The 72089-nt window shown below is 39.4% G+C and overlaps 1 protein-coding gene and 1 non-coding gene across 4 annotated transcripts; one reads left to right on the top strand and one right to left on the bottom strand.

The window, feature by feature from the left end:
* The first annotated feature begins 40947 nt into the window (after positions 1–40947).
* Positions 40948–41055, top strand: LOC130019466 (U6 spliceosomal RNA). The gene has a single exon (XR_008791794.1). It is a non-coding gene; the product is annotated as a U6 spliceosomal RNA (small nuclear RNA).
* Positions 41056–44984: 3929 nt separating this feature from the next.
* LACC1 (laccase domain containing 1) lies at positions 44985–58194 on the bottom strand. 3 transcript variants are annotated; one of them, XM_056110029.1, is made up of 7 exons: positions 58074–58194; positions 56108–56727; positions 55301–55479; positions 53874–54039; positions 50032–50257; positions 47977–48137; positions 44985–46579 (listed from the first exon to the last, which is right to left on the bottom strand). In XM_056110029.1, the coding sequence occupies exons 2-6, from the start codon at positions 56670–56672 to the stop codon at positions 47978–47980; spliced, it is 1296 nt and encodes a 431-aa protein (XP_055966004.1). In that variant the 5' UTR covers positions 56673–56727; positions 58074–58194; the 3' UTR covers positions 44985–46579; position 47977. The 3 variants fall into 3 exon arrangements, with proteins under 3 accessions (XP_055966004.1, XP_055966005.1, XP_055966006.1); XM_056110030.1 differs by lacking the exon at positions 58074–58194 and adding an exon at positions 57822–57897; XM_056110031.1 differs by lacking the exons at positions 56108–56727; positions 58074–58194 and adding an exon at positions 57462–57758.
* Positions 58195–72089: the final 13895 nt, after the last annotated feature.

Here is a 72089-nt window from a genome sequence, read left to right as displayed (position 1 = left end):
CCTTCTGGCCCAATGTACCAGCCCTCCCACCTCTGTCCCAGTTATTTTCTCATTGACAGTTATGATTTCTTCATATTATTACCTTCCTTAGCCCCATCCATCCTGGTAGAAATGATATTTTATATATATATATATGTATATATATACATATATATATGGCTGATTCGATTTATTAGGGTTCTCTCTCTCTCTCTCTTACTTTGTGAGTCTTGCTAGTGGTTTGTCTATCTTTTTTATTTTCTCGAAGAACCAGCTCTTGGTTTTATTGATCTTTTTGATTGTTTTTTTGGTTTCCATGTCATTGATTTCTGCTCTAAGTTTCAAGATCTCTTTCCTTCTGCCTGGTTTGGGCTCCTTTTGTTGGTCCTTTTCTAAGATCCTGAACTGTGAAATCAAGTTCTTTATGTGGGCCCCTTCTTCCTTCCTGAGAAATGCTTGCAGAGCTATAAATTTTCCCCTTAACACAGCTTTAGCTGCGTCCCATAGGTTCTGGTAGCTCGTGTCTTCATTCTCATTTGTTTCCAGGTATCTTTTGATTTTGTCCTTGACTTCTTTCCTGACCCACTTGTTGTTCAACATTGAATTATTTAATTTCCAGGTGTTTGTTTTGGTTCTCCGTGTCTGTGTGTGATTCACTTCTATCTTCAGTACATTGTGGTCTGAAAAGAGTGCTAATACTATTTCTATCTTCCTGATTGCATTGAGGTATATTTTGTGACCTAGAACCTGGTCTATTTTAGAAAATGTTCCATGTGCATTGGAGAAGAATGTGTATTCTTTTTTTGGGGGGGTGTAAATCCCTGTACATGTCTATAAACCCTCTCTCTTCTCTTTCTCCCTTCAAAGCCAATGTTTCCTTGCTGAGTCTTGTTCTTGTTGATCTATCCAGAGGTGATAAGGCGATGTTGAAGTCTCCAGCTACTATTGTGTTGCTAGCAATGTTCTCCTTAAAATCTGTTAGCAGTTGTTTTAAATATTTAGCTGTTCCCTCGTGGTGGGGATTTGCATTTTTTCTTCACGTTAGTGCGAAGGTATGGAGACTGAATGTTACACAAGATTGCTGGGTGTGAGTAAACTATCTGTGGCCCCAAATAGGCCACGCCCACTTCTGCAGAGGCCATGCCCCCTATGGGTACCTGGTGTGGGGAGGAGTACAACCTGGGGGGAGGAAGAAAACCGGGCACAGTGTTGGGGACGAACAGGAAGAGGCTCAGGGATGGTGAGTGTCCCTGGGTCCTAGAGGACGCCTGGGGTGTATACGCAGAGAAAGTCAAGTCCCGGGTTCAAGTACTGACTGAACTGGGGTAGGAAGAAGACCCATAATTTCAATTTTTGATTAGAAATTCTTTTGTGTTTTATGTTTTTTTCTGTAATTTTCCTTCCTTTTTTTCTGCTCTTTATGTTTCTCACACTCTCTCTCTATATACACACACATATATATGTCTGTATATGTAATACATATTTTTTATCTCATAATTCATATCCAGAATATAAGAGTCAAAGGAGCTACAATTAGATTTCTCCAGGCCACTCTTTTACAAGTCATCTAGCAATGTTAATGGGGAGGAAAAGGAAAAAATAACCTTGAGTAAGTGTGATATCCCCTGGAGAAATTCCTATTCAGCTGAAGTGTCATTAAACAGGAATCAAAGAAATTAAACAGGAATATTTGTGTTTGTGTTTATTTATGTTGCATACAACTGGAGAAGTTTCAGTGAAGTCTAAGCAACCTCCTTTATGGAACCACAATAATTTTAACACCTGGAGGACTCACCTTTGTGCTTCACAAAAGGATGGAGTGAAAAATAAGTCAGATTTTGATTATAGACATTTCTGGAGCAATATGTATCTCATAAGCAATGGCTCTAGGCACCAAAGCCTTAATTAAAATTTATGGAATTTTCCAGGCCTCTTTGATATTTGTTCTGTTTTACACCAATCTCAAATTACATTTTAAAAAACACAAATGGGAAATTATACTTTCGCATGCATTTATTAATTATAGTCACTTGCCAATTAGAGTGAATGCCAGATGACAATTTCTTGCCAAAATCCCCCACTTTACATGATATATATGTTACCTAAAGAAAAACACTATCAATAATATTTTATATGCACAACTCTATAAATCTGTGCCCATTTATCCATTACATATATAGGGATATACCATGCCAGCTGATTTTCAGGGTAAAGCTTGTAATGGTTTATTAAAAATTATACTGTTCAAAACCAGAAGTTTTGAGTCAACTGCTAGACCCAATCTTTCCAAAACACAGTTATAATAATAGCACGTGCTATGTGGAAAAAAGAAAGAAAATGATCTATGATACAGCTAATGCCAGAATCCTAGGAACCACTAGGCCTGCCAAAGTCTAGAAGGCGCCTTCCACACACAGATACAGGAGTCAGGCAGGCTCCCCCAAATACCCACTCCCAGGACTAGTCCAGATTCATCTCCTCTATCTTCTCTTCTCATCTTTGAGCCTAAATAGATACCACCTTTATCTCAAGGGATGCGTCCCCTTTATGGCCTGAGTCTGGGTATTGACCTCGGAGGGAAGCCGAGTATTGAACTTGACTGTGACCATGGTGGCCTTTTGCCTCGAGCTGCAGTCTCTGTTCAGGAAGGAGCCAGGTACAGGGCCTCCACTTGAGTGTCCACTGAATTTCAATGAGCAGAATATATCAACAAAGTCTGGACACTGAGTCCTGACAGGTGCCAGGGTCTCTCCTGGATGAAGCTTGCCTCATCAGGATTTGAACCTGATAAAAAGACATGTTACTTTTACTATTAAAGAAACATGAAACCATGACGCTTTCCCAGGAAGTTCTTTTTTCTGGACAGGAGGACTGTACAGCTTTCTCTTTCCTACTAAGAAACAAAAGATAACTTCTTTTCAAGAGAGTTATGGGAACCTTACATAATGGTTGTAATTCAGTATTTTACTGATGATGATATACAAATGTGACAGGTTAAGCTTCGTGAGTGTATGAATTTATACTTCAATTTTGTCCTTAGGTTTGCCTTCCATAAAATATGAACGCCAATGTTCTTGGCTACCAGTATCAACCAATTCTGTGTCTTCAAGAAAGCAGGTGAGCAGACCCAAACAGGCACCATGAGTTAAATTGAAAGACTCTCAACAGATCTTGGTATGTCTCTGGTTTAATTCAGTCAGGAAAAATCATTGGTCAGGGTTATTCCTTCATCATTTCTCCTTCCAGGGTGTTTTCAAAAGTAATTGCTTTTGACCTATTTCACTGACACAAAGCTTGATTTTAATCTCTATGCATTACAGAGGCAACTCAGAAAAGGGGGAACACAAAATAGATCTCATTCCTTATGAATAATTGAAGCATATTGTCAGCAACTACAAATCCTGAGGATAAAGAACAGCCGCAAACGCAGAAAAATACAGCTGGTGAGTCTGTGAGTTGGGAGGGAGAAGTGGGGCAGGAGGGACGGTAGTAGGAAAAATTAAGAAAAAAATGAAAGAATCCCCTATTTAGGTTTGAATAGGTATTTATATCACAATTGACCCACACCAATTTTTTCTTTGTTTATCTCTTTGTTTTATTTTTCTCAATTTTTATTTAGGCACTGTGATTTAAGATACTGTTAATAATAAAGCTCCAGGCACGTTACATTCTAGCTCCACACCTACCACCAATGTCAGTCCTCTCACTGATGTCTCATGGTCCTCTTCGTCCCCTACACACAACACACTTGGTAAACATAATTCTGTGTTTACTCTCAGGGTCTTTTGCCTTTAACCATTTGCTATTCCCTTACTATGTTTTGGGGTGTTTTTTTTCTATTTTTAATATGACATGATAAGATAAATCATCTGTATTTGTCTCTCTCCCTTTACTTGACTTCACTCAGCATGGTACCTTCTAGTTCTGTCCATGTTGCAGCAAATTTCTTGAGTTTATTTTTTTTTTGTAGCTGAGTAGTATTCCATTGTGCATATGTGCCACCGTTTCTTTATCTACCTGAAGTAGATAAAGAACTTCAGTTATTTTCCTATATCAGGTATTGTGAATAGTGCTGCAATGAACATAGAAGTGCAAATATTTTTGCAAAATATCATTTTTGGATTCTTGGGGTAAACACCATGCAGTGGAATCATCAGTCAGATGATCAGTCAGCTCAACCTGCAATTTTTGAGAAGTCTCTATATTATTTTTCCATAGAGGTTGAACTAAATGACAATTCCACCAGTAGTAAGTGAAAGCTCCTTTTTCCTACAGTTCTGGCTGTTTCTACTCTTCTTGATATGTGTCAGTATCACTGGTGTGAGGTGATGTACTATTGTTTTGATTGATTGTCATTTTCCTAATGATAAGTGATGAAGACCAACTTTTCACATGCATGTTGACCATCTGTATATTTTCCTTGAAGAAGTATCTGTTCAGCTCTTGTCCCCATTTTTGGATGGCTTTGTTTCTGTTGTGAAGCCTTACAAATATATATTTATATATCTTGGATATTATTAGCCCATGGTCAGGCATATGATGATCATATATTTTCTCCCAGTCCATAAGAAATCTTTTTAATTCTTGAAAAAATTAACATTGTTAAAGTGATAATCCTATCCAAAGCACTATATAGTACTATACAGATTTAGTGCAGTTCCCATAAAAATTCCCTTGGTACTTTTCAAGGACATAGACCAACTTCTGTTAAAATTTATATGAATTAATACAACTCCCCAAATAGCCAAAGTAATTCTAGAATAAAAGAAGAATGGAGGCTTTTCGTTCCCCAGGCTTAGTCTGGCTATAAATCTATAGTAATCAGAACTGTGTAGTACTGGAGTAAAGGCAGACTAAAGCCAACGGAATAGAACTGAGATTCCAGAAAGAGACCCTCAAGTTTATGAACAACAGGTTTCTAAGAAGGGTATAAGTATATGAAGTGGAACATGGGAAGTTTCTTCAATAAATGGTGGGAAAATTGGCTAGCTACATGCAAAAAGAAAGCAAAGAAACACAGTGAGCTCAGATTATTATCTCCATTATGCACAAAAGTTTATTCAAATTGGTTCAAAGACCCCAATGTTAGACCTTAATGCTTAAGACACATTGAGGAAAACATAGGCATATCTCTACATGATATTGACTCTATAACTCTGTAACAACTTCTATAACTCAACGCATTAGCCAACTAACAGAATTAAAAATAAACAAATGAGATATCATCAAATTAAGAAGCTTTGGCTTTGCAAAAGAAATGAGGTCTGGAGTAAGTATGTTTCATTTTTAAATGGCTCATCTAAGTTTTATGGTATTTCTGTTTTTTCCTTAACATTTCTTTGGGATCAAAAGTAATTAAGGAGATTTAATGATAAATTTTAGAGGAAAATCTTACATATGTTTCATATAGATATTTCATATCTTCTGTAAAGTATGCTTATAAAGCAGCATATAATGATTTGTAAAATAAAAAGTATTACATTCCTACCTAGATAAAACTAAAAACTAGAAAACAAAATTATTAAATAAATAATATTGAATATTTTCATGAAGTTTACATAAGTTCCATTGCCTTTGTCATTAGTTCATTGTCTATTTGTGAGTATTTGGGGGGATTGCTCAGTACTTTCTAAGTTTTATATTTCTTCATTTTCTTTTAATATATTCTAGGGAAGGTATTTAGAACTTTCTGGAACATAAAGGACAAGAAAAAAATGTCTCCACTCTGGTGTACACCAAAGTTTTTTCTGTTGCATTTATTTAGTTCATTTTTTTCCATTCAACATGAAGTGCCAGAGAGTTATTAAAATTAATCAGTACTTTATTCCAAGAAACACCAGGAGCTCCAGAGGCCCTGATTACCAATGACAACAACAGGAAATGAAACAGAAACCATTAGGAGCCAATGCACTACTGCCCTGCTCTTGATAGGTGAGGCCCTTTCCCTCTTGGAACCTCAGCAGCCTGTATAGAAGTATGGGACCGTGAGAGTTAATGCCTCTTTATATGTTTGGCACCTGAGGCATCATTACCCAACTCAGTCCAGGGTCTATATCATAGGTACCACTTGGGTGAATGTTATATAGACCACAGAAACATCTAGGAATAAAAGTTGTCTTTAGCCTACCTCCTCATAGTTGAAGATTGGTAGAAATTTAAAGCAGTGCCTTAATGCTAATATTATGCTTACCCCCAAAGTCCAGTCATGGTGGATTCTTGCCAGAGGTGCTACCCGTTTGTGGGTGGGGGGGGGGGGGGCGGGGGGCGGTGAGAAAGGACTGCTGTTCCAGGGAGGTCACAAGCGTTGTTTTGGAATGCTTACACTGGGCATTCTTGCTAGGTGTTGATTGATTCTTTGGTTGCTATCTTGTGTGTTAGTGCTGAGTTTTGCTGTGACTCTTGGCTCAGGCTCCCTTTTGGGTTTCTGCCTCCTGGCTTCCACATTGTCTCAGTAACAGAACTTCCCACTCAACGTCAGCTGTTTTGCTGATTTAGTTTGTTGCATGCATGCCCTGTCAGTCTCCTGTTCTCTTTTCCCCACAGTCCTGGGCCGAGGTGCCAAGAACATTTCAAAATCCATAGTTTGGTATCTAATAGCATGTACTGGAAAGGAGAGGGGAAACCAGAAAAGCTTTGTCTTCTAATGTTCTTTCCTACCATGGAAAACAAACTAGTAAATGTGGGGGTTTTGTCCCTCTGGATTGGATGGATGTGTTATAAAGATTAATATCCATGAAGCCTGTATGAATTAATGTAAAAGGCAGCCATGTAGAAGATTGCCAAGCTATTGCCTTGGCAACATTGCCACACTAGGAAGAAATGTATCACAAAAGCCGAAATTATAAAGTAAGGAGGTCTTTTTGTTTTTATCAAGTGCACCAAACTCTATACTTTCTTGGTGTCTCTAATCTTCTACATCACTTATTTCAGCAATTAATCCCCAGTAAAAAAAAATATTTATATTGATTTTTTGGTATTTCATTTAGAGCCAGTGATACTATTTTTCCAAAACATCCTTGATAGTGAAAAGTCTTGATCCCAGTAATATGGTCTTGAATTTTTAATATGTGAAATCTGGGGTAACAACAAGCCATTGATATAGGTAATATTTGGGAAACAGAAATTAATCCCACAAATAGATATTAAAAATACCTGATTTAAGAAATAAGGTAGATGCAGGGCCGGAGCGATAGTACAGCGGGTAGGGCGTTTGCCTTGCATGTGGCCGACCCGAGTTCGATCCCCAGCATCCCATATGGTCTCCCCAGCACTGCCAGGAGTAATTCCTGAGTGCAGAGACAGGAGTAACCCCTGAGTATTGTTGAGTGTGACCCAAAAAGTAAAAAAAAATAAAAAAAGAAAGAAGGTAGATGCATGCATTCATGCACAGGATAGGAGGAGGCAGTTAAATGTATAAAAGACTGAGAAATTTGTTGGTAGATAGAGAATTTACGTTTACCAAACCATACATGCTTTAACTTTCACCTCTACAGGAAAATTTCTCAGCTTCAAACCTGACTGGAAGCATGATTTCTTTTTTATTAACCAGACAGCACTGTCAGCTGGAAGGCAGAATATGGTCTCTTGGGGCTACCAGAGAACATATTTCAGAGAAACACAGTGAATTCATATTGCCTTGTCATCATCTCTGATGTCTGTTACTGCAGAAGACCTGCCAACAAGGCTGAGTACGCAGACTTGGGAGTGCTCTTAGTTGGATTTCTGAGGGCAAGCTAAATTGTAAACCGGACATTTTGCTTAGGGAATCAGCAAGTTTGTCTCTCTACTCCGAACTCTCTCCCCTGTTCTCTAGTCTCTGTTTCCATTATTCTTTCCCTCGAGCCTCTCTCTGCATCTATAAAGATAAGCAATTATTTTTAGCTTCCAGCTGGATGCTGCCCCATAGGGGACTTCCAAATGCATTAAGTCTGGGAGAAGGTGGATGATTTACAGATCAATGGCTACCTGATGGTAGATATAGAGGGATGTTTTGCTGTTGTCACCAAGGGACTGATAAGCTGTTATGCTGCCATAGAAAAATCTGCAAGAAAAATAGAGGAATCAAAGCCTCTGCCCCCTGCTTGTGCCTACAAAAGAGACAGATAGATTCCTGCTCTGTGAATTTTGGTATTTCCTAACTCATACTATTGCATGATTCTTGGCCAACATTAACAATAGACTGAATTCCCTGGGTCTGCAATACTTCCTGGATCCCTGGAGGCAGTGGAGGGAGGAGAGAGGTGGGGGGGAAGGGCTGGAAGGAGTCTGCCTGTCAGACTGAGCTAAGTCCATCTGAGGCTAAACTGGGACAGAGATACTCTGTCTTTGCTCCTAATTCTCAATAGCACTATTCTTCTTATGCTGAATTGAAATACTGGTCTTCCCAACTTGCCAAAAGTGCCAGTTGTCATGTTCCAGGAACTGATTTTCTGTGTGTTAGAGTATATTTAGTTTCTATAATAATATTTTTCAATTTTAATCCATCTGATAGAGTACTACAATATTTTAGAGTGAATTCATTATTTATTTTTTATTTTTTGCCTTATCACCACTTATGGCATTCTTCTTAAGGGCAGATATAAAAGCTGCAAAGATTACATAAAAAGTTGAGAAATAGTTCACAATCAAACTGAGTGAATATTTTAAGCACAAAAACTGAAAAATTACAACATCGGTAGAATAAGATACCATGAATATTGTTCATATACTGTTATATTGTTAGATTTTTGCCATCAGTAATGGAATATATAGCACTGTCCTCTCATCCATCAATTTGCTCCAGTGGGCACCAGCAACATCTCTATTGTGAGACTTGTTGTTACTGTCTTTGGCATATTCACACATAGTTGCCAGGCTTTGTCATGCAGGCGCGATACTCTCCATAGCTTGCCAGGATCTCTGAGAGGGCAGAGGAATTCAACTGAGGTCGGCCCAGGTGAGCCTCATGCAAGGCAAACACCCTACCAGCTGTGCTATCGCTCCAGCCAGCAGTGGGATAATGATGAGAAAAGAGTGAAGAACATAAAAGAACAAAAGGGTTCTGTCAAGCACTCCTATGATAAATAAGTGCAAACCTGAATTCTGGAGACCTTTTGCTGCTATCTCTATATCAGAACACTTTGAATACCAATTTTTTGGTCAATCTATTTTCAAGGCATCAAATGTGAAGAAGGTATTACACTTTATTTAAAATACTTTTTTTTTAAGTTCAGGATATGGCTCAATGGTAGAGTACCTGCCTTGAGGCCCTGGACTCAATTCCTTATAACACACACACACACACACACACACACATACACACACACTTTTCAATTCCTCATACACCACACACACACACACACACACTTTATATTTTAATGGACTTTTAGGTTTATAACAAAATTGAAAGGAAGGCATAGACATTGGAGATTTTCAGCTGTCAGGCTCTGTTGGGGCAGGAGGTATATTCCCTACCCCCAAATACATGCAAAGCTTTCCATATTATCAGTATTACTCAGCAGAATTACATAAGTTTTACTCTAATACATCATGATTATATAAGTTCAATAGTTTATATTATTGGTTATTCCTTTTGTTGTTCTTGTTATTTTGTTGTTTCTCTGTTGGTTACTACTCTTGGCTCTAGTTGGCTACTCTGGTGTCTTTCTCAGCTGAAAATGGGGGACCAGATAGTAACAGAGATCTTCATGCAAATAAAGAAAAATATGGAGACCCAAAATAGTACCCACTAGTGTGAAGAATGTCACCAAAAAATTGATTAATGCAGGGTGGTCCCAAACCTCTAATTTGTTTTAAAAAAAAAAGTGAAGTTCAGTAAGTCAAAGTACAACAGAATGAGACACATTTTCAAGAAAATTAAGCCTAAAGAAATAACTCTAGAAGCTTGTGATCTGGTTCCAGAGGTCTGAAAAAAATGCATGATATTTGGTGAATGTAGGAATTCACTTGGGAAATGATTGGTATGAGGGAGAAGCAAAGATGAAAATAGAAAGATGGTCGTGATCAGATCATGAGAACCTAATGTGCTAAGAAAATTAATTTTTATTCTATCCTGAAACTTTTAGGGACGTATATTATTGATTTCTTTAAGAAAAAATTGTGATGAGATAAAATTTGGTAGCTTAAAGGTCATTCTGCTGTAAGGGTATTAGAAGAAATTAGAAGAAACAAGCTAGGGCCAAGAAGAGAAAGGAGAGAGAGCAACACATCATAGAGAAGTCTCCAGACCCTGTGCCAGGCTCTCTCATCCAGGGCAACATGAGGGGATCAGTTGAGTTCCCTACCCACCCTGGCGGCCAAAAACCTCCAGAACTCAGTCGCTGCCATGCACACAGCCAAACTCCACAGGCGCTGATGAGTCTCATCCATGTGTGAATTTGCTGAAAAACCCAGGTATGCAGAACTTGTGACTGAAATCTCCAGGCTTGTGTGAAGTTGGGAACGAGTGACCTTCCCCCATATCCCTATGCTTCCAGTAGCCTGGCAGCCATGCCCACCAACTGCTTCTAGCACCATACAAACTCATTAACAGCCATGATCCAGAGACACAAATGAATCTCTCAGAGAGAGCAACACAGAGCGACATGCCATGAGAGGCCTTCAGATCCCCAAATCACCAACAAGCTAAAAAAGAAATTTAAGTTACCTCAGCTCTATATGGTATTTAAATTTTAGAACTCCTGGAGTGCGACATCTCATACTCTACATGACTGATGTACCAAGAGAAGCACACCACATTTGATGGGTTTAAAGTTAAAGGCGACAAATCTTGGGGGTGGAGTGAATATATGTGTGTGTGTGTTTGTATACATACATGTATAAGCCTTGTGTGCTTATACACACATATACACATATATAAGCACACATACATACATATATAAACAAACATACACAGACACACATATATAAAAACACACAAAGCTCAACCCTTAACAATATGTTAGTCATCTCTTATACAAATGCTTAGTGGTTCCAGGGTGAAATACATCAATCTTCACATACTTTTCTCTGAAAAAGCTTTGTTGGAGCATTTTTAGCAGATTATCCATAACCAGTAATACAAAATAAATTATTTATGTCCTACTTGGGGGAAGGGTTTGGGGGTTGGGGTGGAAGCATTTGAAATGTGGTGGTGGGAAGGTGTAATAGTGGTGGAATTGGTGTAGGAATATTAAATGTAATAAATTACTGTGAGCAAAAATTTAATTAAATTAAATTTTTAAAAAAGAAGAGAGATAAATGATGAAAACCAGAAGTATGAGTAATTACCAGGATTCTATCTTGATCAACACAAGCAAAAAGAGTTGAAAAAGAAATAAAGTAGAAATAATAGAAAAGTTGAGTATATATGCCTGAATCTCAGGAGAAGAATTGACCTGGAGATTTAGATGAGAAAATTGTTAATATATTGGTGTCAATCCAGTTTATGAATATAAATGAGGTTCCAGGGAAAATGTGTATGAAGGGAGAAAAGTCTAGAGCAGTTTTCCTTTCTTAAAATTTTTATTGAGTTTCTATGATTTTAAATACTTTTATTGTTGTATTTCCATACACATTATTTCACCCCTACAGATGAATGGATCAAGAAGTTGTTTTATATACTCAAAGGAACACTATGCAACTCTAGGATAAGTTTTTCAACCATTTTTCCCCCCTGCAGACCAGTGAAAATAAGACAACTGTTTTTCATAAAGCTAATACAAAGATATTTTTAAGAATACATTATTTACAATAAGGATATTCATCTATGCATCTATCAATTTGTGTAATAGTACCACTATAGGATCAAGGTATGTGTTGCGGTAAGCAGAAATAACTTTTGCTGTTATCATGTTCACTGATATTACTTTCAGAATTGGGATTAGATACAAAGAATTGATTTATATATGCAAGCAGAACTCACTCTAAATACAAATACTCTCAAGTGCAGATGAGCACTAAATGCCACCTTAGTAATGGAAGGGCTAGAGCGATAGCACAGCGGTAGGGCATTTGCCTTACAAGCAGCCAACATGGCCGACCCAAGTTCGATTCCACCGCCCCTCCTGGAGAGCCCGGCAAGCTACCGAGAGTATCTCGCCCGCACGGCAGAGCCTGGCAAGCTACCCGTGATGTATTCGATATGCCAAACACAGTAACAACAAGTCTCACGATGGAGAAGTTACTGGGCCCGCTCGAGCAAATTGATGAACAATGGGAGGACAGTGGCCTTGAGTAATGGAAGGGGCGGGAGAGGGAAAGGAAGAAGAGGAAGGAGGGGGAGGAGGAAGGGAAGAATAGGGAAACTTGGAAAGGTATTGATAATCTACATAAATTATCTAAAAATATCACACGAAGTTCAAGCTGATATTATTCCTGCAAAATTTTTTTTCATTATTAGTATTTAACTTCATTATTCTCGTATCCATTCCCATGTATCCTCATGGTCTGTTTCTTAGAATAAATAAAAAATATATAAAAATACAATTCTTTATATATGACGGTTAAAATAGCAAATAATATTAAACCATAGTCAACATATCATATTATTTCTATACACTGCCCTTTAGTCCCACTAAGGAAAAAAAGGGGAAGATAAGAAAGTAGGAGGGACAGTGATAAATAAAGTAGCATATAGGAAAGAGGAATAAAGGAAAGAAAATGAGACAGATGATATGGGAGGTAGAGCTATTAGAGCACCACATATGGTTCTATGAGCACTTCCAGGAATGGCTCCTAAGCACAGAGCCAGGAGTAAGCCCTGAACATAGCTAGGTATAACCCAAAGTACAAATTAAGAAAAAATAAGTAAAAATCCTATATTATGAAATACTTCTACTTCCTATTACGTTTACTTCTCTGATTCAATTTGTCATTTTAAATTGTAAAAGGTGATAATAGAAAATATACAAATAGCTGAATTTTTTTGTTTTTTAGTTAAAAAAATTTTAAGTACCTTAGAATATAATTTGCATAAAATTTCAGATTCTGTAAAGAATTGCACTTGGCATGTTGACCAGTGCTGGGGAATCAGACTCATGTCTGCAAGAGAGGCTCCTTGTCACTGAGTTAAACCTGTGCCCTCAAAGCTGTTATGTCCTTGTACCCCTTCCTTCTGTTGATGTTATTGTAACGCTGGGGCTCACATCCATTCTTGGCTGAGATGTTCCCACGTTTTGTTGCAGTGCTCACATGGTTTGTGCTCTTTCAGTTGCAGTGCTTGTACTCATTCAGTTTCTAGGGATCATACTCTGAGCACAACCGGTCTGTTGTTGTTGACAATATATTCTACTTATTACATTATTTTGAAAGGTATGATGGCACAACAGTTTACAGAGTTGAAATATAGGAAAAAACATAGGCAGGAACTAGCATATTTTTATTTTTAAGGTCTATATTTATAATTTTTGTGTGGAGAAACAGACCCAGTTATGATGAGAGTATGACCCCCCAGCAACTAAATGAATATAAGCACTGCAACTAAAAGAGCACAAACCAAAAAAAAATAAATAAAAAAATAAAAAATAAAAATAAAAAAAATTTTTAAAAATAAAAAAAGAGCACAAACCATGTGAGCACTGCAACAAAATGTGGGAACATCTCAGCTAAGTACCTTACATTATGTGACCCCCAGCATTACAATGACATCAACAGAAGGAAGGAATATGAAGGACATAACAGCTTTGGGGGCACAGGTTTAACGAGTGGCAAGGAGCCTCTCTTGCTGACATGAGTCTGATTCCCCAGCACTGGTCGACATGCCAAGTGCAATCCTGGATCATTGCTTCTCACTGCTGTTGGGATTCCCCAGCAACACAAGAATGAAGTTACCTGTCCACTGGACTCAAGTGTGTTCAATGATCAACTCTCAGTTCAGGTTTCCTTTTTTTATATTTTGGGTGAGTAATTGTATCTCTCTCAGTCTTAATTTGCTGATCTTAAAAATGGGTATTAAAATTTCTTCTCTTGAGAGATAATTATGTGTATTAGAAAGAACACATGCAAAGTGTCTAGGAAGGAGTTTGCTCAATAATGGGAGCTGTTTATTGTATTTATTTTTGTATACCCACAGCACTGACACAAGAGGTGATTATATATAATTATGCTATACATATAATTATAATTAGAGCATTCAACTACAATACATAGAGAGATCAATAAGTAATGAATGAGTAATAAAGAATTCTAATGCATATTTCTTTAAAGTAGCAATTAGGATATCAACTATTTAGAAGTAAATAATATTCCTAGGACCAGATAAGTCCTGGAAATTCTAAACTAGTTTATGGTGTTTCATTGTCACTGTTGTCCCTCAGATTCAGGTCAGTAGAGAGAACCAGAACTCAACCAACAGAAATGATTGGGTTCTGCCCTTGAGACTGTTGAAGATACTTGGAGAATTCATTTCCTCTATCTCAATCCGATTCTTCCTCAAATGATCATGACTGCTTCCCCTATTATAATTATAGTACAAAAGAAATCTGAATTACACCTGAAAAATGCTTGAATTCTCCATAAGAGAGAAAAGCAATCGAATCTGTATTGAAAATAAATACATAAAGTGAATTCTTAGTTTAGGCATTGATTTAATGGAAAATAGTCTACCATAGTAGAAATAAATTATAGCCAGAGATATCCAAATAAATTAGGAACAAAAAAATGCAAATAAATGCAAATAAATTAGGAACTATTACCACAAGAACAATGAGACCCTGAAGAAGAAAGAAAAGCATACCATACCAATCAATTCTCCCCAATAAAAGGAATAATGAGATCTTTAAGAAGAAAATCAAGCCTAATAGTAAGTTTAGCTGTCACACATTCTAATAGAAAATGTTAGAAATTCTAAAAGAAGTTATATCAATTGCCAAAATCAAATGGAATAGGCTACCTTTAAGCAGGAGAGGAAAATACCAAGAATTTTTAAAAGAAAAGGAGGCTAATTTTCCAAATATAATCACTATCACGATTACGATCATCCTGTTGTTCGTCGATTGCCTCGAGCAGGCACCAGTAACGCCTCCTTCGCCCTAGCCCTGAGATTTTAAAAAGTGCCGTATTCAAGGCTCTTTCAGGGTTAGGAGAATGAGACCCATCATTGTTACTGGTATTTGGCATATTGGGAACACCACGGGCAGTTTGCCGGACTCTGCCGTGTGGGCAGGTTCCATTCGGTAGCCTGCCAGTTTGTCCAAAGTAAGAATGAGATAATAAGATGTCTCATTATATAATAAGATGTCTCAAAATATAATAGTGTAAATTATATGAATTTTCTGTAGAACATGATGTGATTTTTTACAATCATGGGAATAGTAAACTATAGGAATTATTAAAGATATAATTTACTTTAACAAATGATTATTGATAGAATCTAATTTTAATGTAAACAAAAATATTACAAATGATCTTATAAACTAGCCACTTTGACATTTTTAATAAAGAGCAAGGCAAATTTACCTTTTACTTTACCTAGAGGAAACTGAGATTCATATGGAGAAATGTCACATGGATGTCATGGAAATGCTTGAATTGATCAGTTCCAGGCCTTCTATGTAGGCTAAGAAAATATTCATTTGTAGTCATTATTTCTATAGAAATAGCCTGAGTTTTCACATCACAAATTATTCTAACTCTTTAATTTACTATTTTCCAAGTAATGAATCCCATGGCAAGAGAATGTTTACCCTCTCCTCTAAATGAGGACGGCCAATAAGTCATCTGTCCACTTATCTCTTTAAAAATAAAACAAAAAGATAAAAGGACCAAACATGATAGTATCTCAGTATCTGTATTGCAAACCATAATGCCCCAAAGTAGAGAGAAAGTAGCACCGTAATGTCACTGTCCTCTCGTTATTCATCAATTTGTTCAAGCGGACCCAGTAATGTCTCCATTGTGAGACTTGTTACTGTGTTTGGCATATCGATTACATCACAGGTTGCTTGCCATGCTCTGCCATGCGGGCAAGATACTCTTGGTAGCTTTCCAGGCTCTCCTAGAGGGGCAGAGAAATCAAACCTGGGTTGGCCGTGTCGTCCGTGTGCAAGGCAAATGCCCTACTGCAGTGTTATTGCTCCATCCCCAGAGAGAAAGTATGAGAGAAATTATCTGCCATGGAGACAGGGGGAAGGGTAGGATGGGGGAGGGGATACTGAGGACATTGGTGGTGGAAAATGTGCACTTGTGGAGGGATGGATGTTCAATCACTGTATGACTGAAACTCAAACATGAAAGCTTTGTAACTGTATCTCACAGTGATTCAATCGAAAAATGATACACACACACAGAAGACAAAAGTTATTAAGTCAACTAATTAATGCTCCTTTACTAGTGACCTTCTCTCATATGTTTATAGAAAAACATTCTGAACCTAGTCGTACAATCAGTCATGCAATCATCTGCCATTCCTCACTCCCTTTGGTATAAACAAGTTACCTCTCAGAAAGTAAAAATATCTGAAACACTGCTTCTATATCAAATGCACACAGGTGAGAGCAGCTCCTAAGACTCCCTAAGGATGTCTTCCCACTGTAAATAATGATATTCTCTGAGTAGCTAGACCTCAACTTAAGAGTATAAACACTTTTTTCTTGTCATTTTTGCCAGATCTTATCAGATGCCACTGAAAGTATTCGAACAAGTTCACTTATAAGGTTAGCTGAAGAGCAGGCTGTCCTCAGCTCCAAAATTTAGCCATCAAGGAAAGCCACCTGTAGAAATCTTAATACAAAGACAGACATTAAATACTGAGAATTTGTTAAGAAGAATTCCTCTAGTGAATATAGGCTTTGAAACTGGAAAAGAAGAGGAATAAAAGTATTCATCTCCAAGCACCCAGAATTACAGTAATGGTAACTAAAGTGAATTAGAATCTAGATGCTAAATAAACATTGTAACACTCACAACCAGGAATGACCACAACACACACTTCCACAAGCATAAAATTATGATGTATAATTGTTCTGAACAATCTTTCTAATCCTTTCTAATATTAATGATTATCGAAACACTTGCTCAAGTACTAAATTTGCTCATTTGTTGTTTTCTCTGACAAGTCACAGAAAGTTAAGCCTTTTTAGTAGCTTTTGTTTCTATGTCTTTAACATCCTACAAAAGTTTTTCTTCAAGAACCAAAATTTCAGGTTAATAGTCACTAGGTTCCTGTCCTTTCTTGAACTCTTCTAGTGACTTGTTATTTTATCCAAATCCTGTCACATTTTTTAGGGTGATAAGGGCATATGGTCTACACCTGGCAATGCTCAGGGGTTACTCCTGGCTCTGCACTATAGAATTATTCCTGCTGGTACACAGTGGACCATAGGGGATGCTCGGAGCCAAACCAGGTCAGCTTTGTGCCAGGCAAGTGCTCTACCTGTTGTATATGTCTCCTGCCCCTCAAGCACATACTTATTTTTCTCTATAGTTTCCCTTTCTTAATATGTGAACAATAATATGGTACATGTGTCTTGCTTTGTCAGGGTTATAGCGAATATTATAAAAACATTAGCTATGGATATTCTTTGAATAACTATCAAAAACTGTTTAAAATTGAAACTATTATGACTGGTAAAATGTATTAGCTTCTAACAGAGTTGCAAGTCCTAATTATATTCATACGTTTCAGCATTCAGGATATATGTTTCATTACCTACAATCCTCAAAAATGAAAGAAGCAAAAGTCCATTCAGTTTTTCCCTTTATCATAAAAATAGTTTATATTACAAAAATTCAATCTACCGGAAGGATATGGTCTGTGACACAAATACTTTTAAAACTGATCTGTCTCCTCAAGTGTCTCAGAGCTTTACTACTCAAGATAGAGATGTACTTACTACCGAATATTACAAAAATTAATTTAATGGACAGTATAAGTTAGAGAGAGAAAAATAGGGAGGGAGAGGAAGGAAGGAAGGAAGGAAGGAAGGAAGGAAGGAAGGAAGGAAGGAAGGAAGGAAGGAAGGAAAGAAGGAAGGAAGGAAGGGAGGGAAGGGAAGGGAGGGGAGGGAAGTGAGGGGAGGGGAGGGGAGGGAAGGGAAGGGAAGGGAGGGAAGGGAGGGAAGGGAAAGGAAGGGAAGGGAAGGGAAGGGAAGGGAAGGGAAGGGAAGGGAAGGGAAGGGAAGGGAAGGGAAGGGAAGGGAAGGGAAGGGAAGGGAAGGAAAGGGAAGGGAAGGGAAGGGAAGGGAAGGGAGAAAATGAGCACATAGCAGAGGGTAATCCATTCTTGATCCATTGTCTTATGGTTCAACTCATCAAGATGTTGGCTTTTCGGCACTGTATGGCTATAAAGCATCAAATGAGGGATTTGACTTGCATTTTATGGGGAAGGGTATGTGGAATGACTGAAAATATTTAGGGCTTGACATCTTGACTTACTAACCCTAAAATAATTTGGATTTCAAGAACTTTGTGGTTTTCAGTGAAGTAAATAAATTTTATTGTATGGTATGAGAGAAGGTAATGCATTCAAGAGAAAATGCAGATTTCTTCAGAACGAGAAAGGAGCCCCATGACATAAAGAAAGTGAGTTATGCACCCTGATTAGGATGTAGACAACTCCAAAATGAAATATATGAATTTCAGTTTGATCTATCATCTATCATTGGGTGTATCATTCAACTCTTCCAAGTCTCTGCTTCTTATGTATAAAATAGCAATAATAACAATAACCTTGTGAATGTTTTTGTTGCATTCATCACATTAATTTAAATTTGTTTACAATTTTGTTTCAGAAATTCTTTTTTGCTTTTTGGGTCATACCTGGAAATGCACAGGGGTTACTCCTGGCTCTGCACTTGGGAATTACTCCTGGCTGTGCTCAGGGGACCATTTGGGATGCTGGGAATTGAACCCGGGTTAGTCACATGCAACGGCCTACCTGCTGTGCTATGACTCCAGCCCCTGTTTCAGAACTTCTTGAGGGCAACTATTGTATCTTATTTGTATCTGTCCTTTGAATACCTAATGCATGCCTTACAAATAGAAGACATTAAATACTTACTAATTTTTATTGAATCATCTGTGTTTACCACTGTAGCTCTCTGACAGCATCCTGAATATCAGTGTGCAAAAAAAATTCTGTTGTAAGTTCAGTTATTCTAGCATTTAGGTCATTGCTTAGTATATATTCTTTCTTCCCTTCTCCTCAATGAGAAGAGTCTATTTTCTCACCCCTAAATTAAGTTATTGGTCACTGGTTTGGCTAATAGATAGTAGGTATGAAATGAACAGAGGTTTGAACTGTGCTTGCAAAATTGCACATGTTCTCCTGAGCTTTCTCCAAGAGAAGAACATGACACAGATAGCCACTAGTCCAAAGTGGAGGGGAGAGTCTTGGTGCCAAACTCCCCAAATCAGTCAATATTAGTCAAACCTCAATTAACCAGTGGATGTACAAGTCACAAATACTTGTCATTCTGCATCACTCAGTTTTGAGTGACAGACACCGTTACTGTGAAATAACATTAAATGGGTGGTGTTCACCGTTACTGTGAAATAACATTAATACGTGCCATTTCACGATGATATTAGTTCTCAGAGGAGGCTTACCTTTAATTTAGTGTGCCAGTTGTTAATTTATTCTTAGCAGATCACTTAAGATATAAGTGTGTTATTTTCATTTTACATTTTCAGTGGTATAAGGATTAAAATAGAAATCTAAGGATTGTTTACTGTAACAAGATAATTTTACCTAAGAAAAGTTCAACATGATGATGTATGTGTGAAATTTTGTCTAATGAGAAGATTTCCAGTTTTTGTTATCTTTGAAGTCACCCAAAATATCAAATTCCAGAATTTGGGGCAGAAACATCTGTTACACAGGGCCAAATTCTGCCTTAGTGGAAGATGGGCCATTGGGAATTCTCAAGGGGCCCATGAAAGTGGGTTGTAGGAGGGAAAGAAACAAGCAAGATCTCTAGCCTTGGAAGTCTGGATGGTTTGATCTTTTTCATTATATTAACGTTTTTCATTTAATACTAGGTAAAGGCCCTCCTGTTGATCATCGATTTGCTCGAGCGGGCCCAGTAACGTCTCCATTGGAGACTTTGTTGTTACTGTGTCTGGCATATCGAATACATCACAGGGAGCTTGCCAGGCTCTGCCGTTTGGGCGAGATGCTCTCGGTAGCTTGCCGGGGTCTCTGAGAGGGGCGGAGGAATCGAACTCGGGTCGGCCATGTTGGCTGCGTGCAAGGCAAATGCCCTACCCGCTGTGCTATCGCTCCAGCAACTAGGGCTGGAGCGATAGCACAGCGGTCCAGCCCTAGTTGCTGGAGCGATAGCACAGCTGTAGGGCGTTTGCCTTGCACGCAGCCAACATGGCCTACCCGAGTTCGATTCCTCCGCCCCTCTCGGAGAGCCCGGCAAGCTACCGAGAGCATCTCGCCCGAACGGCAGAGCCTGGCAAGCTCCCCGGGACGTATTCGATATGCCAGACACAGTAACAACAAAGTCTCCAATGGAGACGTTACTGGGCCCGCTCGAGCAAATCGATGATCAACGGGAGGGCCTTTATTTAATACTAATTTCCCTGGTGATACTGCACCAAGACAGATTGCGCCTGTAGACTGCTGATTAGATAAGAGAGAATTTTTAAAAAGAAACTTGCAGGGCTCAAGCATTCATCATGGTACAGGTCATCAGTCCATGTTTTACAGAGGGAAAAAAATGGGGACAAGAGGAAATATCATTAATTCAGTTAAGAAGCTGTCGATTGTTGCTGTAATTTTTCAACAGTCTGTAACTAAAAACTGATTAGCACAAGGCTTGATGTATGTATGCTTCAAGAAATAGTATAGCTTGTAGGGGGCTTACCTTGTACAACCCCTCCCCCCACCCTGGGTTAAATTCCTGGCACCATATATGGTCTCAGAGTAAGCCCTGAGTTAAGAATCAGGAGCAAAGCCTGAGCATAGCCAACTGTGCCCCCTGCCCCTCCCCAATAGAAATATTATTATTATTATTATTATTTTGATTTTCTTTTTCTTTTTCCTTCTTTTTTTATTTTTTATTTTTATTTTTTTTGCTTTTTGGGTCACACCTGGCGATGCACAGGGGTTATTCCTGGCTTATACACTCAGGAATTACTCCTGGTGGTGCTCAGGGGACTATATAGGATGCTAGAAATGGAACCCAGGTAGGCTCATGCAAGGCAAACAAACACCCTACCTGCTGTGCTATCACTCCAACTCCTTCATTTTCTTTTTAGTAATTTAATATTCACCCCAAACACCTAGTAATTATCTTCGCATAATACCTTTGCATCTTTGTATACTTTTTATTCATTTGGGAAATGAGTTTATTTGTATGTAAAATTCTAAGGATTTAGAATAGATGATTTATAGTGTATTTCTCTTGGTATGAAAACCAATAGTTAAACAATAATAGATTTTACTTCCTTTATAATAAGAGATTACTCTCATTGCTTCTCACAACTCTTATGTCAGGAAAATCTTGTCTGTTTATCTTACCTAAATTTCTGATCCTGTGGAATACATTTTCATTAAAAAGTAGTTTAGGACTGGAGAGATAGGATAGGAAATAAGTCACTTGCCATGCATGAAACTGTGCTTGAGTTCTGGTTCAAATCCCCAGCACCACAAGTGATATTCTGAACATCAATCAAGGAATAACCCCTGAGCACCTCTGGCTATAGCCTAAACCCCTCTTACCTACCCTACCGAACTCCATCCAAAAAAGTAGATAGACTTTAGTTTAGTCTCCACTCCTATTTTTTTCCCTGGAAACTAAACAGGGATATAGCAAAGAGAAATGCCCCAAAAGGCGATATTTTCTGTTCATTGTATCATGCTTTTCCCCCCTAAAGCTTTTCTTTGAGACCTTACTTAAGTGTATAGATGCCTCTTTTAGAGAAGTGCTACAGAAAGAAAGCTGATATTCTTTTTGTGATTTGACTCTAATTCTAATAATGTGATAAATCATAATATCAATAATGTGATATATTATTTACCAAAAACCAGGGTGGAAATTTCAAGTTATTCTGTAATTATATTAGGCAAATGCCTTATCAAGGTGCCACCGTCTGCACTGAAGATGAGTTCCTGTTTAAAAACCTAAATAGTGACATTTTTTCTCTGGGTGGCTTCACTCACCTCATCAACAGTGCTAAATGATGAGAAAATGAAGCAGAGCTTAAAATAAAATTATGTTTCTCCAAATGGTTAAATTGTCATTGATTCTTTTGTTTGTCTTTAAAAATGTCTAAAGTCTTGCTAACATCACACTTTTACAGGAGGGACTGGATTCAAGCTGAATCATCATACTCCCTCTCACTTCCTGATCACCCACCTCTCTCTTACAGTTCTTGTTTTCCTATTGTACTGCATCTTCATTCTTCACTCAAAAATGCTGTTGTTAAGGCTAGAGAGATGACCCAATGAGCTATCCCTGGCACTACCTGGTCCTGCAAGCACTACTGGGTGACTCCTAAGCCCTGAGCAGGATGTAGCCCCTGAGCAAATCCCCTTCACCCAATACAGTTATTATTGCCTTTTTAGGCAAGCAAAACCATCCTTGAACTCTAGTTACTGCCCATTCTCTGCTTTTTGCAGCAGTAAATCTTAAAGGCATCATGCCTTATTACTACATTTCTCCTTCTCCCATTTTATATGCTTGTTTGTTTGGGGGCCCACAATTGATGATACTCAGGACTTGGGGATTGCTTCTGATGGTGCTTAAGGTGTGACAGATCAAACCTAGGTTTTTGGGTTTTTTGATATGGAATACTGGGATCAAATGCCATTTAGCTATGTGCAAGGAAAGAGCCCTATCCACTGCATTACTTCTCCAGCCCTAGATTTATATTTAAGCTGGCTCCTATCAAGGTCTCCTGCTTCAGTGTGATATCTATTTCCTTAATCCGGGGCCTCAGGCATGCATGACATGCACTCTACCAACTGAACTATATTCCCGGCTCCTCCTCTTTTCCACAGTGGCAGATTCAACTTAAGTTTCTACCAGAGTGAACAAGGATTCTCTTTTTTCCACATCCTAACCAACACTTGTTTAATTCTTGCTTTTTGACTATCAGCCTTTGAGCAGGTCTGAGTTAATATCTCACTGGTGTTGTTCTTTTTTCATAATTTTTATTTTTATAGAGTTGTCACAATAACTTACTACGTTCAATATTCCAAACCAACCCCTCCTCCATTACACCTTCCCACCACCATTATTTTAAATTTTACCACCACCACCCAAACCTGCCCCAAATACAGATCCTAAAACTGATGTTGTATTGTTTGTTATGAATAATAGCACAGTGGTAGGGCATTTGCCTTGCACGCGACCGACCTGACCAACCCAGGTTCGATTCCTCTGCCGCTCTCGGAGAGCCCAGCAAGCTACTGAGAATATCGTGCCCGCACAGCAAAGACTGGCAAGCTCCTCGTGACATATTCGATCTGCCAAACACAGTAACAACAAGTCTCACAATAGAGACATTACTGGGTCCGCTAGAGCAAATCGATGAACATCGGGAGGACAGTGCTCCAGTGCTAATCTGCTAAAAATGATCCAAAGTAATTTTGCTAGAGGAAATTGTATGAAGATTGTTGTATCTCATCCTGGAAGCATCAAGCTCTTGTACAAGAGATTATCAATATGTTGTTACAGGTTGAACCTTGTGTGCTAATACTTTTTTTTTTATTGAGATGAGTTGCCTTCTACTTTACACCCCATCAAATGTGGTGTGCTACTCCTGGTACAACAGTAGCTTAGAGAATGAGATGTCATGTGGCCATGAATGCAGCTGTGTGCTCCAGGAATCCTAAAATTTTAAATAGGGTGATAGAAATGGAGTTAGAATTGTAACTGGATGGCAACATGTTGGGGTATGGAGGTACCTCTGCAGCTTATGGTTCTCTTCTGAGATTTATTTGTGAGTCTCTGGATAATGGCTATTAATGAGCTTATCTGCCCCCAGAGGCAGTTCATGAGAGTGACTGCCAAGTTCCCAGAAGCTCAGGGAGATGCAAGGAAGTCACCCATTCCTGAATCCATGAAAGCCTGAGATTTGGTCATAAATGCCGCAAAACTGGATTTTTCAGCAGATTCTTTCTCATGCATGATGCTCATTCCAAGCTTGTGGAGATTGGCTGTGAACATGGTGGCGATAGAGTTCTGGAGTCTTTTGGCTTGATGGCGCTCTATTGGGGGAGGTAGTGGGCTCACCTGTCCCCCTCTGGGGCACTCTGAATGAGACTCAGCCTGAAATGGGGTCTGGAGGCATTTCTGTAGCTTGTTGCTTCCAAGATTTATTTGTGAGTCTCCTCACTGGTGTTTTGATGTGTGCTTTCCCTGTGACTAGTGATGCCATTTTCTGGCTCCTTGTTTGTTTGATGTTCCTTTACAATGTTGTTTTTTAAGCAGTGACCTTATATTGTCTATAAATTCATTTATTTACTTATTGTCCTCCCAGACTAGAACATAAACTCCACAAGGAGAGGGACTTAGTCTTGTTCCCTACTGTGTCCCGGGCATCCAGCATGGGGTCTAGGCTGGCAAATATTTAGTGGCTCATTCCATATTTTTATGTGAATAACTGATGATCAAATTAATTTCTTTGGGTTTTTTGGGAGGGCCACACCTGGCAATGCACAGGGGTTACACCTGGCTCTGCACTCAGGAATTACTCCTGGCAGTGCTCAGAGGACCATGTGGGATGCTGGGATTCGAACCCGGGTCGGCCGGATACAAGGCAAGTGTTCTACCCACTGTGCCATCGCTCCAGCCCCTCAAATTAATTATTTCCAATTGCTTGATGCATTTGATAAGGAAGTGCCAGGGAAGCAATAGCTTTTGTCCTCCCTACTCAGCAGGCACAGAGGAAGGAGAGCTAGATTGAGGGGCACAAGGAAAAAAAGGTATGGGGAAGGGGTATAGTGAAAGGCAAAAATTCTAATTTGTGTCTGGACCAGGGAATGGCAAATCCAGTCAGTTTGATGTCTTGTATTGGGGTAGGAAACAATAGGCTATAGATGCCTGAGAAGAGAAGCACATCTACAGAACTCTCAGGTGAGCAATGAAGACCTGAAGGCTCCAAATAGCAAGTGAGTCATCCAGGTGGAGTACCAGATACCCTGGAGCCGAAGGAAATTTCAAATCCCACAAGATACCTTCCACCTGAAAGCCTGGCTATTTGACTTTTGTGCAGATCATGGCTGCCTGCAGATGACTTGATATCAGTTCCATCTCAGCTGCGCAGCTGGTCCTGAGAGGAACACAAAGCTACACGAAACAAAATCTCATCTTCAAAGTGCTTGTAGACTTATAAAAGGCAAGACACAGCTAATAGAAGTAAGTATTACATAACACGCAGTGTGCTCAGCAGAGCCAAGGAATCATAGCAAATTATGTCTGTAAAGGAAGCTATTTCTGGGTAGTGTTTAAATTTAGAACTAGTCTCTTGGGTACAAGAAAAGGAACAATTTACCAGTCACAAATCTCTTCATCTGCAAAATGTAGGCTTTTTAAACACAAGCCTTTTTCTGTTTCCTTTCAGTTTCAAATTGCTATAATTCTTAATTCACATATATTTAACCCTATAAAGATGCACATATATTGGTGATAAATTTGGATTTTGCTAATTTGGAAATAATGATGCACCCATCTGCATGAGACTAGTGGACTTTTAATTTTGTTCTAGCCATGTCCTTAGTAGTTTGTTCACCGAATAGTATAAACAAACTAGAAAAAGAATGCTTACCAACTTTAAAAGAGCAAACTCCTCTTAGCACTCTGCTTTGAGATCACCCATATCCCTACCGTGTAGGAAGAATCTCTCTGCTATTTTACTTTGCTCCATCCTAAGGTTGCCCATATTCTCCTGGGGACATACGTTTCCTTCACTTTGGACCTTTTCTCTCTTTCTCTTTCTTCTCCTCTGGAAAAACATCACATTCTTCTTAGAATTGATGTCGGTGGACCCCACGGGTGGCTCACACGAGTCGGGAGGAGAGAAAGACGATCACTCTCTCTCACTCCGCCTCTGCCACCCAAGAGTCCCTGGGTAGGCTAGGACCAGTAAAGTCTGCAGTGAGCACATGCTCGGCACGGGCCTAAGCCCCGCCAGCCCCACAAGGTGACCGTCAAGCCACACCTGAAGTCCGCTTGGTCTTCTCAGCACGGGAGTTAATCCCCGCCACCTGATTGCTCCGGGAGCCACGGACTCAAGTTGGGGCGAGAATTTGCTCTTTACAAGAAAGGAGAGACCAGTCCCAAGCCTTATCTGGGGGTTTCTAGGGTTCTTGTCTCACTCGCAGAAAAGAATTTCGGGAATAGACAAGCAGTGAAGTAACAGATTTTATTTGGAGGTTTTGGGAGAGGAAGAGAGAGGGGTAAGCAGATAAGTGGGGAAATAAAGAGCAAGAGAGTAACGCGCTCAGAGGGAGCGTGGGCTTCTCCAGAAATGGAGAGAGCCTTGAATGGGCTTTTGGGTGGGGTTTTATAGGCTCTTGGGGTCGGCTTGGTCCGGAAGTTCTGGAGTCTTCTCTGGGCTGATTCACCAAAAGTGGATTAAAGGATGCAGATGTGTCTGATGGCTTTCCGGTGAGGGATCAAATTTCTTCCAGGTCTGCTGAAGGGCTGATCAGGTCTTGTTTCCATCCCAAAATTTTGTTGATCTAAATTTCATTGCCAAGGGCCTTTCCCTGTCTACCTGCCTACATCAGAATTAGTAGCACCTTCTCAATAAGTCTGTTTTACCTGAAAAAGTGTTCAGAACTTGTACTTGTGAATACACTGTTAGAGTAGACTTCAATCACTTGGACTAGTGTTTTGATAAACTTCATACTATAGAGATACCTACCGGAGCCTATGTCCTTCCAAAGAAGTAGATCCACACATTAGGCCTCAGCTCTAACTTCCTCTCAGGGCCCCAGGAGTCAGCATTTCACATTATAGGGAGAAAAGCCAGAAGTAATCATTACCAGAAGAACCTGGGCCTAATTGCTTTCCCTCAGAACCTCCTATGGTGGTATTTTTTCATTTTGGCAGCAAAATAAATGCTTGTGAAAAAAGCATAACAAAAAAAATTCTTTGTTAATAGGTTATTATGTAAATTTCAGTCATTCAGAAGTATTTATCAAATGCTTAGTCTATGGGAGGCAGTATTAGTTTTTCAGTGCTACATGTTTATTTCTTCTGTAGCTTTTGAAAACACACTAAAAGATTATTTCATTATTATACAGTGAACTCTAATGGGAATCTCAACTATATTTCCTCAAAAGGCAGCATGTGGACCTCCAGGCAAGGGGTAAGGAATCAAAAATAAAAATGAACTTCTTTAGAGAACAATACATTTCAGCAAAATCTGTTAGGATTAAGGCCAGAGAAGCAAAAATTCAGAATGGAAATGAAAAGAAAAAAGTGGCAAGGAAATGGAGAAACAGATTTTGAAACCTCACAACTATGAACTTTTTTTTTTAACTGAATCACTGTGAAATAGACCATTACAAAGCTGTTCATGATTGGATTTCAGTCATACAGTATTCCAACACCCATCCCTCTATCAGGGTACATTTCCCAGTACCAGTGTCCCCAGGTTCCCTCCCATCACCCCACCCCACTCCCCATGTCTTTTCTGCCTCTATGGCAGGTGCTTTATTTCTCTCGCTCTCTCTCCTTTTGGGCACTGTGATTTGCGATATGGATACTGAAAGGTTATCCAGAATATCCCTTACCTACTTTTATTCCTCACAACTATGGACATTTATGCCTTAAAAAGTTACCCTAGGAGTAAACCCTGATTACCACTGGGTGTGGCCCAAACCCCACTACCTCCTGGGCCCACACCTCCCCCAAATGCTGGTGATACCTTCAATATCCCTTGAACTCATTCACGGTTGACGCCCTGTCTTTCATAATTCTGTCTTCACCTACCATTTGAGTTCTCAGGTGTCATTCATTCTGACTCCTTTATAGAAATAATAAATAGCACTGCTCTGAAAATCTACCTTTTTTTAAGAGAACAAACAGAACCTCCTCTCTCTACTCCACCCCACCTCACCAACTCTCACCCCCTGGATCATTCCAGTGACCACAGGGGCAGTATCAGCCACATTGGATATCACTGCCTTAGAGGATCTCTCTGTCTCCTCTCTACTTCTCTGTCCTCTCTGTGCTGCTCCAGTTCACACCAAACCATTGCCACTTTTTAGATACAACATAAACCTTAACAACATTACAAGTTTGCCACTAAATCTTGCTTAGCTTTGCTTTGTTTTTAAGATAATAGTTCACATGGCTGTTTATGTTTGGGGGATACAATTTCATACCTCATATATTTGTAACCACATCACTACCATCACCAAAATGCCCATGTTACCCAAGCACATGTCACTGGGCCTTGTGCTCCCTGCTTTAAGCTTCCCTCCAGTATCATCCTCTGGAAACCATAACTATGTCTAAGTCTATTGGTATTTTGTTTGTTTGTTTGTTTGCTTGCTTGCTTTCTGGGTCATACCTAGCAATGCACAGGGGTTACTCCTGGTTCTGCACTCAGGAATCACTCCTGGTGGTGCTCAGGAGACCATATGGGATGCTGGGAATCAAACCTGGGTCGGCCTCATGCAAGGCAAACGCCTTACCTGCTGTGCTATTGCTCCAGCCCCCTAACTCTATTGGTTTTTCCTGTTGGTTTCTGTGCACTGTTTTCTATATCCTTCTATATGAGTGAGATCATATGATAATTGTCTCATTCATTATGACTTATTTCACTTGACATGCCTCCAACTAGTTCCATCCATGTTTTGCAAAAGATCAGGTTTCGTTTTTTCCTTATGACTGAACAGTATTCCACTATTTATATATAACACAGCTGTTTTATCTGCTCATCTGTTTTTGAGTACTTGGGTCATTTCAATACCTTGGCTATTATAAATTGTGCCAAATGAACAAAGGTATGTACCTTTTACCTATGTTAATTGCAGCATTGGAGTTTTTTTTTTGTTTCATTTGAATATAGACCAAGGAGCAGAACTTCTGTGTCATATGGCAGATCAATTTTTAATAATTTGAGAAATGTCCATATTGCTTTCAAGAGAGACCAGACCAATTTGCACTTCCACTCACAGTATTTGAGGTTCTTATTTCTCTGTTACCTACCAGAGGTTATTGTTGTTGGCCTTTTTGATATGTCCTTCTCGCAGATGCAAAGTGATACTTCATTATTGCTTTGATATGCATTTCTATGATCATAAGTAACCAAGAGCAATTCTTGTTGACCTTCTGAGTGACTTCTTTGGTAAACGTCTATTCAGGTCTTCCCTTCAGGTTTTTGTTGCTTGAAAACACAACAATAAAACGAACAATTCTCCCAAACAGTTCTTTAGTGGGTATTGAGTTATTCTGGATTCGACTACAATTTCCTATCTTAAAATTCAATGATCTATGAACTTATGAGCAACTTCTTATAAGATACGATAATTACGATAGCACAGTGGTAGGGCGTTCGCCTTACAAGCGGCCAACATGGCCGACCCGAGTTCGATTCCTCCGCCCCTCTCGGAGAGCCTGGCAAGCTACCGAGAGTATTCGATATGCCAGACACAGTAACAACAAAGTCTCCAATGGAGACGTTACTGGGCCCGCTCGAGCAAATCGACGATCAACGGGAGGGCCTTTACCTTTACCTTTAATTATAATATGTTTAATGAGTTGCATTTTGGAAAAAAAAGAAACTTGCAAGAAAGTAAAACTACCTACAAAATTTGAGATGTACTGTCTGCCATACCCATTGTATTTAATAAGGTGTAAAGGAAATGCTGCATTATTTTTGACTGACAACCTGATTCATTACTGAATAATAGTTGTGTCAATAATTATAATTATTATCAAGTGATCAAGTGATCAATACATCAGGATCCTTCGTGAGCTCTATTGCGGATTCACTACCAAGATCTCACCATTCTACAAAGAAGTAATCATCCATATCAAGAGAGGGGTTCGGCAGGGTGATACCATTTCACCAAAACTCTTCAGTGCCACCCTCGAGAACATCATGCGACGACTAGAATGGGAAAACATGGGAGTGAAGATAGATGGTCGGCAACTACACCACCTCCGCTTTGCTGATGACATCGTTCTAATAACACCAAACATCAGCCAAGCGGCACAAATGCTTGCGGACTTTGACCGTGAGTGTGGAAAGGTTGGACTACAGCTGAATCTTACGAAGACAATGTTTATGAGAAACAGCCTTGTTCCTGACGCTCCATTCGCTCTCAACGGAACCACCATCTCCGAATGCAACAGTTATATATACTTAGGTCGAGAAATCAACATGATGAATGACCTGGCACCTGAGTTGCGCAGGAGGAAGAGAGCGGCTTGGAATGCCTTCAAGAGCATTGAAGAAATAACTAAAAGGACAAAGAACCTCCAACTACGAGCACATCTCTTTGATTCCACTATTCTTCCTGCATTAACATATGCCTCAGAGACCTGGACCCTACGAAAACAGGATGAGAACACTATTCGGGTCTCTCAAAGAGGAATCGAAAGAACTATGCTTGGAATATCACGATTCACTCAAATGAGAGATAGAATCCGGAGTTCTGATCTTCGTCAACGCTCAAGAATCAGAGACGCTGTCTCATTTGCCAAGACATCAAAAATCAGATGGGCTGGACATGTAATGAGGTTTACAGACAACCGCTGGACTAGAGCCATTACTGATTGGATTCCACGAGACATCAAAAGATCACGTGGACGCCCACCTATAAGATGGTCAGACTTCTTCGTCAAGACCCTAAATGATCGGTTTGAGGCTCTACATGTTCCTAAAACGAACAGATACCATTGGGCTACGCTAGCACGCAACCGGGATGAATGGAGACATTACTGGCACCCGCTCGAATAAATCGATGAATAACGGGGATTAAGTGATTAAGTGACTTGATCACTTAAGTGATTAAGTGATCAAGTGATCAATTATAATTATTAATATACAATTTACTCCAACATATATGTTAATGTACCAAGTTGATTAGTGTAAGTAACCAGACAATCAATGTATTCCAGTGGAGACAGAAGATATTTACTACCTGCACTTTCTAAAATCTATTCAATCTCCTATATTCTCTCTCTTAATGACATCTTCCTCTTAGCCATTGACCTAACCCAGAACCTACTGGTGATCTAGAACTCTTAGTCTCCTCTTTGATTCCTAGTCAAATTCATTTTAATCAATTTCTGCCTCTCCCCTGCTTTCATTCAAGCCTTGGCATCTTCACACAGGTTCTGTTGCCTTGTATCTTGTCTCGCCAGTCTCCACCCTGCACTACATACAGTTGGAAATATCCTTCTAAAAATTAAATCTGTACATGTTAACTCCCCTTCTAACTGTCACAACTCTTATTACCGAACACATTAAGTCCTAATCTCCTTGCATGTTATTTAAGGACTCTTATACTCTGACCCATATAATTTCTTTCTTTTTTGCCTTTTTTTGGGTCACACCCAGCAATGCTCAGGGGTTACTCCTGGCTCTGAATTTTTCCTGGTGGTGCTCAGGGGACCATATGGAATGCTGGGGATCGAACTCAGGTTGGCCACGTGCAAGCCAAACTCCCTCCCGGCTGCACTATCGCTCCAGCCCCAGACCAGCTACCTTTGTTTTTGTAAAATAAGTAAGTTTAGGCCATTTTCTCAATTACATCACAATTTCTACCCATGCCAGACTTTGAAATCCCATGCTCTTTAAACGATTAGTTATCTTCAGCCTAACACAGGAGTCAATTTCTTTCGTCACTGCTCTTATACGAGTGATGCTTTGTTTACTGATATGCTCAGAACTGCCACCAGAGTATTTGTTCTTATACCTACTTTACAAACAGACGTCAGAGGAATAGGAAAGATGGACGTAGCAGATCTTAGTATGAGAGAGACTATTCATTTGGTATTTTATATAAGACTATGGGCACTGGGAGAAAAAAAAATCCTCAAATGTTTGCAGAAACTTGCCTGGTGAGTCAGTGACGAAAGCCTTTAAAAGAGAAAGAACTTAGAGGATAATAGCAAAGGAGCAATGCTCAGAAGCAACAGTGAACTTGCAGTAGGCTGAGACCAGCCTCCAGCTGTTTTTTTTTTTCCTGATGCTGTTAAATTAGAGTATTTTAAGAAGGGACCAAAGGTGAGGAAAGGAGCCAGTTTGAACCAGTAGTGGTTTAGTAAGTAAAACCTGAAGTGAAACAGGAAAAAAAAAAAAAAAAAACAGCTCAAAAGACTTCTGCCATGGAGGCTAGAAATTGATTGCACCTTAGGAGAAAATTAGGTGTCTGGATTGCACCTCCAGACTAGTTCTCACCATCTGAATTTGAAAAATGCCTGAGGAAAAATAACCGATTATCTGCAAATTACCTACAAAATGTCCTTGTCTGTCTGAGGATTTATGCCACCTGGTGGCAGTTAGTACAATTTTAGATTTGATTCTTTAGATCTTTAAAATTTAATTTCTCTCACATTTGTATCTGTAGACTCTAGAACAGACCAGGCATGATGCAACTTTTCAAACACATATGGTTAGGGGGGTGGAAGGCACATGAAGACCCTGATCCCCAGCGCTGCAAACAAAAACACATAGATAACTGAGTAAATGAATGAGTTACATGATAAAATGAAACCATCTTATGGTAACACAGATTGAAAGACCTCTAAGTGTAAAAGTCAAGATGGTTTTTTCAGACTCTATGGAAAAAATATAAAAATCTCTCCCCACTTCCCCCCAAATATATGACTTCTTGGCATCTAACCCCAGAATATAAAAGCACTAGTTTGAAAGGATTTTGCTTACCTCTGTTCATCACAGGCTTAGCACAATGTTCAAGGACTGGAAACAACCCAAATGCCCAACGACAGAAGAATAAATCAAGAAGTTATGGTATATGTACACAATGGAATACTATGCAGCTCTAAGAAAGAAAAAAGTCATGTAATTTCCCATTACATGGGTGGAAATACGGGGTATTCTGTTGAGAGAAATCAGTCAGAAGGAAAGGAATAGATGCAGAATGATCCCTCTTGTTTGTGAGACTTATAGATGCAAAGAAACAACAAAGTGTCAAAGACAACACAACAGGAAAACTGATCTACACAACTGAGTTTGGCAGAGAGTGGGGGTCTGGGTCTTTTTAAGAGGAAGGTGAGTACACTGGTAATGAGTGTGGTGTTGGCATTATGATCATTAATAATATTGTAAATCGCATCGCCACAAGCAATAAAAAAAGTTCTTTTTTTTATTTTTAAAAAGGTGAATATGTAGCCATGTGCAGCTACACACTCTACTGAGTATGAGGTCACCCTAAGAAACCAGATCCCTGGGTGTTAGTATTGGTGGGTGTGACTCTAAGAAGACTATCTATCTCTACAGTGTGCTCAGCACTAACATTATTGATTATATTGGAATTTCTGTCCATTTCTCTGGGAAAAAAAATGGGCTGGAGCGATAGCACAGCGGGTAGGGCGTTCGCCTTACACGCAGCCAACATGGCCGACCCGAGTTCGATTCCTCCGCCCCTCTCGGAGAGCCCGGCAAGCTACCGAGAGTATTCGATATGCCAGACACAGTAACAACAAAGTCTCCAATGGAGACGTTACTGGGCCCGCTCGAGCAAATCGACGATCAACGGGAGGGCCTTTCTCTGGGAAAAAGAAAAGGTAATCAAAATACATATGAAAATCACATTAAGTTATAAACTTATAATATACTTTCTAAATTTATAATACGATTTGACCTTTGGATCAAGCTATCTGTGAAGATATCTCTAATATTTTATTTCTGGAAAGCTACACAGCATAAGAAGGGTTAGCAAAGATAATCTTCTGGCAGTTGACTTTGAACTTGTAGCTGGAGGAATATCGCTGGTTCCTCTTTGATAATATTGCCATCTTTCCTCTCTGACTAATTGTTTCTAAAAAGGGCTCTCTAGATACTGCTTCTTGTATTTAAATCCAGTCCCAGGATATCACTTCTATAGCATGCTCTCGGAACTCAAAACTAGGCCATACTTCTGGGTAGGAACCAAAAAGTAAACAAATTGTGCAGGTGGTTTTTTAATCTAACATTAGGCTTAATAAATGCAAATATGGTATTACATTTTGCCACCTTTCTTGATTAGAACTGTAAGATCTAACAAAAAATAGACATAATAAAACTATACTCCTATTCTAGCACCTCGTGGCATATTCAATATGCCAAAAACAGTAACTACAAGTCTCACAATGGAGGCGTTACTGGTGCCCGCTAGAGCAAATCAATGAACAACGGGAGGACAGTGCTACAGTGCTGTGCTACTCCTAATGCAAGTTTCTGCATGCAATATATCTCGGTACTTTTTTGTTTTGTTCTTTGGGTCATACCTAGCAAATCCCTGAGTTCAGGAATTACTCCTGGCAGTGCTTAGGGGACCATATGGGATGCCAGGGATTGAACCTGGGTCAGCACGTGCATGGCAGGCACCCTACCTTCTCTACTATCTCTACAGTTCCAACAACTTCGTACTTTTAAATTTTTATCTTAATGATACAGACTTTAAAATCTAGAACTACTTCTCGGGGTTGGGATAGGAACTGAATAGACAATGACTTTGGGGTGCCTTTATAAAAGAGAATTTGTCAAAGGGACAAAAATTATATGAATGGATTGTATTGCAGTCCAAAGTATAAAATAAGTAGCCATAAGTTTAAACTGATGTAAATAAAATCATGCATAGATAATAAGTGAAAAGTAAAGGCCCTCCCGTTGATCATCGATTTGCTCGAGTGGGCCCAGTAACGTCTCCATTGGAGACTTTGTTGTTACTGTGTCTGGCATATCGAATACTCTCGGTAGCTTGCCAGGCTCTCCGAGAGGGGCGGAGGAATCGAACTCGGGTCGGCCATGTTGGCTGCGTGCAAGGCAGACACCCTACCCGCTGTGCTATCGCTCCAGAATAAGTGAAATGAGAAGTAAAATTTCCTATTCAGAAAGGTTTAAATAATTTCTGTAAATTCACTGCTTTCATGAAGATGTAACACAATTTCTACTCCTTATGTATGACTATGCAGGTAGAGTATAAAGCATGTGCCAAAGAGTAAGAAAGAAAGAGCAACTTTAGGGTGAAGAAACCTGACAAACGCTGCATCCAGGTGATCAACAGAGTTAAGCCATGTACATAGTACTCACTCCTGATTGGACTTATCTGTGTCATTCCACTCCAAGATACATAACCCATGCCTAATCAGGAGACACAACAAAGAAAGCCCACTGAACAGCACTGGCTAACTTGTATTCTTTAAGATTGTTGGGGTCTTACAGATAGCAGTCTGAGAAGTAGTCTCAGCCAAATAGGACATTTGCAGCTAATAGTAACACTTATCCTGGATGATTATGTTTCATATTTGATCATTATATGAAATGTAATCATCGAAGTTTGTAGTCTATAACTGTAACTCACGGTGATTCATTAGCACTGTAGCACTGCTCCAGCGGGCCCAGTAACGGCTCCATCGTAAGACTTGTTGTTACTGTGTTTGGCATATTGAATACGTCATGGGTAGCTTGCCAGGCTTTGCTATGCGGGCGAGATACTCTCGGTAGTTTGCCAGGCTTGCTGAGAGGGGCGAAGGAATCGAACCTGGCCCACAGTGATTCATTAAAAAAATTAATTAAAAAGATTTTGGTTGAGAACTCTGGACCTTCTCAAAGTGGTGGTGGGCTAACCCCCTCTGTTGGCCCCATACTTCTGGAAGCCCCAGCACCCACACCCACATCCCACCACTGCCGCCATATTATCTCATCTATTGGCCCAGCTTCAGAGACTCATGAATAAATCTCAAAAGAGATCAACTAGGCACAAATGTTCCTCAAATTCACTAGATACTCACTGCCTAGTTAAATATACCAGATTTTCTGCAGTGCGTGGCCATGGTCATGCAACATGTACAAACTCTATGATACTAACATCTCAGTAAGAATACACCTGATTTGATGGGAATGTACTGTAGAAGCCAACTAGCTTGATTAACAAAATCATTAGCATTGCAGGTTCAACTAGCAACAACAGCTTAGTAAGCCCTCAGACAAGGATTTACTGTCCTCATGGTGAGAAACAACAATTCTCACAGCTTTTCTTTAAATGAAATCTTTTTTTCATATTTCTATTTGCCATTTGGGCTGAAGCAATAGCACAGCGGGTAGGGCATGTGCCTTGCAAGCGGCCAACCCAGGTTTGATTTCTTTGACCCTCTCGGAGAGCCCAGCAAACTACCGAGAGTATCTTGCCCACACGGCAAAGCCTGGTAAGCTACCAGTGACGTAGATATGCCAAACACAGTAACAATAAGTTTTACAATGGAGACATCACTGGTCTCGCTTGAGCAAATCGATGAACAACGGGAGGACAGTGCTACAGTGCTATCCTGCATGGGCTCCCAGAACAAAAAAGACTACTAAGTGAAAGCAAAGGAGAGCTTAATAAAAAACTTTCCTGTTAACTGAAGGTAAAACTTACATAGGGGTAGTGAATAGGCCCAATTTTGTGTTTTGATGAATTTAAATGTTTGGTGACTATATGATCTACCCAAACTATGATAACATGCAGAATCAAGTCTGTGCATCTAGGATGAGAACACAAGGATAGAACACAAATGATATCACACAGAATATCATTTGCCAAGGGAGCCTCTCAGTAAAACTCTTGATTTCCCTGTGGAAGAGGTGTGACAGTTAAGAAACAAATTGTGGGTTGAAGAGATAGTACAGTAGGTAAGTTATTTCTGTTGCATGTGATCAACTGGGATTTCATTCCATATGGCCCCCAAGACTCCCCACTCCATTCAGGAATGATTCCTAAGCACAAAGCCTGGAGTAAGCCCTCAGAACCACTGGGTGTGGTCCCAAAACAAACAAACAAACAAAGCCAAAAAAGAAATAAACTGAAAAAGGGTTAGCTACATAGTTAGACAAAGTCACAGAAATAAGAAAGTACTGAAGATATTAGAATTGGAAAATAGAGAAATTTAGACATGACATGAGTATTTAAGGAGTGAAAAATGAATAAATATGAAACAGAAAAGAAAGAGAAGAACCTAAGAACCATTTTGCAAATGTTTGAGTAGCAGTATTAGGAGAGAGAAAGTGATTGAGGTTAAATGAAAGGGAGATATTTATATTGTTAAAGACCATTATAGTCACCTCTCAGTAGGATCCAGAATTCAGACATGACCACCTCTTAAAGTTTAATACAAAGATTTTCTTCCAGATTTTAAAAAGTTTGACGTCATGAAATAGATTGGAGGAACTAGAAGCTGTTAACATTCTTGAGTAGACACTGCCACCTGGTGGATGAATGGGCATAATGCACAAGGCATTTGTAAAGGAAAGGATGAAGATGTAAACTGTGATCCTTGTGCTAAAGCTTTTCTCTATCTTCAGTGATGACCAGCTACTAGTGTAATCCAAATCTGAGGCACAATGCTCAGACACTAGATGCCATATAAAATTGTGTTATTTTACATTTCTGTTTGGGGGCCATATGTTGGTCCTGGCTCAGAACTCAGGAATCACTATTGCCCTGGCCAGGTGTGAGATGGCGGGGGAGTTGAGATGAGGGCACCACATAGGATGCCGGAAATGAATCCTGATCAGCCAGTGCAAAGCAAACGCCCTGTCCTACCCACTGTGTACTGAACTCTGGTTCCTGAAATTTAAAGGTGCGTTTCCCAGTCTAGATTTTCATATAATTTTTAAAGTATTCTGATAGACATTATCAAAGGCTCTCAAGCAGTGGGAGAAAATATGCATGTGGTTGTTAATATCACATTAGATATCATAGCCTCATTAATGAGAATTAAACATATGTTCATTAATATAAAAAAAAGTCACAGCTTAGAACAGATTAAGGGTCATTAGGGTGGAGATTGGAGATTTGTATCTTGACTTTACAGGGTTCAAAGAAATTTGATATGAAACATTAATAACATTTTGCGGACATAATATTATTTTTTGGCTTTCTGGGTCACACCCAGTGATACACAGGGGTTATTCCTGGCTCATGCATTCAGGAATTACTCCTGGCGGTGCTTGGGGTAACCATGTAAGATGCTGGAAACAGAACCTGAGTTGGCCATGTGCAAGGCAAATGCCTTATCGCTGTGCTATCGCTCCAGCCCCAGGGGACATATTCTTAAATTCCCTTTCATCTTAAAGGAAACACAGATTTATTAGATTTATTAGACAATGGATCAAATTTGGGTCATTTAAATATGTGTTTGCTCAGGAATGTGGCTCAGTGGTGGAGCATAAACCATTCATCAGAATTTGAGTTTGATCCTCAGTACCACAAATAATGCACATATAAATAAACCAAGATTGAGGACAAGATTGAGGGGCTGAGCATCCTCCACCCAGATCCTCTATATTCCAGTAGGCAGGGGTCACACCCACCAACTGGTCCCCTGGCACCGTGTAATCCCATCAATGACCAAGACCCAGAGACTATAAAACCCAGCTCCTGGACATCTTATTATCTCATTTCTACTTTGGACAAACTGGCAGGCTACCAAATGTAACCTGCCCACACGGCAGAGTCTGGCAAACTGGCACCCTGGCGCCTTGTAATCCCATCAACGGCCAAGACCCAGAGACTATAAAACCCAGCTCCCGGAAGCGCTCGGCCCGCATTTGTGGCTGCGTGACATCTTATCTCATTCTTACTTTGGACAAACTGGCAGGCTACTGAATGTAACCTGCCCACATGGCAGAGTCTGGCAAACTCCCCGTGGCGTACCCAATATGCCAAATACCAGTAACAATGATGGGTCTCATTCTCCTAACCCTGAAAGAGCCTTGAATATGGCACTTAAAAAAAAAAATCTCAGGGTTAGGATGAAGGAGACGTTACTGGGGCCTGCTCAAGGCAATCGACGAACAACAGGATGGTCATGATGGTGATCGTGATCATGAGGACATGTTTGAGTAGAATTTCCTAGTGTTTCAACTTGGAGAATTGAATATGCTTCCTTTGGGGTCACGGTCACGGTCCTCCCGTTGTTCATCAATTTGCTCGAGTGGGCCAAGTAACATTGTGAGATTTGTTACTGTGTTTGGCATATTGAATACGTCACAGGGAGCTTGCCAGGCTTTGCCGCGCGGGTGAGATACTCTCGGTAGCTTGCCGGGATTTTGATAACTGTAAAAAATCTGCCAAAATTCTGAAGACAAATCTAGACCTATTTGCTATGTTTCCTAAAAAGAATAATAGAATTGATGTCACTTGGAATAACATAGATAATACAAGGAAAACTAAGTCACAATTATTAATTTCCAAGTTTATGCAGTATCATCATAAAAGGGCACCCCACTGACTAATGTACTTAAGCTTTACTGGGTTGGGATTTTTCTACCCCTACTTATAAGACAGTCTATCACTGTTTAATGTCTGTTGGAAGAAGACATCAGAGACAGGAAACTTTATTATTCAGGTTAGAAAGCAGGAAAAATATCATAATTTGGTTCATTTCACTTGCTACAACCCAACTGCCTAGTTCCATGCAGGCACACTAGTTTAATACGAATCAAACTGATTGTACCTGCAATGTCAGTAAAATATAATAAAACAACTTCTTGGTATCATATGAAACCCAATCAATAGTTGAATTCCCCCAATTGTCTCAAAACCATGTTGCTTAGGAGCTGGAGAGATAGTAGAGGGGGTAGGGCACATGCTTTGCATGTGTATGATCTGGGTTCTATGTCTGGTGCCCTATATGGTCCCCTGAATTGCGCCAGGAGTGTTCCCTGAGTGCAGAACCAGGAGTTAAGTCCTAAGCAAGTTGGGTGTGTCCCGCCCAAACAAACAAAACACACCTTGTTTATAGTTGACTTCTCATTGGAATCCAAACTAAGTACACAGAGAATATAATTTAGCTATGTCTCAAATCTATTTTAATCTAAAGTTACATTATCTTTTAAAAGTTTTTTACCAGCTGCAAAATAAAAAAAAGCTTTTTATTATTTTTAAATTTATTTATTGAATCACCGTGAGAAAAGTTACAAAGCTTTCAGGTTTAAGTCTCGGTCATACAATAATCAAACACCCCTCCCCTCACCAGTAATTATTTTTCACCACCAAGAACCCAAATATACCCCCCCCCCCACTCCTCCCGATGCCTGTGAGGCTGATGATTTCTACTTAACTCTCTTTCTACTTTGAATACATTCATTATTTCGACAAAAGATGCACCATTATTGTTTGGAATTTCCCCCCAACAATCAGAACTGCTGAAAAGGCATTGCGAAATAATTTTTTTAAAAAAGCTTTTAAAAACCACTCTAAATATAATATGTTTGAGCTTAATTCTCTGTCTCCTGTGTTTCTCATAAATTGGTAGTCCAAGGGCTGATTAGATTCACTCTCTACACTTCTGAAAGGAGTATTTCATGGTGATTCTGTGCATTTCCCACGAAAGCACACAAGGAAGCAACAGTGTTCACAGCTGATTAAACCATGCTGGCTTTGTCTTTAATAAGGAATGGACTCATATTGAGGTTTAGTTTCTCCCTTCCTTCCTTCCTTCCTTCCTTCCTTCCTTCCTTCCTTCCTTCCTTCCTTCCTTCCTTCCTTCCCTCCCTCCTTCCTTCTTTCCTTTCCTCCTTCCCTCCCTCCCTCCCTTCCTTCCTCCGTCCTATCTTCCTCTTCACCCTCCTTTCCTTTTATTGTCTTTTGGTGCCAAGTGATGCTCAGGGCTTACTCCTGACTCTGTGCTCAGGAATCACGTCAGGCATTACTTGGAGGACTATATGAAGTACTGGGTTTGAACTATTGTAGACAGTGTGCAAGGCAAGCGCCTTACCCCCTGTGCTATCTCTCCAGTCTTCTCCCTTTTCTTTGTCAACAGTAAGGTTGGAGGGGCCGGAGCAATAGCATAGCGGATTTGGCATTTACCTTGCATGCAGCCAACCTGGGTTCGAAGCACCGCCAGCAATATTCTGAGTGCAGAGCTCGCTTAGGCAGCACATATACTGAAAATTGGAACGATACAGAGAAGATTAGCATGGCCCCTGCACAAGGATTGCATGCAAATTCGTGAAGTGTTCCATATTTTTTAGGGCTGTAGTGATAGCAAAGCGGTAGGAAGTTTGCCTTGCACGCGGCTGACAAGGCCAACCCAAGTTTGATTTTTCCACCCCTCTCGGATAGTCCCGCAAGCTACTGAGAGTATCTCACCCTCACGGCAAAGCCTGGCAAGCTCCTCGTGATGTAGTCGATATGCCAAACACAGTAACAACAAATCTCATAATGGAGATGTTACTGTGCCCACTTGAGCAAATCGATGAACAACAGGAGTACAGTGCTACAGTGCTACAGTGCTACAGTGCAGAGCCAGGAATAACCCCTGAGCATCGCTGGGTGTGACCCAAAAAGAAAAAAAAATAATAAGGTCGGATGCCTTTCAGACATCTATGAAGACAATCACAAGACTTCTTTCTTTTCTACTGTTCTAACATAAAGGCAGAATTTATACGTACAACTGAAGTTGGTCATTTCTATGAGGACCTAGGGCTTTGATATTTATATTGTCTTTGTCTTTGGTACTGTCTTACTTTCTAATTTAGCAAAAACTCCTACATGAAAGTAATCTTGAACCAATTCTGAGTCAATTCATCTTTGATTGCAGACCAGTTTTTGTTTTTGTTGTCTGACCTACCTTAATGACACATTAATCTAAGAAAGAAAAAACATGTAGAATAACTGAAATTGGTAAAGAATGAGTAGTGGAAAGTGAAGAGGTAAGCTGGGACAAGATTAAGACAACCCTTATAAATTCTGCCTTTATGTTAGAACAGTAGAAAGGCCATAAATAAATCTGAGGCATGTAATATGAGCATATTTGCATTTTAGAGCAATCTCTACCAGCAGTAAGATGGGATGCGATAATGAAGGTCTCATTGGAAGGCTGCTCTAGTGATGCTGAAAGTTTATGAACTGAACGTCTGTGTCAGTAGAAACAGACACAGGGATAGATGTTAATGTGCCAATCGGTGTTATGGTCAGGGCAGTACTGGAGGAAAGGGAGACATTTAGAGATCATTTCAGTTGTTTGGTTGTGCAAATGAGAGGATATTAATTTTATTCTTTAAAATAGAACACAAGGAGGAAGCGAGTTTTGGAGAGAAAATAGTAAGCTAACTTTAGAGGAAATTGTATTTGAGGGGTCCCAAGTGTACAACAAGAAATTTATAAAGCCAAGAATGAATATGAAGGGGCTGGAGCGGTAACACAGCGGGTAGGGAGTTTGCCTTCCACGCGATCGATCTGGGTTTGACTCCCAGCATCCCGTATGATCCCTGAGCACCACCAGGAGTAATTTCTGAGTGCATGAGCCAGGAGTAACCCTTGTGCAACACCAGGTGTAACCCCCCCCACCCCAAAAAGAATGAATAGGTATCTGAAAGTAGAAAAACATGGAAACTGAAGTAACATGTGGTGAAAATAAGAAAATGAAGAAGAGTGAAAACTCAAAACTTAGTTGTTATCAAAAACACATCTGTGTTCCACAGAAGTTTCTCTTGAAATACGAGTACTTGACTGTTTTGTTGTTGGTGTTAAAAAGAAATGTTATTTTTAGCTCTAGTGACTCCTGGAAATTTTGATAGTTTAATAAAATACAGTAACTGGACACCCCAGTCTTCTGAAAAAGAAAAAAAAAAAGTCTGTTCTAGACACGGAAAGGACGAGTTTGCCTCAGGCATCTAGAATCAGGAACAGAGGGCATGTGATGTAAGCATTTTTCTCAACCAAGAAAAGGCATCTGAGAATGAAAAGTTTGTTTCTACCAACTGACATGTGGTTATCATGAGTCCAAACCAAAAATGTTAATCTGGAAAGAGCAGTACTAACAGATTTCATTTTCCTTCATTAAGCAATGTCTGAGTACCAAACAATGCATTCGTTACAGCAGCTGCCTCATCTTTGAAACCACAAATTTCAAAATCATCCATGATGGAAATATATGTGCTAGTCCCTCTCAACATAGACAGTAAGTGATTTAACTATGCTTCCCATTCTTTATTGCACAATTTAAAAAATAATTAAAAATTAGGGAGAAAAAGCTACAATTTCATTGCTTCTAATTGTGTATTTTTTATTATAGTTCAGAAAATTATAATAGTGTTCAAATTTATGGCATCATTAAACAAAATGATTAGACCCTACCACCACCAATGTGTCCAAAATCCTTGTCTGGTCTCTTCTTCCAACCCCCATGCCAGACTCCCCCTCACCTCCACACTGTTTAATCATTTCAATCATGTGTGAGTTTACCTAAGTAGGAGAGAGAAGCTAGATATGATATATAATATTTAACATATTTCTTATTCGCAATTTAGGACACACAAACATATAAACACAAAGATATATTCCTTTACCTACTTTCAACAGGTAGGGCCTTGCACACAGCCAACCTGGCTGACCCGGGTTTGATTACTCCACCCCTCTCGGAGAGCCCGGCAATCTACCGAGAGTATCTAGCCTGCACGGCAAAGCCTGGCAAGCTACCCATGACGTATTTTTTTTTTCATTTTTATTAGTGAAACACCATGAGGTACGGTTGTAGATTTACAAATTTTTGTGCTTCGGTTTCGATTATACAATGATCAAATACCCATCCCTCCACCAGTGCCCATTTTCCACCACCATGGATTCCAGTATCCCTCCCACACCCATTCCCCCCCATCCCACCCTGCCTCTGTGGCAGGGCATTCCCTTGTGTTCTCTCTCTCCTTTTGGGTGTTGTGATCTGCAAAAGAGGCATTGAGTGGCAATCATGTTCGGTCCATAGTCTACTTTCAACATGCGTCTCCCCTCCTGGGAGGATTCTCCAAACACCCTTTCAACATGCGTCTCCCCTCCTGGGAGGATTCTCCAAACACCCTTCTCTATCTGAGCTGCCCTTTCCCCCAGAATGCCCGGCTGGCCTCTAAGCTATGGAGTAATCCTTCTGGTACTGATCTCAGCTATTCTTGGGTATTAATCTCCTATTTTGTTACTTTATATCCCCCAGATGAATGCAATCTTTCTATGTCTATCCCTCTCTTTGTGACTCATTTCGCTTGGCATGATACTTTCTATGTAGTACCACTTGTATGTAAATTCCATGACGTATTTGATATGCCAAACACAGTAGTAACAATGCATCTCACAATGGAGACGTTACTGGGTCTACTCGAGCAAATTGATGAACAACGGGAGGACAATACTACAGTGATACTTTCAACACTCAGTTCCCGTTCAAAGTGATCATTTCTATTATCCAACTATTATTACGATAATCTTTCAGTATCTGTATTGCAAACAATAATGCCCAAAAGGCAAGAGAGACAGAAAGACAGAGACAGAGAGATAGAGAGAGAGAAGAGAGAAAGAGAGACAGAGGGAGACAGAGGGAGACAGACAGAGAGAGAGAAAGTGCATGCCACAGAGTGGGGGGATGGAGAGAAACTTGAGAAATGTACCCTGGTAAAGGGATGGGTGTTGGAATATTGTATGACTAAAGCCTAATCATGAACAACTTTGCAACTGTATATCTCACTGTGATTTAATTAAAAAATAATTAAACAGAAATAAAAATAAAATAAAATAAACACACAGATAATGTAGTAGTGCTTTCTCTAAACTACTGGATTTCTTTAGTGAAATTCTGTGAGTTCACATAAAAACAGTAGAATGTGTCCATTGAAGATGTAACTTTTGCACAAATACAATACAGAAATCTTATACAATACAGAAATCAAGACTGGGTTAACTTTATACCAAGGAATACAGAATTTCAAAATACTGCTTCCTAGTGAAAAGATCATTTTAAATTTTGTTTTATACAACAAGAAGATAAAATAGTTAATCATTATACTACTTAAAAAATTTTAGAGTATAATTTGATCAATTTTAGATTTAGAAACTTAAAAATCTTACTAATTTTCAAATGAACTCTTAGTTGAGTTAAAAAAATTAATTCCTTTCTTTTATGAGGGGGACACACTGGGCTCAAGGCCTACTTCTGGCTCTGGTGCAGGGATCACTCTGTGCTCAGGGTACCTCATGGTATGCTTGGATCAATGCTCAAGAGAAACCGACATTGTGGAAATAATAATACATGATTATTTAACAATGCACTCATTCTGTTTCAAAGTCATTACATCAATTCTTTTCTCAGTGAAACAGCAAGAAAACAACATTTTGTTACATGTTCTGGCACAAATAATCCAAAATCAGATAATCAAATGTAGTTTTTATTTGATTTTGAGGTATTTTGATACATAAAGTGAAAAGTGGCTGCTTAATACCCTCGAAATTTGTAAACATCAACAGACTACACAGTAAAGAGATGGGAATTTATCAACTTTCCATTGAATAAAATCATTCCATGATTTTTGTAGAAATCATTAAATAAGAGTATTGTATGCATTTGAAATTGCTACAAGCTATACATTAATGCTTTTCCTAAACTGAAAGAAATGAGGTATTTTATTACAAATTTACATTCTGTCACATGCTGAATAGAAAAATTAAATTGGATAAGGCATAAAGTCATTACAACATTGCAATACCTATCACAACATTGATATTGCTAATTTACAGACTATTGCCTCTCATTGGACATTAAGTCTTGAGTCCGCTGAAAAAGAAAAATGTTTTAGCCACACCTGAAAGTACTCAGAGGATCATACATGAAAAAGAGACACTCGCCTCCTTTTATGCCTAATCTGCCTGGTAAATAAATCCAAACTCTTGGACATGGCATTTGAGATCCTTACTTGTTGTGTTTCTAGTCTGTATTTGCATTAACTCCTGCTCACACTCTTCTCTTTTTAGATAAGTATTTCCCAAAGTGGACGATTATTCCACCCTCAGGGAGAATTCTAGGATAAAGGGGCAAGGCAGTGGCTGGTAACAATGGTTGCTGCTGGTGCAATTGGGGCACACTTTGCTTCTTTAAAGGAAGGTAGATTTCCAGAAGTGTGCTGACTGATCTTTCTGCAAAGTTTAAAAAGGGAACCACTAGCACATTCCACACACTTTCAGTTTCCTACTTTATACTTCCTGGTTTTCCTGCTTCCTCTTCATCCCTCAAAGTCTTAATAGCCTTTGTCGTTATGATATTATTTTTTCTATAAGTGGTAAATATTAACTTGTCTATCTTGACTTCCAGACTGACTTAATCTTTTCTTCTTTTGCACTTTTATTGCTATTAAAGTGTTAAAGGTATTGGCACTGCATTAGGCTTAAGGCAAAATGTCTCATTTCGATTTCACCTAGCTTCACACAATGTCTGTAGTAACTGAACAGATGTATTCCCCATTTATGTCAGAAAAAGAACAAAAGACTTTAAGAATGATCTGCACCTCTATAACAAATAAGCTACATAATACTGAAGTTCATGTCATTTTTTGTTTTGTTTTTAAGAATCAAATGACAATCATTTGGCTTTGGATGATAATTAAAATATTCCCTAATCACAGATTATACCACTTTAATCTCTATGACGTTTAAAGCAAATCAGACAGCTACATTCCTCTCTTTCAGCCAGTTTGGAAGGAGATAATGAAGTTATGCAAAAACTCAGTGGAGTATCTGTAAAACAAACACACAGAAATCAAGTGTGAAAACTTTGCTGGCAGAAAATTAAAATAAGGATCATAAGATTTCAGAGTTAAAAACATTGTGAAGGTTTAAAATAGTATTAATACAGCTAAAAGTAACCTGAAGGAAAAATACATGTAAGCCAACTGGTCAGTGCTAAATAACTGGCATAAAATATATTTGTAAAAGTAAAATAAAACATAATAAAAGGTAATCTAAGGAAACTATATTCAATCTTGCTGTATAACTATAGATCATATGTCAGCAAACTATATGTATTTGTGGGCTAACTCTGCCTAACTCCCTATATTTTTCTACAAAAAGTTTTTATTGAAAGTCGTATCTTCATTCATTTCTATACTATTCCTATCTGCCTATTCTCTAAAATAGAAGGGGTAAGTAGCTATGAGTCTATATGTCTCTCAAAGACTAAATATCTATTATCTGGCATTTTAAGGAGACTGACCAACTCCTACATCAATCTAGTTAAAAAATAAGTCAACTTATATGAAGAGTTCCTATGCAAAAAGGGATTCTCAAAAATCACAAGATTTAAATGAGAATGTTAAATATGAAATGTCACTGTCACTGTCCTCCCGTTGTTCATCGATTTGCTCGAGCGGGCCCAGTAACATTGTGAGACTTGTTACTGTGTTTGGCATATCGAATACGTCATGGGGAGCTTGCCAGGCTTTGCCATGCAGGCGAGATACTCTCCATAGTTTGCCGAGCTCTCCAAGAGGGGCGGAGGAATCGAACTCAGGTCGGCATGTTGGCTGCGTGCAAGGCAAATGCCCTACCCGCTCTGCTATTGCTCCAGCCCATGTAAAATGTATGGCTATTAAATATATAGGTGGTTAAATTGCATACAGAGGGTACTTTAAAAGAAAAGATTCATTGTATGACTGAAATGTAAGCACCAAAGTTTGTAAGTCTGTAACTGTACCTCACGGTGATTCATTAAAAAAATAAATACAAAATAAATTTATCTCACCCACATGGCAAAGCCTGGCAAGCTACCCATGACATATTCAATACGGCAAACACAGTAACATCAAGTCTCAAAATGGAGACGTTACTGGGCCCACTCCAGCAAATCGATGAACAATGGGAGGACAGTGCTAAAATTTTAAAAAAGAAAAGATTATTTTTAAACTTGCAATTTGTTTCTAAGTATTCGCTGATAACTAAGAAAAAGAGTAGGTACTCCATTCTTTATACTAGAATATCACTGAGTATTAACTTTACTCTCACTATAGTTTCAGTATAAGGCATAATTTTATAGGATTCAAGGAGAATAGTTAATATAATTATATTTTGAATGCAGAAAGGAGGATGAAAAGAGGAAAGGGGGATGAAAGAAATAGGGTAAGGCAGAGAGAACCTACCTCATTCTCTAATTGATATGAAGCCAATTTGTGTGCCAAAATTTAGGCCATCTCGGACATGGGAGAAAAACTTGTCAGGATGGCAGGATGTACAGAGGCTGAGATCTTGGTACTGGTCTTGAATATTCTGTGAAAGAATTCCTCCCTGTTCTAGAAGAATCCTTAGGATAAAGATTTTTCGAAAAAACAACAAGACTTTATTTTATTAATTGCCAAAAATATATAAAATGAAGAAGTTACTTATGCAAAAGATGCAGGAAAAAGTCTTTTTGGAATAATGCAAATCGCTATTCTGTTATAAAACAAGGAATTATAATTATTTGTCACCTAAGTTCATAAATGGAATGTACAGCCTTTTATAACCACGTGCACAGACTTTTATAATCAAAATAATCAAGCACTTGTGAAGAAACTTCTAAGCTTATTAGGGTATTTGCAAACTCCATGTGATTCAGACTGAGGGTGCTTTTAAGCATGTGGCCCTCCTCTATCTTTTCTTTCTACTAATAAGATTTTTCACAGATAATGTGCTTCTGATTAAACCTTTATAATCGGGTTGAGCTTTCCTCCCCGCCCCGACCAGGGCTCCGGCAGCCGAAGACCTCCAGGACCAGCCACCACCATGCTGAGACCACTCTCCGCACACATGAAGGTACTGGCAGAGGGACAAAGCCACGCGGGTTCCGGGGCCGAAATCTCCAAGCCTACTCGGATTGGAGTCGAGCATCCTCCACCCAGATCCTCCAAATTCCATTAGGCGGGGGTCACACCCACCACCTGGCCCCCTGGCGCTGTGTAATCCCATCAACGGCCAAGACTCAGAGACTGTAAAATCCAGCTCCCGGAACCACGCTGCCGCATTCGCGGCCTTGCGACATCTTATCAGGACATCTTTTTATGACATCTTATTATCTCATTCCTACTTTGGACAAACTTGCAGGCTATCGAATGTAGCCTGCCCACACGGCAGAGTCTGGCAAACTCCCCGTGGCGTACCAAATATGCCAAATACCAATAACAATGATGGGTCTCATTCTCCTAAAGAGCCTTGAATATAATCTCAGGGCTAGGATGAAAGAGACGTTATTGGGGCCTGCTCGAGGCAATCGACGAATAACAGGATGATGAATGAATGAATGAATGAAAAAATAAGATTTTTCACAGATAATGTGCTTCTCATAAACCTTTATAATCTGAACTACAACTATAAATAATTTTTATTCCAAAAGTCACATCTAGGAGTCAATTTCAATACTTGAGTAATAAATAAGGCTCATGAACTTAATGATCATAATAAAAACATGATTTAAATCAAACATCCATTTTCCTTTGTATAAGTTACAAATAACTTTAATAGATAACAGCACTACTTCACAAATTTAAAAATATAAGGGAACATAGAAACTTAAAAGGGACTTAGATTATCTGATTTTGTAGGGTTATCCTAAACGGTACTCAGAGGGTCCAAAGGCAACTCATGTTGATAACTGGCCAACTGGGCAGACTGGTACAGTGCTGGGGTCCAAGGATGTGGTGCTGCTCAGGCCCTGCAGTGCTTATAGTCCCCAGGGTCACCCCACTGGTGCTCAGGGGCCTCTAGGGCTACCCTAATCCCTGAACTCTCTAGCCTTGCATTATCTGGAATATTAATTTTTCTAATATATATATATATATATGCCTCTAGTTCATTACAGAAACTTTCAAAATGTCAGTTTCCTGATAGTTTATTACATTCAGGAGAAATTAGCTGAGGAATGGTTCTGAAGTAAAATATATGCCACTTCTTCTAAGTGAAGTTTAAGTGAAGCTCTTAAAATGAATGTCAACTCTTCTTTTACTTTTCAATCAGTAGGTACCTGAATGGAAATTTTCTGTTATTCAAACTTAATGAGTATGTATTTCAGATTTTAAATGAGCTCCTGTCTACATGCCTGTAAGCTATCTCAATATCTGCCACCTAAATTTTCCTTGAAGTTACTGTTTTTCTAAATAACTTTCATTTTAGAATCAGAAGCAATAACAGAAGGTGCAGTTTGAGAAGGAAATCAAACATACCTGGTTGCTTTACGAATATCTACATATGGATTTGGTGAGTCAAATAAGCGTACACATTCAGGATGAAGATTATGAAATGCCTCTGCTGATTCCCTTGGGAGAGTAAAACAGCACGGTCCTATTGAAGGTCCCAGGACTACAATAATATCTTCTAAACTACAGTCATATTCTGTTATCAGAGCATTCACTGTGGCCATGGCAACACCTAACAAAGTACCTTTCCAACCTGTTAAGTTGGAAGAAAAAGACATAAATTAAACTTACCATTTCTTTTGTCTTTAGTTTAGTTTTGTCTTTAGTTTGTATCTAAGGTAAAAATGAGCATAGTAGTGTATTTTATTCAGTCTAGTCTAGAAATAGTAATTTAATCAATAAAATTAAGTCCAATAACTAAAATACTGATTTTTGAATGAGGTCTATAATAAAAGCACCTATGTCAGAAAGAATATTTAATGAGAGGTTCCTTTTACTCTCTTTGTAAAATGTTCTACAATATTACAACTACTCTTTGATCTTTTTTCTCTCAATTTTCTTTTATAGTTTGAAAGTTCAAGGAAGAAATATATAACATAAAATTTATCATTTGATAGCACAGTGGGTAGGGCGTTTGCCTTGCACGGTGCCAGCACGGGTTCAATTCCTTTGCCCCTCTTGGTGAGCCCAGCAAGCTACTGAGAGTATCCCGCCCTCATGGCAGAGCCTGGCAAGCTCCCCAAGGCTATTCCATATGCTAAAAACAGTAACAACAAGTTTCACAATGGAGACATTACTGGTGCCAATTAGAGCAAATTGATGAACAACAGGAGGACAGTGCTACAATATTGCAAGTGTATACAATGATGGTAAGTATATTTAGATCATTGTATAGCCAATGTCCAGAAATTTTTCATCATAAAAAACTAAAATTCTTTATTAATCTTTACCCCATCTGTTTTCTACCATTTCTTAGAAATCTTTGATCTATTTTGTTTCTAAGAATTTGGCTAATATAAATAATTCACCTAAATGGAACTTTACAGAATGTCTTCTTTAAAAATTTATTTAACTTAGCTTATTGTTCTCAAAGTTCATTTTGTTGCAAATGTGTCAGAATTTCTTTCCCTTTAAAGGCCGAACGATATTTTATTGTATGTAAACAATATTATATTATATGTATTTTGCTTGTCCATTCATTCATGGATAGCTTCCACATCTTGGCTCTGGTAAATAAAGCTGTTATGGGCAAGTATGTGAGAATATCTAGTTCTCTTGGATATATACTCAAAAGTGGAATCTTGGTCATCCAATTTAAAATGTTTTGAGAAACTACAACGTTATCTTCCACTGCAGCTCTTCTACTTTATATACTCACCAACAGTGCATTAGAGTTCCAATTTCTCCATATTCTCACCAACATTATTATCTCCTATTGATCCTTTTTACATTTGCTATCATGATGGTATTGTGGTTTTGATTTACATCTCCCCAATTATTAGAAATGTTGAACATCTTTCATATGCTTGTGGACATTTTAATACACTGACAGGAAAAAAATATCTATTCAAGATTTTTGTCTATCTTTAGGTTGAATTCTGTTTTTCATTGTTGTAATATTGAAAAAAATTATATATGATAGATATTAATCTCTTTACAAATTGCAAATGTTTTCCCTGATTCTGTGGTTTGTCTTTTAACTGTGTTTTTCCTCTTGAGCACAGGATCTTTTATTCCTATAATATTCTGTTGAAATCCTTGCTGGTAATACTCCTGAAGCAGTGCCACCCTGTTGAAAAGCCCTCTGGAGAGTCTCCGAGAAGTGAGAGGGCTTCAGAGACCCTCTTCAGAGATGGGGACTGACAGCACCAAAAGGGGTGCCATTTCCCCATAATTTGTAATTGCTGCAATTCAGTTAACAGAATTTGCTGACTCATTGTCCCTCTATAGCTAAGAGCAGCTCGGGCTAGACTTTGGGCCATCTTCCCTCCCTCTCAGAGAGCTTATGTTAATGACACTGCCTATCAGCCCTGTCAACCACTGTTACCACCCACCATTTTGCTCCAGAGGCACTCCCTATTCCCCAGGGCACTCCCAATTCCCCATGGTGCTTAGGTTTATCTTCTCCTTAGTGACTTTCCCTGTCTGTCAACCATTTATTGCATTGTTTCCCATTTGGTCCCTGCTGCCTCCCTGCACATAGCAGTTTCAATAAAATCATTACTGGTGATCAGCTCGATTATTTGTTCTTCTGTCCATCAGCTGGGGGAACAAAATTTAGTCCCACATGCACCAGGGGACAGAGCCACCATGGGACATTGACAATATTCTATTTATATATTTTCACTTGTGCTTTTGGTGTCAAATTAAGGAAAATAATGCCTAATCCAAGATCACAATGAATGCCAATTAAGTTTTCTTTAGTGAATGTTACAGGTTCTAAACATTAAGTCCTTGATCCATTTTAGTTCATTTTTATATATGATGTAAGTCGAGGATTCAGAATCGCTTTTTTTCATGTGACTATCTAGTTTTCCTAAGACTATTAGTTGAAGAAATTGTTCTTTCACCATGCTGTCTAATTACCTTGTCGTGAATTATTACACCATAAAATGCAAAAATAAATTTCTGGGATCCCTATTTTATTCTATTGGGTTAATGTATGTCTTTATGATAATAGTACTGCTTTGATTATTGTAGTTTTATACAAAGTTTTTTAAAAAATCAGTATAAAAACTAACTTCCTTATTTTTCAAGACTTTATTTTGACTTTACATTTATATTTTATCTTTGATACTTTAAAGTCAATTTCATAAGCTAAAATTAGCAAATGTTACATTTTGTATTCAGTAGTAAGATTCAAATTTTTAATAATGTAAAAACATCAACCAGTACACATAACTTCTCGTCATCCAAATCTAGAACTTTATCTAGAGCAAGACATATTCCTTTATTAATTACTGATGAACAAAGTCAGGTATTCAGATGCAGAAAGAAACCCAAAGTATCTTCCCTCATTTCACATGCAAAATAATGACCAGATAAAATAAATACAGCTTTAAAATAATTTCAGAGAACAAAGTTCCATAATTTTATCACAATAGAGCATCTAACACTCTACTTATTTCTTATTTCTTATTTTTATAAACTAAATCTGTAAATCTGTTTACTTGAAAAACTTGTTTGTCATGTGAATTTTTTGTTTGTTTGCTTGTGGACACACACAGTGGGTCAGTGCTGGGGAGGAGTGGATTCAGTACTTTGGGGCCTAAGTGCTCAAGGGCATGGTCCCAGGAATCCAACTCAGGACTCACACATTCAAAGCCAAGTGTTCTACCACTGAGCCACATCCCCATAACTGGTTTAGACAAGTAGGGATGCTTGTGGCATTCAGAATTTCAAAAGCTAAGCAGCTTTAAACTGCAATATTAGATTATCTTGTCTGAAACATTAATACCACCCCTCCTAAGAAACACTGGCACCTAGCCACAGTCTACCAATTCTTCAGTAGTCAGTGTAAGTGTTGCTTACTCCTGTGAATTCTGCCCTGATTCATATAATCTGACTAAGCGCTCCTTCTATCTGCACTTGTAACAAGGGTCTGGCAGCCCCATCTATTCTCTTTACATTCATCTGCATGAAAAGCAATTGTTTCTCATGTCCACTAGAAGTTATAAATTTTTATTGTACTACAACAATATTGTTGTAGTACAACAAAACATTAACTAAAAATTTGAATTAAAAATAATAAAAATTTAAATTTTATATAAATTTTAAAAATTAAGTAAAAATTTAAGTTAAAATTAAAAAGTTAAACTAAAAATAAAAAAAAGATTACTAAAATCCTAAATGCTTATAAGAGTACTTACCAGAGTGAGCAACTCCACATACTTTTTTGACAGAATCTGCAAAAACTATTGGTATGCAATCAGCACCAAGAGCTGCTATTGTGACTCCTCTCTGATTGGTGATGATTCCATCATAAGAGTCAGGCTCCTTTTTTCCCATAATCCAGACATCACTGGCATGATCAGTCTGACAGCAAAAATATGAGACAAAATGATATGAAAATAGGAATCCTCCATGGCACAAATTTTTCTTGAATCATTCATTTTATATAAAACTATATAACCAATTTACAATCATCCTGTACATACTTATTAAATATATCGATTCATATATGTTAATATAAAAAATTTACTTAACTTCTGGCTTTTATTTATTTATTTTGTTTGTTTTGGTTTTGATTTTTTGAGACCTACCTGGCAGTGCTCAGGGCTTACTTTTCGCTTGGCACTTAGGAATCATTCCTAGTAGGGTTCAGGGGACCATGTGGGGTTCGGGACAGAATCCCAGTTTGCTATGTATGTGCAAGGGAAGGACCTTACCCAATATACTATCGCTCCAGACAACTTCTGGCATTATACTCTCTGAATATTTTCTTCATAGGAAATCAGAATTAAGTATTTAAAAATTCAATACATCATGAACTCTTTCTACTGGAGATGGATAAATCTCTATTTGCAGTGCTTACCACAAAATACCACTTTAATGAAGAAGTTAATTACCAGATCAAAAATAGTTTTACTTTTCCTAAACTCACATAAAAACAAAACTCTATATGAAACAAAAAATTATTTATCAATTGTGACCCCAGTTCTTCTTAATGTTGATTGGGAAAATAATTGCTTTTCTCTCCCACAACTAAGAAACAATCTTAAATTAAAAGGAAAGTGATTCTTACTTTCTGAGAATTAATGATACTTTTTGATATAAAGAACTCCAGGTGAAATATAATAGTTACAGATTTGATCCTATGCGATGGTGTACAAAGCTAAGTAAATGACCACAAACATTCTCAAATTATTTATCTTAAATTTTGAGATAAAACATCAGATTTATAAATTAAATGGTTTAGCGGGCTAGAGAGCATAGGGGTTAAGGTGCATGCTTACTTTCATGCAGCCGACTCCAATTTGATTCCCAGCAACACATGGTATCCCAAGCATCACTAAATGCAGACCTAGAAGCCCTTAAGTACTACCACATGGTCTGGATAATCCCGGGCACTTCAGCTTCTGAACAGCACCACGTTCAGGGCTCTTGCATTGAACAGTGGGTGACTAGCTGAGAATCCCAGAAAGGGGTCCCAGGTCTCTTAAACATCACATGGGAGGTGCCTCCCACAACAATTTAAATGGTTTAAAGTCAGTATAGTCATAGTAGAAACAACACTTTTAAGAACTTTCAAAATATGAATACTTTAGAACTCCCATAATATAAAACAAAACTTTACCTTGATTCGGTAAAAATTCTCTGCATTAAATCCTGCAGCCTTCCCCAACCTGCGAAGATTTTCCTGCACAACTGCCTTGGGATCTCTTCGTTTGGAACTACTGAAGAGGTTGCAGGAGCTGAGTGTTGGTATGTAAGATATCCCACCTGTTCTTGTAGTAAATCCGTGTATGAAAATATCTGTTGAAGATAATGAAGATTTAAAAATGTTCTGCAAAAGCCTAGAAAAACCCAGTCTCTCAGTAAGACTTTCCCTTATCACTTTAACCTGTGTTTGCTTATTGGGCCTCTAATTTCTGCAACACTTGGTACATTCCAGTAATCTTATTATATACTGCTTTGTTTGTTTTACCTCCCCATATGGGGATTATTGCTCTTGAAAGGGTATCTCTGGCTCACTTGTCTGTTATATCCCATAGCATAAATAGTCCTCTGTAAATGTCATTTAACCAAAAATGTTAAGACTGTTTAAAATTTCACTCTTCTGTGTAAAAATGCCAAAATAAAGTCTCAGAATTTCTAAGCAGGAGATGGTAAGGACCATTATCTAATTTTAAAGAGAGGTTGGGGATTTGTCATAAAGCTTAAATTACATAAAGCGTTTATTTATGTCTTGGAAGGGACAATTCTATTAGACTTCTGATGTTATATGGTCATCCATGATACTGGTGTGTTTCAACTGATGCTAATAAGTACATAAACCCACAATCGTCCATAAAAGAAACAGGAAGAAAAACAGATGAGCTACCCCTAAAGAAAGAGCTTTTTTTCAAATATGCAGTAAGACAGAACATAGCATTCAATCTACCTGAGATCAAAGGAGATTTAATAATGGTTAATTCTCCTTTCAGCGCAGGCAGACTTCTCAAATATGTTTGTATTTCATTCTGGATTGCTTCTAGTTCTTGAGGTGTGATCATGTTTTTTTCAGTGGAATCTTTCAAAAGATCTCCACTCAGAGTCATCTGTAAATCTTCAAACTCAAAACTATAAACATCAGTGAAGAGACGGTCAATAAAGGCCTTCATCAACATTTTCCGGTGGATGGGCACAATTACCTTAATGCTGCTCAAATTTTTTTCATCGATTTTTTGTTTAATGGTATACAAAGAGGCAGCCATGCTGGGATTGATAACTGCCTCAAATTCTCGAAAGAGAGTTGATAATCCATGGCTTGAATCTAAGTGACAATTGTCATCATAGCTATCCCTTTCACAGGTGATGCTGCTACTGCAACACATAATGCAAAAGAATTTGGCCTTGGTATCATGGTGGTGTCTGAGGGCATTCAAGATCTTCAGTAAAATCTGCTGATTGTTTTCCTGAGAGCTCACTTTCAAACCAAAGAGATCAACCAGCACTGCTTCTGCCATCCTTCCCTAGGGCTAGGAAGTTCTTCAAAGAGGGCTTTTGTGCCCAGTACAACACCTGCACAGGAAAATTAGCAAAAGTGAATTCAAAGTTCTAACAATCTTGTTATAGTTCTAAGAAAAATCTGTAGCTGAATAGAAACAAAAAATTGATTATAAAATGTAACCGAAATAGTAAATAAAGACCTTTTCTCAGAAAAGCCAGTCCACTATTTGCCATAAGAGAAGGCTGACTGATAACAAAGACAATTTATTATTATTATTATTATTATTATTATTATTATTAGGGCTGGAGCGATAGCACAGCGGGTAGGGCGTTCGCCTTACAAGCGGCCAACATGGCCGACCCGAGTTCGATTCCTCCGCCCCTCTCGGAGAGCCCAGCAAGCTACCGAGAGTATTCGATATGCCAGACACAGTAACAACAAAGTCTCCAATGGAGACGTTACTGGGCCCGCTCGAGCAAATCGACGATCAACGGGAGGGCCTTTACCTTTACCTTACCTTTATTATTATTATTACTATTATTATTTTGCAAGCGATTTCTTAGCTCATCTTGTGAACCTATCTGAGATCTCTGGATTGTCGCTTTCATCTAGGGAATTTTTAAGAAGGGAATTATTTATTGTTGACTTAGCCAACCTCCTGATTTTTATTATTTTATTTTTATATTTGCTCGAGCGGGCCCAAATCGACGATCAACGGGAGGGCCTTTACCTTTACCTTTATTTTTATATTAATTTTTATACTTTCTAATGAATCACCCACCGTGAGGTACAGTTACAGACTTACACACTTTCAAGAAGGTCCGGTTTTTTAAGTGCTGGGTGTTTGTTGTGTTAATTCGGTCCTGCCCGGCGGGACAGGCACGGTGAGTCACGTGTCATAGGAAATCCTTGAAACACCTTGGGGTTCAGGTAAGGGGAAAGGAGCTGCCCTCCCCGAAATGGCATTTCAAGCAGACGCCCGCTGCCGTTCTCCGTGTGCAAGGCAAACGTCCTGCCCACTGCACTATCGCTCCTCTGAACACAGTTGCCAAAAAATAAACACGAAAATGCAAAATCCACAAAATCCCCCTGCCCACGTCACTCTCCCATCAACTCTCCTGTCACCACTATTTTTATACACATTGACTTTGTTTTGGGGTCCCACCCGGAGATGCTCGGAGGTTCCTCCTGGCCCCTGCACGCAGAAATAGCTCCAGACAGTGCTCAGATCCCCGGCCGGGGGCAACGACGCGGTCCTCCAGCCCGGGCGGGGTCTCGGGGCTCTGCTCGGCTTCCTCCGGGCACTTTCTCTCGGTGGCCGGGCACGCGCGGCCGCCCCCGACCCCCGCCGCGGGCTCCGCCGGCCTCGCCTCCGTGACCCCCGTGCCCCGGAAGGGCTTCCCGCCCCGCTCCGAACCTGCGCCCTGCGCCGCGCGACCCGCCTCCGCCGACGCTCGGGTGGCCTCGAAGCTCCCAGAAGCGAGGTGAGCGCGGGTGGTCGCCACCTGCCGCCGAGTCGCCGCCGCCGCCGCCGCCGCTGTGGAAGCCGGGGGCCCCGCCAGGCAGCCCCGGGGCCGCCCCACCCTCTGCGCTGTGCGCCCCACCCCGCCCCCTCAGCCTATGGGAAAGCGGGGCGCCGCGGGCGTCGCCCCTACAGGGAAAAGCCCGCCCCGACTCGCCCGCGCAGCCTCGAGGCACCCGGGGCGGTGGGGGGGGGGGGCTTGGGGGGGCCCGCCCGAGGCCGAAGAGGAACTGGGGCCCCGCGGGTCAGCGGCCGCGCGAGGACACCCCGCCGCTGCCGCCACGCCCCTCCCTGTGCGCCGCCAGTCCCCTTCTGAGAGGGGCCCGGCCCGGCGGGGTGCTAGGGAGCCCGAGGGGATTTTGTTCTGTTTGGGGGTCGGGGCACACCCCCCTTCCCCACCATGGGCACCCTATGTGGTGCCAGGGGTGGAACCCGGCTTTGCCACGTGCAGGTCTAGCGCCCCACAAGCTACCCTGCTGTTAATTGCTCCGGCCCAGCAGGGTTGTCTGAATCAGAGCTCCTGGACTGTGCTTGAGCCCATGGACTGTGTTTTTATTTTTATTTTTAAGGCCGAAGCAGCAGTCATCGTTTGCAGGACCGTGACTGTTTTCTATGTTTCAGGGGCACAAGGTTGGCAAAACAGGCCCGCCTGCAAAGAGCCAATATCCGCATCCCACCCCACCCCACCCCACCCCACACCCTCTAGCGCTTGCCTGTAGGGGACCCTACCCTGAACTTCAGTTCTGTTGTCTTGGGCTTCGTTTTCATTTCTTGCCTTGTTTCTTTATATACTGCATTCGGGTGTGAGTATCTGTCTGGTTCCTCCTGGCTTAACTTTTCAGAGCCTGACATTTCCCCTCTCACCCCCACCTTTCATTTCATCCGTGTTGAGACTACAGGGTAAATGTCATCATTTCTCAGAGCTGAGTAGCAGGTCATGATATGTGTATCCATGGCTCTATCCGCTCCTTCTGGACTCGGCTTGTTTTCAGAGTCTGGCTCCTGCACACCATGTTGCAATGAACACAGGTGTGCACATATGTTTATGAATGGATGTTTCTGCGTTCTTGGGCTAGATGTTAAGGCTGGAATCGCTGGGTCAAATGAAAGTTCTACTTTAAAAATTTTGAAGCATCTCCATACTACTTCCCATAGAGGCTGACTGGGTTTGTAATCCCATCAACAGCTAACTCAAGGGTTCTTTTTTCCCACTGGCTTCCGGCCAGCACTGTTTGTCTCTGGGATTTTTGTTACAGGCCTTTCTTACTGGTGTGAGGAGCTATCTCAGTGCCTTTTGGATTTGCGTTCCCTAATAATCAGGTAGGGAACACTTTTTCATGTGCCTATTGACGATGGGTAGATGTGTTTTGGGGAAGGGTCTTCACCTCTTCCCATTTTTTAGTAGAGTAGAATTTAACAGTTTGTTCCATTCAGGATTCATATAGGGTGTCTGGGAATAGGTGGGGACAGGGTAGGTACTATTACGGGTTCTGCTGGTTTGTTTTCAGAAACAAGGCAGTTGACATATTCTTTGCCTTTTTTCTGATTCTGACTTTCTTGCTGATTAGATCATCACTCTTGTCACTCTCCTTTTTTTTTTATTTGTACCGACAAATAGCTGTCCTCTTTTCCCTTTGAAAAATATGTGCCACTAGTAAGTTATACTTTTAACCTATAGAATTATAATAAGACTGCGAATAATTGTCCTTCGTTCTTCTGCAGAGGTTAAATGTAACATCTATTTAAGATTACTGACCAACTACTATATGGAAGGCAGATGCTGTGATGAAGACAAAATATATCTTAACTTTAGACTGGGAGAAAGAATATTCCTTGTGAAACTGGTTATAATGGAAGAAGAGGTCCTGTTGAATGTATTATTGCTTAGATGATAAAATGCTGAAGGACCTTTTGCTAAAATGACAAAGAATCTCACGTCTAAAAGTGTAGATAGGATCTTGGAGGTGGCCAAGTGTATATTCTGGTTGACTAGAGCAGTATTTCCCAAAGTGGATGATACCATGGGAGGGGATGGGGGCCGGGGGTTATGGAACAATTGGGAAGTGGGTGGTATGAGCCCAATGCTCTGCCTGAGCTTGTTTTATGTTAAATATTTTTAACAATGAATGGTCCTCATTCCCCTGATCCTGAAGGAGCCCCCAATATATCATCGGGCTACACTAGCACGTGACAGGGATGAATGGAGACGTTACTGGGCCCGCTCGAGCGAATGGGTGAACAACGGAGTGATAGTGATTTTTAACTTAAGCAAAATTGAGGATTTTTAGTTATAAAGCCTGTTTAAAATTTATCCCTGGTTTTGTAGACAACAGTAGGACTTTATTTTCTTTCATGCAACAGTTGTGTCAGTTAAAAATGTAGTAAGAGGGGCTAGTAGTTAGGGCATTTGCCTTGCACACAGCCAACCCATTTTTAATCTCCGGCATCCCATATAGTCCCCCCTAAAGCACCACCGGTAGTAATTCCTGAGTACAGAGCCAGGAGTAACACCTGAGCACCACCAGGTATGACCCAAAAAAGAAAAAAAATAAGAAAAAAAGAAAAGAAATATTTCAAGACAGTGGAACTGCTGGGGAGGAGAGTGTCAGTGTATTGTATTTATATGCTGTTTCATTTTACCATCTAACCCTCAACTACCCAGCCTCATCTCCTAACTCTTTAGTGGTACTTAATCCTGCATGCACAGCAGAACTTAAAAAATGTAAGGTACCCTACTCCAGGTATGCATTTGAATCAGAATCTAGGAGTTAGGTCTGGGCATGTTTTACTTTGCTGTGCTGTTTTTTTCTGATTAAATCTCTTCAGATGACTCAGATGCTTAATTAGATTTGAAAAAACAACTACCTTTTTCTTGTCACTCAAACTAAACACTGTTCTTAGAAGGGCCATATGATTTTATCCTTCACATATGCAATTCTTTCTACTACATTTACCTTGTCTTCATATGCTTATTTGACTGCTACTGCTTCAAGACCTCTTAAGCTCAGAAATAATCTTCTTGAATTCTTATCCCTTCAACAAGCTTCTTTAGCATTTTTGATCATCGAGAAGAAGCCCTCTTCTGAATGTAGTTCGTACCCATACCCATGGAATAAGTCAAAGAAGTTGATTAAGTATTGAATTGTACCTTTTGTAAGAATGAATTTGATGTCATATAAAGTAGCACTGTTGCACTGTCCTCCCGTTGTTCATCGATTTGTTTGAGCGCGCACCAGTAACGTCTGACAACTTGTGAGACTTGTTGTTACTGTTTTTGTCACATCAAATACTTCACGGGTAGCTTGATAGGCTTTGCCATGCAGGCGAGATACTCTCGGTGGCTTGCCAGAGGGGCAAGAGGGGCAGAGGAATCGAACCCAAATTGGCTGTGTACAGGGCAAACGCCCTACCCAGTGTGCTATCACTCCAGCCCCTCATATAAAATATTCCTAAATAAAGCTGTTTTTGTAAAAACTTAAACCCAGGTCATGAGAAAGTTCAATATCAGTACAGTAAACATTTTTTTAACCTAAAACTTGATCTCATTTCCCAACTTGAGAAAGTTCAAACCATTTCGTTCCAAATGGTCTGCTGACTAGACTTCTTCATTGTATCTCTTGCACAATTGCCTCTAAGATTTCCCAAGATTGTCTTTAGTCAAGAGTAAAATAAGGGGAAATATGAAGACTTCTTTGTAGTTTTATACACTGCCATATATTGTCAGACAACTCAGCTTTATTGGAGTTTTCCAAAATATTAAACAGATTGCAAAGAAAAAACTTTGCATTACATATCCCCATGTAATTTCACTGGTTCTCCTAATATTTAATTATGAAAGCATAATAACATGTATAACTGGCATAAACAATTTTGGGAACAAGCATAAGCAACTCATTGTGAGAGCATAGTCGGTAGGCCCTAAAGAGTTGCCTCCTAATATTGAGCATTCAACATGAGCATTCAGCAGCAGGATAGGGGAATTAATAATTCATTATTTACAAAGGAAAGGAATAGGGTAATTGGTTGGAGGATAATGTAGGTGGATTAAATGAGCAGCTACTCTGCATCCACATTTTAATTATTTGACCATTTCTCCACTATAGAAACTTAGAGCACTTTGAGGGTGGAAATAGTTCCTGGTTGTTAAGAGGAACTATGGGAGAAAAGTCCCAGACTTTCTTATGCCACCCTGTAAATCTTTATTTATTTATGTACCTTTTTATTTATTTTGGCAGGGGGTACTAGTCCCAGGAGTGCTTAGTGCTTACACTTGACTATACTCAAGGATCGCTCCTTGCAGAGTTTGGGAGATAGGTAAGGAGGAGTACCTTTATTGGGAGGAATAAGTCCAATCATCCACATGCAAGGCAAGCACCCTATGCTCTGTACTATCACTCTGGGCCTCTTATTTTTGTAAGTGGAATCTTAAGAAATGTGAACAATTTTAAAAGCCATTTATACTAAGAATTTATGACCCATTATAGCAAAGTAGATGGTTATTGGTTTAGGTTAGCAGTATTTCACAACCCTTTTCCAGCTGGCCATCTTCTGAGAGCTAATATTCATGAATAAAGCACCCACAAAGCTCAGTAACACAAAAACAGAAACCCATTAAAAATGTAGAGAGTATATGAACAGACACTTTCTCAAAGAGGACTTATGGATGGCAGTGATGATTAATATTTGTATCTGTATCCTATTTGTGGTTTCAGTTAGAATACTAATCTGTAAACTCTTATTTTCTGTGATTTATGCAAATGTAATAAATTATCAGTAGATGACAGTACAGTATTTTATTTTCATTTTGTTTGTCTGTGATAGAGATCTGGGTAAGAAAAAATAAAACTTAAAAGGAAATATCATTTTAAGAATGGTTGGGTTTTTGTTTGTTTGTTTTTAGTTTGGGAGTTACAACTACAATGCTCAGGGTTTACTCCTGGCTTTGCACTCAGAAATTAACTCTTGTCAGTGCAGAAATAGAGAACCAAAGAGTACTGGTCATTTAATTTGTTTATTATAGAAATTTAATTTGCTTTCATTTTTCTAATGTTTCTAAAGATAAATCAAGTGCTTTAGAAAATGCAAAATGAGTAAGATACTGTTTTACTGTAGCTGATAGTCTAGTGTGAAAATGTAGAACAAAATAATGGAAAGAATAAGGATAAAAACTTGATTGGCAGGCACTTACTAAATTCTTTACATGAATAAGTTCAGTCCTCAAATAATCTTAATGAATAAGAAACTGTCATTGTTCTCTTTGCTATTGTTAAGGACTATGAGACCTGGGTTGGAAAGAATTAACTTAGTAAGCTTAATAAGTGTCACAACATAAATTCAAGGTTAGCTCTGTCTTGCTCTAGGCTCTGTCCTATTCTTTATCATGGTATAATGGGACTATTGGAATAATTTTGCTACAGAAAGATGAAGACGGATTTTATCTATCCAGAAAGATTTTTTCTTAGAAGATCTTATTAGGATGGAATTGATAGACTGTGATGTTGTCATGATTATAAGAATGTTTTAGACTGTTCGTAAAGAAGATTGAATAGGAGTGGAGAAAGTCTATAGGCACTTATATTGAACCAGAAACTATTCTAGGTCTCTTCCCTCCTGGAGGTATTTGTTAAAAGGAGGTACTAAAAAACAAATGTATAAGGTGTCTGTGTAATGCTGTTTAGAAAGGGAAGGATATAGAAATAAAAGATGAAGGAAGATAGTGTGTAGTGTGTTAGGTTTATTGAGGAAGACCTCTGTCAAATAGTATTTGAATGTGGTAAAGAGTGATTGGTTTTTAATAACCATGAAACCAGTGAATTTTCTTTGGAAGAGGAAGACAAGAAGATTCTGACTGTTCACTAGGTAAAACAATTGGAGCACTAGTACAGGGCAGAATACTTAAAGAATTTTCCCCAAAGTCTATGAAATATCAAAGTGAGCTCTCATTTATGATTTCCTGGGGTAATTCTGTTACCCATGCCACCAAAGACCTCCCTGCTAATGTCTTGGGGTTTGGGGTCTGAATGAGAAAAATGAATTTTAGTGGTGATAATGAAGTGGACAGAGAAATTAAGAGTTCAGTTTGGAACATAAAGTTGAAATCAGTATAGAAAATTCAAGTGTATATACCAGATTACCAGTTTACTGTAAGTATGTAGCTCCTGTGATGTTCAGGTTAGGGATATTTTGGGGAGCAATCAGTCAATAATATAAAATTTAAAACCCTGAAACTGGATAATATCACTCATAGTGTGAATAAAAATAAATAATAGGCCACAGGACTAACCTTTTAAGATACTATCATAAATAAGAAAGATATGGAGGAACCAATAAAGGAAACCAAGAAGTGCATATGCATTACTACATGTAAATATAATCAAACATATTAAATAATATGCATAGTTTGAGGAAGATGAAGTCTAAACTTGACAATTAAGGCAGTCTGGAGATCACACTTATCAATATTCTTTGATAAGAATATTAAAGATAGATTGGCAACTAGTTTTATTGGATGCAAGGAGAATGAAAGGAGAGGAAGTGTGTGGTTACTGTTGATTGTATAATTGACTATTCAGAATAATAAATTAGACCAAAAGATTAAAGTTCTATTGGTTCAGATGTTCATATCAGTGATGTCCTTTGCAAGAAAAGCACAGTTTAGAATGTGGGTGTCTGTAGGAGCAAAGACACCTATTTACTGTAAGAAAAGAAAAAGTATATGGAACATGATAGACTATCAGTGGAGTGATTTGCATCCTGATATTTTATACAGATATCAGGAATAAGTATAAAACATCGCAGGAATAAAAAACTAAGTTATTGACTGAAGTAGGAAGGGGTCGGGGTAGGGAGGAAGAAAGAGAGAGAGAGAGAGAGAGAGAGAGAGAGAGAGTGTGTGTGTCTGAAGTTGGTTGTGGGAGTGGGCAGTAGGGGATGTGAAGATAAAGCAGCAGTGAAATCATCATCTGTGAAGTTTGGTGACTCAGAAGCCCACTTGATATTATATAGTCTTGAATTTAAAATGTGAGACAACAGCACAGTTGTATGTGCTTTTCTTTATGACTGTAATATAAGAATAAGAAAAGCAACTGGTTGAAATTTTTCCAGAGAGAAGTGCGGATGAATGCAGAGGAATCTAAACTGGATGGGGAGGGGAACTAAACTTAGGGCTGTTGAATCATAAATGGTAGAAGAGTTTTGGTGTGATTAAACATTTCATACTATCAAAGTGAAAGGAAGAATGAGCTGAAATAATGGTTCTGAGATTATGGAAAGGTGTACATATACATGTATATTTATAATCTCTGGGAGACTGGGGAAAATAATAAAAGAAGACATCAGGAGTTGACAGATTAGGACATTAGAAGTACTATTTGTGTGTATTGTATATATATTGATTTACATATACAGATATGTTTATATACATCCGAAAGCTTTTTTATAGAAATCAGAAAAATTTTAATAGAGACACAAGAAATCATATGCTAAAAGCTGTGAGCAAAGAGTAGAAAATTAGATGATTAAATGATAAGGAATACTATAGCTTATACAGTATGATGGCATGATCTTTAATTTAGATGGTTTTAAAGAGAAGAAAGGAAAATAGACCGATAATAGATAATGGAAAAATGTCTCATCTACCAACTTAACTTGAAAATGAAGGATCAATGCATTTGGAGGATTTTAATTAAGCAAAAAAGGTGAAGGAAAATTTTCAAGGAGATAAAGGAGATAGGATTTTACTGAAGATAAATCAGGAGTTCAAAACATCACAATAGAAGGATATAAAAGAGTTGGGAAGTAGCATGATAAATTAGGGAACTTAGCTGAGAGGAATCAACTAGATGTCTTACACTCCCAGAAACAGGTTAACTGGGATGTTGGTTATAAAGTGAATGGTGCCATACAGGGTTTTAGGAAGATTGTAGAGATGACATTGTGCATTTTGATTTGGGAAAGGGAGCAAGTGGGGTGAGGTGGGGAGGAATCTCAGGAAAGATTTACCAGGAGTGTGAATGACCCAGTCTTCTTTAGTAATGCTAATTGTGGTGTTCTGGCCAGTGGAGGTCTGTTGGAGCAACAGAAGCTCTACCCTAGGCTTATTAAAATAGTTCCCAACACCCTTTATTTGGTGTTTCCTTCTCTTTCTGAGCTCCCCCTTCCCCTAACATGTGTGGTTGTCCTCCGGGTCATTGAGTAAAATTCCTGGTACTAATCTCTGCCATACTTGGGTGTTAGTTTCCTATTTTGTTACTTTATGTTCCCCAGATGAATGCAATCTTTCTATGTCTATCCCTTTCTTTCTGAGTCATTTCGCTTAACATGATACTTTCCATGTAGTACCACTTGTATGTAAACTTCATGACTGTCTTTTCTAACAGCTACATAGTACTCCATTGTGTAAATGTGCCAGAGTTTCTTCAACCAGTCATCTGTTCTCGGGCACTCAGGTTTTTTCCAGATTCTGGCTATTGTAAAGAGTGCTGCAATAAACAGACAATTGCAGATGTCACTTCGGCTATACTTTTTTGCCTCTCTGGGATATATTCCCAGGAGTGGTATTGCATGATGGGAGAGCATGCTGAGGGTAGACTGTCGACCAAGCATGATTGCCACTCAATGCCTCTTTTGCTGACCATGGCACTCAAAAGGAGAGAGAGGGAAATGCCCTGCCACAGAGGCAGGGTGGGATAGGGGCTGGGGGGGCGGGGAGGGGATGCTGGGATCCCTGGTGGTGGGAAATGCGCACTGGTGGAGGGATGGGTGTTTGATCATTGTATTATCGAAACCCAAGCACAAAAATGTGTAAGTCTACAACTGTACCTCATGGCGCCTCACTATTAAAAAATAAATAAATATAAAAAAATAAATAAAATAGTTCCCAGGAGAAGAAACATAGGTGATAGTGGAAATGGAAAAAAATTTGGGTTTGATTCAAGTGATCCTCTAGCAATGCAGAAATATAAAAATCATTGGATACTGAAGTGGTAAAGGCATGACTCTTCCTGAAAAAGTTTGTCTTGAAGTCTAGCTTTCTTTTTTTTTTTTTAATTTATTTATTTTTTTTATTTTATTTATTTATTGAATCACTGTGGGAAAGGTTACAAAGCTTTCAGGTTTATGTCTCAGTCATGCAAATATCAAACACATTTCCCTTTACCAATACTTATTTTTTACCATGAAGAACCCCAATAAAACCCCACCCCCCACCCCTCCCCGTCCCTGTGAGGCAGATGAATTCTAGTTAACACTCTATCTGCTTTGATTAGATTCATTGTTTCAATAAAAGATTCACCACTATTTTTTAGAGTTTACCCCCCCCCCAAAATCAGACATGCTGAAAAAGCATTGTGAAGTGATTTGCTTTCTACAGCTGGGTTCAAGAATTAAATGTTGGTTTTGGATTTCTGCTATTTTACCTATTGACCCTGGAGGTATTTCTACTGAAAGTCAGATAGTTAAGAAATTGGTTTCTGTGTTCTGGAGTCGTGGCCGTGCTGGAGAGCTGCTCGCGGGGGGCAACCGGTGGCCTCGGTAGGGCATGAAGGGCGGAGCGAAACGCCCCCCTTCCCATGAGGTTTTAGTCGCCCCCACACTCCCGGCTCATACCTGCTGTCCACAAGGCTACCATGTGGCCGCCATCTTTCTTTCCAGAGAGGAGAGGGCGAATGGGGCAACACCCTTTCCCCTCCGACAGACTTGATGGCCTGGATCAACGCATAGTCCGTTCACTTTTCTGCTCCAAGCTGCTGGGTTCTGCATTAAGTCCTTGTGCTTCTGGGGCCATGGCCGTGCTGGAGAGCCGCTCGCGGGGGGCGACTGGTGACCTCGGTAGGGCGTGAAGGACTGACCGGAACGCCCCCCGACCCATGAGGTTTTAGTCACCCCCACTCCCCCGGCTCATACCTGCTGTCCACAAGGCTCCCATGTGGCTGCCATCTTTCTTTCCAGAGAGGAGAGGGTGAATGGGGCACACCCTTTCCCCTCCGGCAGACTTGATGGCCTGGATCAACGCATAGTCCATTCACTTTTCTGCTCCAAGCTGCTGGGTTCTGCATTAAGTCCTTGTGCTTCTGGGGCCGTGGCTGTGCTGGAGAGCCGCTCGTGGGGGGCGACTGGTGACCTCGGTAGGGCGTGAAGGACGGACCGGAACGCCCCCCCTTCCCATGAGGTTCTAGTCGCCCCCACACCCCCGGCTCATACCTGCTGTCCACAAGGCTCCCATGTGGCCGCCATCTTTCTTTCCAGAGGGAGGAGGGCGGAAGGGAGCAACACCCTTTCCCCTCTGGGCAGAAATGATTGCCTGGATTAACGCATAGTCCTTTCACTTTTCTGCTCCAAGCTGCTGGGTTCTGCATTAAGTCCTTGTGCTTCTGGGGCTGTGGCCGTGCTGGGGAGCCGCTCGTGGGGGGCAACTGGTGACCTCGGTAGGGCGTGAAGGACGGACCGGAACACACCCCTTCCCATGAGGTTTTAGTCGCCCCCACACCCCTGGCTCATACCTGCTGTCCACAAGGCTCCCATGCGGCTGCCATCCTTCTTTCCAGAGAAGAGAGGGTGAATGGGGCAACACTCTTTCCCCTCTGGGCAGAAATGATGGCCTGGGTTAACGCATCGTCCATTCACTTTTCTGCTCTAAGCTGCTGGGTTCTGCATTAAGTCCTTGTGTTTCTGGGGCTGTGGCCGTGCTCCAAACTTAACTCTGATTTTCAGGGAGAAAGATTGGGTGGTTTACTTCTCATTGATCACTTTGTATATAGAGAGATGTCGCGCGGCCGCTTATGTGGCCACGCGGTTTGGAGGAAAAGTCCTAGTTCCCGCATACTCGAGCTGTGCTTGTAGAGGCTTCTGGTCACCGGGGTTCCATCTGGGGGAGGCGGGATGCGGCACCTACTCCATCTGGAACTTGCCGGTGATCTCGGCTCTTTTTGGAACCTGTTTTTTTTTTTTTCTTTTTCCTCCGGGATCTGTGGTTCCCGCACCCTCCGTGTGGTCCTTCTCTTAGACTGAACGCTTCAAAGATGGCGCTGGGGGGCGGGCTGTGGGCGTGACTTCCGGAATCAGAGGTTACCTGGGAGGTGTAGTCCGGCAGATTTGAGAAAAAGTCCTCGTTCCCGCATACTCGAGCTGTGTTTGTAGAGGCTTCTGGTCACCGGGGTTCCATCTGGGGGAGGCGGGATGCGGCACCTACTCCATCTGGAACTTGCCGGTGATCTCGGCTCTTTTTGGAACCTGTTTTTTTTTTTTTCTTTTTCCTCCAGGATCTGTGCTTCCCACACCCTCCATGTGGTCCTTCTCTTGAAGTCTAGCTTTCTAATTAAGAACATGAGCTTTTGAGACAAACTGCCTGAATTCCAATAAAATATGTTACATTGCTTAAGTGTCATGGTCTTTCTGGGATCGTGTGTTTACCTGTAAAATAAGAATTATAACAATAGTCCTTATTTCATAGAGTTAAAAGAGTCAGTTCTTAGTTCTTAGAATACAAGATGGCAGAGGATAAAATCTGTGCCATGATTTTGTTATGATTTCTATCTTAAAGTTCTTAGAACAGTGTCTGCACAAAGTCTGCACTAAATGGGAGCCAAGAGACAGTACAGAGGTTAAGGGGCTTACTTTGCACACAGTAAACCCTGGTTTGATTCCCTGGCACCATAAGGTCCTGGACACTTCTAGAAGTAATCCCTAATAAGCACAGAGCCAGAGTAAGCCTTGAGAACAACTGCAAGTGGCCCAAACCTCTTCCCTTTCTTACCCAAAATGTTAGTACTGTATAAATTTTTAATCATCACTTGAGAGAACTATCAAAGAATAAATTTGGAAATGCATGTGTTTTCAAGATGGGTAGGTAGAATTAATTAAGCAGTCATTTTGTACATAAGACAAATGTAAAATAACAAGAGAAAACCAGATTTGGTAAAGTTAGCATTAATCTGGCACAGTTACACTATATTAAGCAAAAATACATGAACTTTATAATTGTCTTAGTATCAGGAAAAACATAATTGAGAAGGCAAGATTGAAGCAGGGTTTGAAGGAAGCTTAAAAATTATGCAAAGAGGGGCTGGAGCAATAGCACAGCAGGTAGGGCGTTTGCCTTGCACGCAGTCGACCCGGGTTCGATTCCCAGCATCTTATATGGTTCCCTGAGCACTGCCAGGAGTAATTCCTGAGTGCATGCGCCAAGAGTAACCCCTGTGCATTGCCGGGTGTGACCCAAAAAGCAAAAAAAAAATATGCAAAGAGAAAGGACATAATCAGAATTTTTCAGTGATTACGACAAACAGGTTAGTTAAGCTTTCAGAATTTCTTTAACCTGATTTTCTAGATAAAAACGAGTCTCCTGACTTAGGCAATTTGACTTTGCTGTCCTTGCCAGGTTTTAATCCTTCATAAAATGTTGTAAATCCTTCATGCCATATGGAAAGTAGTATGAATATTCCTCAAAAAATTAAGAATAGAAATCACATGTGATCTAATTATATCACTTTTGGCTATTTACCTAAAAATGACCAAAATGCTAATTAAAAAATATTTTAATCTTCATACTTAGTATAGTATTATTTATAATGACCAGCAACAATGATAAAATGTATGTATACATATGTATATACATATAGATATACACAAACAATGAAATAGTGTATATATTGAAATGCATTATAGTTTATGAATTTTTAATATTGTACTGTTCATCACTTTAAAAAGGTGAAATCTTAAATATAATTTGTCACAATATAAATAGGCCTAGAGGTTATTATGCTGAGTGACATTGGACAGAGAAATGCAAATACCGTATGAATACACTTGTATGTGGTTTATAGATAAAACAAGGAGTTAAATTAGATAAAAGTTTGTACTTTCAGACCAATTAGACTTACAGTCTTAGGCTTCCATTGCTAGAAGGGAAGAATTGTTTATTGGGACAATGGGGACAATTGTATGATGTAGAAATGAACTCTTAAGGGTTAAATTATGTAATATATATCATTGATTTTTAGTTTGATATACTCAAACTTACATGATGTTATAATGCAATATTACTTCAGTAAAAAGCAAACTAAGTAAAATCACAAATTCTTTGCTAAAAATTGTTCTTGGAAAATGCATGTAATAAGTACATAGTACTTAGTACTGAACCTATATTTTAAAAGATGCTTAGTATCTATATATAAGAAAAGATAAAATCTTCCAGTATCTGCAACTTGTATGGAACAGGAGGGTATCATGAAATAAGCCAGAGGTAGAAGGACGAAGACTGGATGTAATATGTAATACTTATAGGTTATGTGTAGCATTGAAACATGGGGAGGATTTGGGGTAGAGTGATAGTACAGGGTTAAGGTGCTTACCTTGATTATGGCTAACCACAGTTTGGTCCCCTGCATCGCTTATGGTCACCTAGCACTGTAAGGAGTGATCCCTGACACAGAATCAGGATTAAGGGCTAGCTGCTGGGTGTAGCCCCAAAGTTCCCACCCCCCAAATAAACAATCAGCAAAAACATGGGAAGGATAGCATTGAATGATGAAAAAACCTTTACTTTGAATCTTAGGACTGAGGTAACCAGGGGGAATGGAAGGAAATTGATGAGGTGGACTAGAAATAATCTTAAATCTTGGGCATTTTGGTGGTGTTTAGGTGTGGTAACTGCACATTACCAATGGTAATACTGTTGTCAGTATGTTACCAAAGTATAAAAACTAAAAAGCAATTTAAAACTAGATAGTTAGTGACTTTATACATTTTACTGTGGAACTTTTCTTACATGTGTCTTACTATTATAATAATTCTCTTCATTAGGTTTAATGTGTCTTACTATTATAATAGTTCTCTTCAGTACGTTTATAAATATTGTGGCTTTACTATGACCTGGAAAAATTTACAGCTTCCATAAAAATTAACTTCGATTTT

This window comes from Sorex fumeus, unplaced genomic scaffold, assembly GCF_029834395.1.
Source record: "Sorex fumeus unplaced genomic scaffold, SorFum_2.1 ptg000008l, whole genome shotgun sequence".
NCBI classification, from domain to species: Eukaryota; Metazoa; Chordata; class Mammalia; order Eulipotyphla; family Soricidae; genus Sorex; species Sorex fumeus.
The sequence above is the reverse complement of the archived record's forward strand: the minus strand, read 5'-3'. Positions and strand labels throughout refer to the sequence as shown.

Coding starts and splice junctions, on each gene's coding strand:
- LACC1 (XM_056110029.1), bottom strand. CDS start 56,672: ATGGCAGAAGCAGTGCTGGTTGATCTCTTTGGTTTGAAAGTGAGCTCT. Junction 50,258..53,873: donor ATGTGGAGTTGCTCACTCTG/GTAAGTACTCTT, acceptor CCAACTTAACAG/GTTGGAAAGGTACTTTGTTA. Junction 48,138..50,031: donor GATATTCGTAAAGCAACCAG/GTATGTTTGATT, acceptor CTTTATCCTAAG/GATTCTTCTAGAACAGGGAG.